We start from the raw sequence: 72,089 nt of genomic DNA on the forward strand, positions 1-72,089 counted from the left end.
ACACACAGTACACACCCCCCCCCCCACACACACACAGTACACCCCCCCCCCCCACACAGTACACCCCCCCCCCCCACACAGTACACCCCCCCACACACACACACACCACAGTACCCCCGACCCCCTTTATGTTTAAACATTGGAGTGAGGGGGAATATATATTCCGAGAGTTTGGGTGCCTGATGGAAAAAAAGCAAAGAGCGGTTGCATGGATGAACAAGCATTTTTATTCAGGTATCATAAAGTCAGGACCGTAGACCGTGACCTCCTCAGCCGGTTTCTTGTCACAAAGCGCTTTTGTGGAATCCATCCAGATGGGTTCGCGCAAGCCCAGACATTTGGCCTGGGCAGCAAAATGTTCCCTTTCGCCCTGCTCCAACTCTCGCCTCTTGCTCACCAGATAGAGGTCAGTGCTGTCCAGACCTTCCACTTTGAAGGTAAACACCAAGCAATCCGGACAGGAAGTGGTGTAGAAGGTCCCCGCCATGCCCATTCCCATGGCCTCGAGAGAAACCACATTTCCTTTCAAGGTGACATTGAGGCGGTAGTATTTGCACTCGTCTCCAAAGCGGTTAGCTTGGATGCAGGTGAAGTCGTACGCATGGAAAGTGATGCTGTCTCTCTGCCGGAGGAGGACTTCGTCGTCCGCGTTAGTCATGCTTGCGGCAAGCACGGCCCAGCTTCCCGCCGCGTGGCCGGGAGCCATGCCGACCAGCGGCCGCACCAGCTCGTCGCAGGTCGGGGGAGCGCTTTGGCCGCCGGGCAGCAAACAGAGCAAAGCGACGGAGGACAGCAACGCAATCATCCCGAGATCCTTTGTCACGCTAAGGACGCTCATTTGGAAATAGCTGGCGGTCACTTTTATAGACCACTTTCAGCATACATCGGTTGAATGATTCACAGAAATCCAATAGAGCAGCGCTGGTCCAACTTTTTTTTTTTTTCAGCAAAAACAAATACCATCTGTGCAAAAGACACCAGGTTGTCCTAAAGTGGTGCCATAGAGCTACAAGCGATTCAATTTCCGAAATGCAAGCTATCATTCGACCATTGAATTTTTAAATACATAATGAAATAAAAAAAATAGCATTGGCGCTGAAAGGACAACAGACGTCTCCGGACATGTGTCCATAATTTGTAAAATGGCTTCAAATGACTTTTACTGAGCGTATTTTACAAAGATTCCAGCGCATATAGCTATATTTTACGTTTTAAGACTTGCGCTGAATATTCAGGAAGTCTTGTTTTCGAGTTTATGACGATGCGACGTCACGTCTGGAATGCCCCTGACCGAGAGAGCGACACACAGTGCATTTTGGGTACTTTTTTCCATCTGAAAACACCGTGTTGATCGCGAAAACTACATAAACGCGATGGTGAATCGTGTGTTGCACCAAGACGACTATTTGATACTAGTTGACACAAATTCCCAGCAGACAAATCAGCCCATTTCCAACCGAGCTTGGGCGCCATCTTGTGCATTTTCTGGGACGCTACATTGGAGTCCAGACACCTCAAATTGATACGGAAGGACTTCTTTAATCGATTGCAAACATTTATGCTTTCCTCTACAGAACTATTTGAATCATATTCATAAGAAAGCCTCTTCTCCGAATCTGAAGCCATTGTTTTGATTCTAGAGCAAGGCAAGACGTCCTAGCCTGACGTCTCGAACAAGGAGACGGGACCTTCTGAAATTCACCATTTCAGGGGTCATTTTTAAGTAGTTTTGGGACACTAACTCATTGGTGTTCTGCATTTGACTACAAATATCAGCCTGCATGTTTTGGGCATTTTAGATGCTATAAAACGTTTTTCTGATGTCAGTTAGGAAACAAAAAATGGTGCTGGTTGTCCTTTAAAGTAACAAGCTACAAAGTATTCAAGAGCCATTTCTTATTGACATGCTGCAATTCAAAATTGACAGTTTGTTTCAACCAGATTTCCGGGGACGTTCAGGAATGTTAAGGGAGGCATTCAGAAAGGTTTTATTGCAGCGGTGGTGGTAAAGCACTTGTGTATATTAAGCATTTTTCCAAGGTAATACTAATTAGGAGACCAAATTAACAAATCATCGCTCATTTGATAGTTTGTAGGAAGACACAAGCAGAATGTGCATCAACAGGTTTATTGAATCAATCAGGGCAGACAAAGCTCCTTAGTGGGATCCATCCAGATGGGTTCAGGTAAGCCCAGACACTTGATCTGAGCCGCAAAGTCTCTCTTCTCGGCAGCATCCAGCTCTCGGTTTGTGCTCAACAGGTAGACGTGGGTGGTGGTGTAGCCTGGCGCCTCCACGTAGAGGTGGTACAACAGACAGGTTGCGCAGGATGTATTGTAGAAGGTAGCTGTGGCACGATAGTTGCCCGACGTCAGAGTCAAGACGTGGCCTTGCTTGGTGCCGTTGAATATTTCCGATTTGCACTTGTCCGCAAGGCGGAAATTTTGGACGTAGGTGGAGTTGATAATGAAGTACGTGACGCTGTCTGCGATCTTGAAGAAGTCTTCATCCAATGAGCGGTTAAAACTGCCAGCGACCAAGGCCCATGTTCCCTCCAGGTGGTGGGGAGGAATGTCCACCAAAGGACGGAGCAGATTATCACAAGCCAGAGGGGAGCAACTGGCGCTACGCAGCAAGCAGGCCATAATGACCATGCATATCAGGTGAAGCATTGCGAAGGAGCGAGTGTGTTGATTGAGCCTATGGGATGATGCAAACAAATGTCCCTCACTCTGGTCATGTGCACACAGTTGTACTCGGATGGTACCAATAGCAGAACTGGCATGTTTTGTATTCTAACAGCCATCACCTTAGATTTGCTTGATATTTTGCGCATTGTCTCACAGCTGTTGTTGGGTGGGACTATTGCAAGTAGATACCATATCAATACCAAAAGTCTTATTATACTTACTCATTTGTCATGTCCTCATTTATCTTGCTTGAGTTCATATTTTTCACAAGTCATTAAGTAGTCTTATTGATTTATGCAGGGTTTTGATGAATTAACATTTAGCACCAACAAAGGTGTTTCTCTAGCTTTCCTAGCATGGATACATTTATGTAGTTCATCCCAATTCCTTTCGTGCATCATATCAAGTCATTCACTGCCAGACGCTGTGCAAAAATGCGTCCACTTCAGTGGCAGGGTTTTTGGCATTGTAACTCAAATTCCAGGACCCACAGAATATTGAATTTTAGGAAATTCAATTAAGTGTAAGAAACCTTACTCTTCTATCATAAGGAAAAAAAAATGTTAATTCTAAGTTATATGGGTCTGGAGTAATAGGTGCTACTAGGGGCAGCTGTACAAAAGACATACCGCATTAACAACAGCTGAAGGTGTGAGATGGACAAAAACAAATGGGGGCCCCCGTCACGTGAAGGGAAAAACATTAACAGAGGCACCCAAGCATGAAAAAAACAAAACCCTAACAAATTCGGGAATGGCGCTGTATGTCATATTTTCAATTCCAGAAAAAAAAAATCTTCAATGGCAGTGAATGAGTTAAAATACTTGTGTCTCAGTATGTACTACTGGGGACAAATTCCTTGTATTTTTAAGATACATACGTACTTGGCCGATAAAGATTAATCTGATTACAACTCTTCCCATACAAGAAGCACACATTACAAACAAAACGCAAGCAAAGTCTCACTCACCAAATCGATCCGCCGCAGTCAAGCAAAACACGAATGACCAAACACAAAGGATCCTTCGGTACTTATGGAGCAACGCAAGCCTGAATCCCATTACACTAAATTGGACGTTAGCAAGTGTGCCACTCATTACGCTAATTGCAAGCTCGTCCATGACGCCACCGGAAGCAAGCGCGCGTGCCATGTTGGTGATTTTGGATCGCCAACTACGGGAAACGCATGCAGTCAAAATAGTTTGTTCGTGGTCATCAGTGCGTTATGATTATTCAAAATAAAATTGAAATAAACTTGTGTTGAGGTGTTAGCAGTCGCCCTCACTTTAAACCATGTAAAATTTAATTTTACATATAGGGCCATATATTTTGGGAGTTATTTCAAAATTGATTACCCCAAAATGACCGTGTAACCCAACATCCAAGATGAGTCCATTAAATATTAGCCAATCGAGAAACAGTAAATAATGTACAAATACTTTGATGACTTCTGCTAAAATGTTCTAGTCATAAATGGTAACATGTCATCCACGGTTTTATTTTTATAAACATGTTTGTGACTTTCAGGATATTTAAAGTGGTTAAAATAAAACATCCCTGAAAGGACAACCGACGTCACTTTTTTGTTTCTACATCAGAAAAACGTTTTATAGCATCTAAAATACCCAAAACATGCAGTATGATATTTTTATTCAAATGCAAAACAACACTAAAAATGACTTAAAGTGTCCAAAATCTGCAAAAAATTGAGCTGCGAATTGGGCATTTTCAGAAAGTCCCGCCCCCAGTTCGTGACGTCATTACGTCACGCCAAGACATGTTGCATTTCTGGAGAAGCAAAACAATGGCTTCAGATTCGGAGAATATGCTTTCTTGTTACACCTCCAGTTATGAATATGATTTAAATAGTTCTGAAGATGAAAGCATACATGTTTGCAATCGATTAAAGCATTTATTCCATGCCATTTTGAGGCAACATTGGAGAGAAAAGGATCACCAGAAAAGAGGCACAAAATGGCGACCTCCTGTGGCCACCTCCGTTTCCACAGGCTGATAAATTCCTTATATGGAGCTTGGACGCCCTCTTCTGGTGGCTTTTGGGTGCAACACGAGGTCCCCAGACCAAACAAGTACAGCAAAATACATTGATGCGATGGAAGGACCGCTACAATGCGTCTTTTTTTCGGTCAGCGGCGGTCCTTTGGTGACGTCACGTACGGACTCGTCACCAACTCAAAAACAAGACTTCCTGCATATTCAGCGTGAGTCTTAAAACATAAAATATAGCGCATATATTTATAGCATAAATATATGCGGTGGAATCTTTGTAAAATACGCTCAGTAGAAGTCATTTGAAGCCATTTTACAAATTATGGACACAACTTGTACGGAGACGTCGGTTGTCCTTTAATATTTAGGATAATAACGTATGCAGGAGCGTTTTCGTTTTCTGACGGTTCCTCTTTATTTGGCGGGGTTGGGGAGTGAGCGGGCTCTTATGTCGAGCCATGTTGCTCATTTGCTTGAGTTCATATTTTTCACAAGTCATTAAGAAGTCTTTTATTGATTTATGCAGAGTTTTTATGAATTAAAAACATTTAACACATAAAAAGGTGTTTCTCTAGCTTTTCTAGCATGGATAAAAGTGTAATTCTAATTCCTTTCGTAGATCATATTAAGTCATTTACTGCCAGACAATGTGCAAAATTGTGTCCACTCCAGCGCCAGGGTTTTTGTCATTGTCACTCGAATTCCAGGACCCACAGAATATTGAGTTTTAGGACGAGATAAATATTCAATGGAGTGAAAGAAACCATACTCTCTTCTTTCATCAGACAAAAAGAGTTAATTCCTAAATGCTATGGGTTTGGAGTTATATGATCTTGAAATGAGGGCGGCTGTCTAAAATACAATGCAATTTTTGCAGAATGAAACAAAAAATAAAATCTCTTTTTTAACAGTTAATATATATATACAGTAAAGTCTCATTATATCGATATTCAAGGGAGTCCGAAAAAATATCGATATAACCGGGACTATCGATATATCCGACCCTGTTTGCATGTAATTTTCTCCGTGCGTGCATAGAAATAGTATCGATATAACCGGGACTATCGATATATCCGATATCGATATAACGAGACTTTACTATATATATATATATATATATATATATATATATTTTGCTGCTGCGCCTATTCGTCCTGACTCCGCTGTAAGCGTCTTTTTCTACTGAAACAGTCTTTCTCCAAGAGAAGAACATTGTCATCTGTAGTTGTTGGCACTCTTTTTTTAGCAAGAAGATTTTCATAAACCGATATGGCCTGATTTCTAGAAGCAGAATGCTCCATGAGCTATTCAAAGCCGGTGTGTTTGATTTTATTCTGCTTTGTTTGCAGTGTTTTCTGTTATTTTGTTTGTTTGCACATTTGAATGGCATTAAAAAAAATCCCCTGCAAAAAAAAATCCGCGATGCACTGAATCTGCGATAAGTGAACCGCCAAGTAACGAGGGATCACTGTAACACAAAAGCAGAATGTGAATCAACAAGTTTATTGAATCAATCATGACTGACAAAGCTCCTTGGTGGGATCCATCCAGATGGGTTCAGGTAAGCCCAAACACTTGGTCTGAGCCACAAACTCCTCCTTCTCACCGGCATCCAGCTCTCGCTTCGTGCTCACCAGGTAGAGATCGGTGGTGGTATGAGTTGCCGCCTGCACGTCAAAGCGAAACAACAGACAGGTCGCGCAGGAAGTATGATGGAAGGTAGCGGTGAAAACATAGTCGCCCCCCCTCAGAGTCATGACGTGGCCTTCCTTGGTGGCGTTGAGCGTGAACGAATGGCACTTGTCGGCAAAGCGGTTACGCTGGATGTAGGTGGAGTCGGTCGAGACGAATGTTACACTGTCTCTTGTCTTGAGGTTGTTTTCATCGACCGTTCGGTTCAAACTGCCGGCGACCAAGCCCCATGATCCTTCCAAGTAGTTCGGAGGGATGTCCACCAGAGGACGGATCAGATTTTCACAGGCCAGCGGGGCGCAATTGGCGCCAGACAGCAAGCAGGCCGCAACGACCGCGCACGCCAAAAGAATCATGATGAAAGGTGTTAAGCCTTTGAGATGTGTCACACTCGTGATGTGCGCTTGGTCGTAGCTCATGGTAGCTTTTATACATGCGGCACCAAAGTTCCACAGTTCAAACAAAATGCAGACAGACAAAGTCCCATTCGCCGAATCATTCACAGAACTCAAACAACGGCGACAAACACAGATGTAACAGTCTCTTCGCCAGCTGATTCTACAGCTTTGTGTTTTCTTTCAACATTTAGCATGTAGTAGACGTGCATATTTCACCATGTTCCTGACGCACTGGCGAAAAGGACGCTTTGATCCTCTCCTTGCATCTAGAACTGCTTTGTACGGCAAAGAAAGTGCTTCAAATTGACTGTCTTTTGTATTGTTTCACATTAGTTTTATTCATTTGATTGTTTTGACTTCAAAATGGCGCCACTAGAGTGGCTGCCTTCACAACAGGTCCTGTATTTTGTTTTTCTACGTCATCCTTTCCTTTTTCATTACATTGCTGCTGTGAAATGTAAATTTGACTTTATTCATGGCTAATAAAGTGTAATTCAATCCAAAACTACTTTCATCATCACGAAAATAGTACGAAAAATGACTGATGTAACCATTTTGTGCAAAGTCTGTTCACAGGACGACAACGTGGTGTTTTGAAATCCTGCTTCTCGGCTAAGGTCCGGAGATAGCGGCTTTGCAATTGGTCGGCGTCGATATGGATAGTGAAAGCCCGTTCGAACAACATTTGGAAAAAGTCCAAAAGGTTGAGGGAACAACTTTTTGCCCAATTCCACCCCACAAAACGTACACAGTGACTCATGAGTTTATTTAATAACGAATGAAGACATTTCAAAAACTTGATATTGATACAAATCCCTATCAAAGTGTGATGTCACGAATGTTCAGCAATCTAGTTAAATACAAAAATTCAAACTTCAGTAAAAATGTGTGAAATGTGAGCGATCCACAGGAATTAATTTACATAATTGGGATGAAAGAATATATGCAACTTTTATTACACAACCCAAATATGTGGAACCTTGCTAATACAAAAAAAGGATAAAAACAGCCATCAAGTAATCTCTTCAACAATTCTGCTATCAAGCCTCTCCAGGAGACAAATGTTCTCTATGAACCTCTCAAATCAACAGAAAACTTTCATACTTTAAATACATACATTAACATGAATTAAATATGACAAATAATTCATTGGTGATAGTCTTATTGTCATTGCACTGCATTAAAATGATTTAGCTTGAATTTATTTTCATGATATAAATCCAGACTTTGTTACCAAATAGAAAGGGTGGTTAAAAACAACAAAACATCAATGCCACTGTGGTATGAATAAAAAAAAGAGCAAGGGCAAATACAAAGAACAACACTTTTTTGGCGCCCATTTAGCATGAAATGCAGTTGCTTCACAAATGCCACACTCTAATAATCAAGTTTGGACATACCTCAAACTGAAGGTGCATCTGAGCCTTAAATGAGAGCAAAATACATTTTAGAACGTCATCCGTCATGTTTATAATGGTCTACAATGGCTACACAAATAGTTGAGTGACCAATTTTAATTTGCTAAAAATATACATCTTGATTTGTTTAAGGTTGAATACATTTCTATGAAAAATGTTTCATGGAACTGGCAAGTAATTTAAAATACAGTGATACCTTGGCTTACGAACTTAATTGGTTCCCAGAGAGTGTGTAAGACAAAGTGTATCCAAAAATTAATTTCCCATAGGAAACACTTAAAATTAGAATAATCCGTTCCCAGGTCCCCAATGTTGTACTTTCTAATTTTCTAAACCTTGAAACTACACAAAATGTACCCTATTTTATGTATAATAAATGTGCTATGGTATTATAATTAAAGAAATAAACTGTAATGTACAATAATGTAATTTTATTTACCTTTGTGATGGTCGTTGATGGCTTGATGGTATGGAGTGGCCGGTTTCATCAGCATTAAACACGTAACCTTCTTTCACCATCTTGAGGAATGATCCCTTGTCGGTGCTTTCTCTGTGATAATTGTATCTAGTTCCTCATCAATTGTGTTGTGTTTAGCTGGGTTGATAGCTTTTTTCATCAAGTGTACAGATGGCTTGTGCGGGCTGTTTGTGGAGCCCGATTGATGGGATATTTTAACCTTGCAGTCTACACTCAGCCTTTGAACTATCAAAGTTGAAACTCTCTCACTGTCGTCTGCCTGTCTCTTTAAACCACCACCCCTCACTGCTGCGATCTTGACCAATCACGTGGCTTTAACCGAAGACTGGGGGCGGGGAATAGAGGACAAAAACAGTCGGCTGCCATTTTGTTGTTAGAAGAACGGGCTCGCGAACGACACATTACTCATTAAGGCAGCTCCGTGTACGAAAAAAGTTCGTATGCCAAGGTAAAATTTTCATAAATATAACGTTCGTAAACCGAAAAGTTCGTAAGCCAAGGGGTTCGTAAACCAAGGTATCACTGTACTGCGGAGCTATAAGATATTACAATATGGACCATTTAAAGTATTCCATATTTTATGCTACAAAAACATTGATTTGGCACTCAATTAAAATTTGTCTTGAATTCTTTTGAAAGGATCAGTGACCTATTGGAATTAGTGCGACGCAAGTTTCATCACGGCGTATGTAAAAAAATCTCGAAGTTTACCATTTCGAGTAGTTGTGATCAGTGGAATCTTATTTGAAAATAAATAAATCTAGAAAGCGTTAATACTTACTCGATGAGAGCAAACTCAAAAGCGTTGTGTTAGTATTTTTTTGTTGCGTTCACATGACCGAGCAGCACATGCACATTTTCTTCTTGGGCTCCGGCATGGCCTCCGCCTGCATCTCTGCGGAAGCAGATTGTTTCTCGGTGGCGACGTCATCTTGAACATCGGGGGCTTTGGCCTCCTCCAGGAGGGGCTCTCGCTCGGCGGGTCGCGGTTCAGTCCTGTGGTTCTCCGTGTGGTCGTTGAGGGAAACCTCTTGGAACTGAGGGGGTGAGATGAGGGCGTCGCCTTGGGCTTTGGAGGACACGTCGGGCACCTCAGATGCTTGTGTCATGGCTTTGACTTCATCCTGGGCTTGTGGGGTCTTCTCCTGAGGAGGACAGGAGGGTTCCGAGTAGACCGGCACAGACGGAGTCACCTGAACGGCCTCGAGCGGACCGGCTGGTGAGTGTGGCAGCACTGGCGCTGAAGGTTCCGCTTTGGTGTCCTCGTCGTTTGTTTCGGCCTCGAGGGGATCGGCGGGTGACTGCGGCAGCACGGGCGCAGAAGCTTCCGCCTTGGTGTTCTCGTCTTCGGTCTCGGCCTTCTGAGGCTCTACCCCGGATTGCAGCAGCAAGGATGCTGGAGTTTCCGCTTCGGTCTCAACGTCTTTTTTGTCTTCTAGAGTAATTTCCGCTGAGTTCGATTCATCCTTTGACAACTCTTTCAAGGCTTCTGGAGCGACTTGCACGTCCTCCGCACTCACTCCTCCCTCCTTCCGATGCTCTTGTTGCGCAACGTCCTCATCATCCGTGATGAGGACGCGTTCGGCCCGCATGACCATGATCCCATCCCCCATCACGACGCAGCTTAGAGGAGCATCGTGCTGACCGTGATTCTCGACGAGGACGCTTCCACTCGGTCCGTTTGTTGTGATGGGCTTCTCCGAAACATCTTCGCAATGTTGTTTGAGGCCAGTTTTCAAATCCCCTGTGCCGTTTATCAGTACAGAGGCGTCTTCGTCCCGCAATGTCTGGATCGCCTTCATGGCGTAGTGCTCGACTGACCCTGAAGACATGACTGTGATTAATTTCCATCACTTTTAAAACATTTCATATTAATTCATTCACAAATGTATCCGAAAATTGAAAATATGACGTAAAGTGCCATTGCAGGACCCACAGAATATTGAGTTTTAGGACTACATCAACATTCTCTCTAGCTCGCCGGGTACCTATCTCTTATCTATCCTTTACAAGGGCAAAGTCCTCAAAGCTAAAAAAGGGGGTACTTCCGGGTTGAGTGAACGCTGGCACGTGTGGCTGCCGCTGCTCACCCACAGAACAAATATCCTGTGACAGTAAAGTGTGCTTGAAAGTTTTGAAAGGCGCTTATAAATGAAATGTATTATTATTATGATTATGATGATGATTATTATTCCCGAATTTGTTCAGGTTTTGTTTTTTCATGCTTAGGTGTCGATAAAGCACCGCCGATGGCCTCTGGGAATGTTTTTTTTCTTTTCCACAAGGGGGCAGCATTTCTCTTTTTTTGTTAGCACTTTGTTGCAGCTTCACCTGTTGTTAAAGCGCTGTACAAAACAATATGGATGCATTAAATTGTATTTTGGACAGCCTACCTCATTTTAAGCTCATTTCACTCCAGACGCACATAATTTAGAAATTAACTCTTTTTTCCGATGAAAGAAGAGAGTCTCCGGCTTGTTACGCTGCATTGAATTTTTATGTAGTCCTAAAAACAATATTCTGTGGGTCCTGGAATTCGAGTGACAATAACAAAAACCCTGGCACTGTAGTCGACACAATTTCGTCTGGGAGTGAATGAGTTAACAGGCAAAAAAAATATCAAAACGCGGATGGCGAATAATTTCAAATTCATTGTATTAAGTAGATGCTCTCAGATGTTATATTCTAGTAGATTAGACTGTATTAGTCTCATAGTGGAGAAATTCACAGCAGCAAAGTTATGAAAGGAAGAGAAAAGGGAAAATGGATGTTGGACAAGCTCCTGGCCATTAAAAAATAACTAACAAAAATAATTACATTAATTGTAGAATGATAACATATATACAGTCCAAACACCAATATTTGACTTGTCTACAATCGACATTTTTTTTGCTAATATCTTTACTTCACAACATTTAGTTAGAAAGCTGACTGCCAAAATAATATATATTTTGCGTTTCAGAAAGGTCTTTTGATTTCAGAAAAGATTCAATTGATATTTCACCATAAAGGAACAAAACTTCATATTATAAAAATAACAGTAAACCAAAAATCAATTTAGCAAGATTAAGGGCTTCTTAAAGGGCCAGTTGCTCAACAATGACAGAGCGGACAGATCAAGATTGTGATCATTTGTGAAAATGAACAAAATAAAAAATGAAAAAAGTGTTTGTTTATAAAACTAATCATAACCATACAAAGATGTTACCAGAATAAGCAGATTCCCATTTACAGAAAGTGACATTGCCCTAAGTGTTTTACAAACCTTAAAATATTCAAGATTTTAAACAAATTCAAATTTACAAGATTAGATTTAAAAATCCACTTTGAGATGACAAATATCTGCATTGCAACTGGGAGACTCAGCTTGCCGGGGAACAAATTCAAACATCACAGAAGACATTTTCACTTTTTCCTCTAATTGTGTTGCTCCAAACATGTCTTTTGTCATATCATCTCTACATTTTACTTTGAACCATTAAAATCAGTCAACCAATGCACTTAAATCCAAATAACAGCCATTTAAAAATGGCCGGCGCTTGTCAACATTGTGTGTTTGAAATAAACATCCATTTGAACATGTCTTGAAGATAATCCTTTTTTTATGCGCATCATAAATTGATTAAAAAAATAATAAGGCTCCATCTTACCAATATCTCCAGCGTCCATGTCCACGTATTCCTGTTGAGTGAAATGCAAACTCTTAAGTTGTTGCTGCAAAGCAAACCACAAAATCAGAGGTGCGTGTCCTTTGTCGTTTCCCTTATATGATTTCATAAAGCATCATCATAAAGTTCAGGGCATATCTAAAAGGATAGTTTGTGTCCTTTTACGAAAACAAAGACTAGCCTACTTTAAAGGCGGTGAACATTTTGGAACATTTTCTGCCAATTACTTTCAGCGTGCCCAGTGACTTATTATTAAGCCGGAATTGTTGTCAAATTGATGTAAAGGTCACACGTCATAGACGCTTTCATTGCCGCCTGCCGCACGAATCAAGTTTCATTTGACTTTTTTTTCTAGAAGGATCAAAATGTGTCCTTATATATAAAGAATCTGAAAATGTATGTGTGTGTTTTTTTTTGTTTTGTCTTTTACAACCATGATCAGTAGCGACTACGGTTTATGTAACCGCTATGCTAACTTTGCTACATGCTGATGGCAAATTAATCGACTAATAACACCTGCAACATCAACACAAATGAACCTTATTTACATCTTTTCTTTTTAAAAATCAGATGATCTTAACATCCATGTTTACTGTTTATCATTGCAATTTTTAAAGAGGTTAAAAAAGGCTAGCTTAAAGCGGCTGAATAATTTAGAAATTGTCATTCAAACTACTTTTGAGCACCATTAGCATAGCATAAATCCGCTAGCTAATTGCTAACATACAACAGGAAACAAAAGGGCCAAAGGAAATGATCATTTTGTATTGCTGTACTTGTACACAACTGGTAGTTGAACACAAACACGACAGTAACACACAAAAAAAAAGACATTATCTTTAAATTGAGTTTCCTGACAACTCGTATGTCTGTCACAAGACTGACACCTTCAGGCTAATACGTGCGCGTCACAAGGGGAGTGGTTTTGTATGTGAAATATTGTTGTGCAGACGGCTTACATGTCAACCTTTTTTTTCTTTTTGAAACGAGTGGGTGCAGCAGAGCCCCAGTTCACTGTATAAACAGCAATTCCCACTCCATTGAGAGCCTTTTGCCGCCTGAACAACAACATGACATCGGTGTATCTGTGTCATTACAACACTGGAATGGAAACAGCAACGAGAGAGATAGTCTACATCTCTTTGTTTAAAATTCAGGCATTACTGGAAAAAAGGAGCACGTAGGCAGAAAATGTATTATTCAAGTGACAGCGCCATGAACACAAATGTGAGAAAAGCTTGCTAATGGAAGATGATGGCTAAGTCTTGTTTGACACACATTATAATAGCCTTTGTTCACAATGTAGGCATATTGTGTGTTTGTGTGTGTATGTGTGTGTCTCACTCTTTGGTCCTGTGTGATCTGTTCTTTCTCACCCTCCCCTGCAAATCCTACATTCTGTGATAGCAGCCTAAAAACGAGACCACACACACACACACACACCACAAAAAAATAAAATCACATCTTCAAATCACCTGTATGGCACGTAATCAGGCGAAAATCATTTCCATGGCAACCCTGTATGGCATAAATGATTACCAACCAGTTTACCGGAGCATCCAAGAGTCTACTTTTGGAAATTATCCAATTTCACTTTATTTGTCCGTAAATGATTCTTGACTAATTCTAAATAGATCACAGTTCTTGGGACAGGCAGAGCAATGACATTCGCGAGCAGCATGCACCAATGAACAGTACATGACTATGATTTTTATGGTCAGAGGGTGCATCACCGCAGGTTCTTAACACAATATTAGTTGAATAATTTCAATTTTATTTCACACCTATGCCATTTGCTCATTTATGAAATTGGTGCACTATTCAGAGCATTGTTATATATGTTATGTATGAGGTGTTATTCTAATGTTTTGTGATGCGGCTCGTACCTGTCGTGTCCTACCTCCCGAGAAGACCACAGACGGGAGTGTGAGATTTGGGAATCGAGAGTGGATGGGGACAACGGAGCTCCTTCCATCAGCCATTGATCTCTCAAAGACTTCCTCTGGAGGAACATAGAGATGAGTCACATACAATTCGAGAAAAGCGGAATACATTAGCCTCAAAAAGTCGACAATTCTTGAGAAGAACGCGCCTTAAAAGCTTTCCAACCCACTTTATCGGGAACGTCAGCATATCAGTGAGTTGTCAGGGAACATGAAACATAATTTCAAAACAGCATCGAAGGATTTGCACTGCATGACTTTTGACTTTCCTCAGCCTGGGACGACACTTTAAAATTGATGAGAGCGAGCGGGAAGCATGTTACGAGGTCTGTCGTCGGACAAAAACTCATATTTAAGAGGCTGAATCATACCAACATGGCATCCAAAAGGAATACCAAATGAAGAAATCGAAGAAGCTAGCTAGATTCATGATTCACTTGTCTGGAAATCTGATTACTTCTTTTGTTTTGTCTGATTATGTTCTATGACTGGCCCTGATTGCCCCATTCACCTTGGTATCACCTCATAAACATGATTAAGCCTATGTGGTAACGACCTAAGAAGTCTGTTTTAAGCACGATCCAAATTGAACCTCAAACCACCATGGAGATTTAGTGAAGGGTTTTGCAAAAATGGCTTCTTTTACTCCCCTTTCAAACCGTCTATTTTCTTTAGCTAAGATTTTAACCTCACTTTCCTCAGAAATAAAAAGTTATCATAAAAAAAAACAGTCACAAATTTATCGCAAAATCACAAAATTATTTATTACACATGACAATTTGACATTTCGGTTGTCGCACATAATTTGCGTATGCGGGCCATATGAAATGACCGTGGCCATCTGTTGCCCCTTGGCCTTGTGTTTGACACCCATGCTCTAAATTGTCCTTCGGTGTGACTGTACACGCAATTTTGTTTTTTTTTGTGTCTGCAGGTGCCTACGATGGCTGGCCGAAGACACCTGCGAAACCTTGTGAGGATAAGCGGATGAGAAAATGCACGGACATTAGTCTTCATTATTGTTTCCTCGTGTTCTGTTAGGTTCCTCTCCTGCTGAGTCCCTATGATCGTTTTCATAACGATCACGAACTAACTCTGCATGCCCCCTGCTGAGAAGAATAAAAAGACTTTTGTTCCAAGGCTGAATTGCTTTGGCACTTCCTGACTCCTTGGAAAATGATAGGCTGCGCTTTCATAACAGACCTCCAAATGAAGATTCCTCTCCCAAGACAAACGTGTTACGTTCATTGAAAATGATTTCTTTCAGCTCCACCCCTCCTACCACACCATTTGAGCAAATGTTACAGGAGGACTTAAAATGTAACATTTAACTCATTCACTGCCAGATGAAGTGCAATAATATAATAAAATAATAATAATAATAATACATTTAATTTCTCAGCACCTTTCAAAACTCTCAAGGACACTTTTTTATTGTATTTTTTTTTTGCGCGGGTGAGCAGCGGCAGCCATTCGCGCCAGCGTTCACTCTACCCGGAAGTGTCCACTCCAGTGCCAGTTTTTTTTTTCATTTTCACTCAAATTATAGGACCCACAGAATATTGAATTTTAGGACTACATAAACGTTCAATGCAGTGTTAGAAATGTTAGACCCTCTTCTTTCATCAGAAAAAATGGGTTAATTGCGAAATTATATTGGTCTGGAGTCATTGAACTGTACAAAAGGCAAATTCTGCCCCCTCGTGGGAGGGAAAAACATTGAGAGAGGTCTGACCAGCACTTTATCGGCACCCACCACTGAAAAAAGAAAACAAAAACAAAAACAAAACCCGAAAAAATTCGCGAATGGCGCTCCACATCATGCTTTTCAATTCCCAAATAAATTTGGGAATGGCAGTAAATGAGTTAAGAACACTAAGTACTGCAGTCATAAGAGGCAGAATTTATCGACAAGTTGTTGTATTTTACCCCAGGCTAAATGTGTCACTGTTGATGTCAGCTGATATTAAAAGAAAAAAAAACATGCATCGGTGTGAGCAATCACTCCTGGAATGCTTGGAGGTTAGTCTGCATGCGGTTAGCTGAAGGGAGCAGGAAAGGTAACAGCGAGGAGCTTGTTCTCTGAGGAAGGAGAAGACAGAGGATGTTTTGTGCCCGTTATAGTTAAAGGGAGGTTGCCAATAACAGTGAGCAGACCTTTGGGAAACATGAGGCTGTTTCGGAGATTTTTGAGACTTTGGATGCAAGTGGGACAACATGTCACTGCGGTGTGTACTGGAGTGTGCTTGCACAAATGTGGTTGAAATGATTTTATTTTGCAGTGCATGTTAAAATAGAATATCGTGAGAAAGAAAATTAGAGTTTTAAATGCGAATTTATTTGGGAATTTAAAATATCACTTAAATCGCCATTCCCAAATGTGTTTGGGTTTTGTTTTCTCAGGTTTGGGTGCCGATAAAGTGCCTGCTATGGCCTCTAGCAATGTTTTTTTCCTTTCCACAAGTAGCATTTCCCTTTTTTCCATATTATCGCTTTGTTCCAGCTTCAGCTGTGATTAAAGCGCTATATGTATGTATTGCTTTGTATTTTGGACAGGCCGTGCTCATTTCAAGCTCAGATACCTCCAGAACCATATAACTTAGGAATTAATTTTTTTTTCTGATGAATAAAAAAGTCTTTACGGGTCATTTTGAGGCGTCAGGACTGATGTGTAGCACCCAGAACATGCAGAAGATGGCGTCCAAGCTCCGTTGGAAATGGGCTGATTTGTCTGCTGGGAATTTGTGTCAGCGAATATCAAATAGTTGTGTTGGTGCAACACACAATGATTCACCATGGCATTATTTATGTGTTTTCCTTCTAATTTCTCCATCAAACTTTGTTTTATGGCAACACTAAAAAATGTCAACAAGCTTGAGGATGTCTGTGTAAGCTCTCAGTTGTACAGGAGTGGTCCATCGATGAGAAGGTTTCTTCAGCTGTCCAAATTTACAAATTTGAAGGTTTCGGACGTTTCGTCTCCTATCCAAGAGGCTTCGTCAGCGTAACCGACATGGTAACCGACGCCCAAACCTTTCATGTATGATAACACAAACAAAAGTGCACAATTTGTGAAGAAGGCATCATAACACGATGAAGTAGGAAATGGGAATGGCAATGTGGAAAAGACAATGGAGGTGCCGCCTGACTTGCTCTGAGTGGAAACCAAGCCATGAGAGCTGGTAAGTTCAGACTTTGTGAAAAGGAACGGATAGAGATATCTGCTATCTGCTCTCAAAAGATCTCGAAGACGTCTATTGTGAAAAGTATGAGTGGGTGAATGGGGGAGAGTGAGAGGGAGAGAGATGAGACATGAAATAAGACGTCTGACAAAATCCTGCTCAAGGTGTCAAACCTTGAGCTGCTGAAGTTTGAGTTTTTCATCTTCCATGTCTCTCTTGGCTCGCTCCTCCTCCTCCTTCAGACGTCGCTTCTTCTGGAAATAAAAAAAAGCACCAATTAAATTGAAGTGATATCTGAGCTACCAGATTAACTGATTAATCGAACCCATTCCTCCCATTTGATTAAATTGATTCGTCGTGTCTCGAGGCATAATGGACAGACCACTTTGCTACGACTGACAGAGGTACTGTTGATTCATTCCTGTTTAATTTCATTTGGACACTGAAATTATTAAGCTATTAGTAACTCAATTCGTGTCATTTTTTGGGGGGAGGGTGGAGGGGGGGTTGGCTTGGTTATGGTACCTCTGGTAATTCATTCATTCACTGCCAGATGATGTGCAAAAATGTGTCCACTCCAATGTCAGTGTTTTTGTCATTTTCACTCAAATTGCAGGACCCACAGAATATTGAGTTTTAGGACTACATAAACATTCAATGCAGTGTAAAAAAACCTTATACTCTCTCCTTTCATTAGAAAAAAAGTTCATTCCTAAGTTATATGGGTCTGGAGGTATCTGACCTTGAAATGGGAGCGGCTGTACAAAATATAATACAATACATATTGATTTATATCGCGCTTTAACAACAGTTGTGGTAATAAAGCGCTAACATGGATAAAAGGCAAATGCTGCTGCCTCATGGAAGGGGAAAAACATTGCCAGAGGTTTGAACAGCGCTTTATCGGCACCCTCCCGCCTGCAAAACCCAAACAAATTCAGGAATGGCGCACCACGTCATTCTTTTCAATTCCCAAATAAATTCGGGAATGGCAGTGAATGAGTTAATCACACACACAAAACGCTTAACAATGTTAAGTGTTTGGTTGCAGCTTCAGCTGTTGTTAAAGCGCTATATAAATCAATTAAGCCTTAACCTGGACAACTATTGTATACTGTTACATGTTATTTAAAGAGTTTGTCTGTACTTTTAATGAAGGGTTTAAGGGCACCACTTTGAAAAGGCACTTTGAAATAAAATATTTTTTTATTAACATATTGATTATTTGTTCAACTTTGGGACTTCAAAGCATCACATATCAAATCGCATTGGACTTTGGTCGTGCCGTTCTGTTTCCATAACGGCCGCTGTTGATCCAAAATTCAACAACACAAAATCCCGGAATGCTCAGTGCAGTCTGGTATTGTTTTCCACTACTTTTGAATGATTTATCAGCAACAAACAGCTCTTCTCTCTGTGGACTCACGGCAATGGCTTCCAGTCGCTGTTGGTACTTCTCAGCCTCATCCATCCTGGCACCTGTGATACAGATAAAAACAGGGTGAAAAGGTGAAATATGTAGACACACCCACGTTTGATCACTCTGGAGTCTTACGGAAAATGTGCTTTTTCATTCCAAGTGAGAGATCTTTGATGGTTTCACCGTTCGTTGAGAAACACATCCAAAAAAGCACCCAAAGGGGTCCGATAGGGCAACGAAGCACAAAATGCTCAAATAAGAACATGTGAGAAGTGTGCGATGGGAAATATTTCGTATACAGATAAACAATACAGCTAACAAAGGTAGGGAAAAAACACATCTTCAACGCTCTTGATGACTGGAGGTGGGAGCTTACAGTCTAAGAATCTCTCTGGACCACAATCTCACATCTGAACAGGGATACGGATGAGGAAATATCAGGCAGAGATAAACTAGCAGAGCCAATTTGCAGCTTTGATGAAGAGATATTGAAGATCTCCCAAAAGACACACACGATCGTGGATAATTAGGTGAAATACAGGAGGAGAGCGCTGACATCGTCAAAAAGTTTTGAGAGAGTGGGAACGTTGGGATGGTCTGAGAGAGAGAGAGTTGCGAGAGAGAGAGAAAGAGAAGATCAAAGTAAAGAGTGTTTTTTTTCCCTCAAGTCTGTTTCTCTTATGATCGTCAGCATTAAGAGGTACATTGCGGTCAATAAGATCGCAGCTTGACTGCGGGTTCACGAGTTCAGAAAAGCTCTCGAAAGAGTACTTCATGACTATCGATAGAAGCCTTTTGTTAGTGGGTCACACGGGTGAAAATATCAAACTGCAGGGGAACATCATAGCGCTTGTCCAGCGCAAGGTCATGGGAGGTAAAGTAAAAATATTAGTGGAAGTGGGAATAAACACTGGTTAAAAAAAGGATTTGCCTTTCCAAAAATAAAAAAAAAGGAAATCAAGGTCACCGGGGCTCTGGATATGCTCTTCCTCAACTTGTAAAAACAATACTTCAGGGTATCTTCTGGTTTCAGGAAGCCCAGAAGGGAGACTTTAAGAGATTTTATGAATACAGTAAAGTCTCGTTATATCGATATCAGATATATCGATAGTCCCGGTTATATCGATACTATTTCTATGCACGCACGGAGAAAATTACATGCAAACAGGGTCGGATATATCGATAGTCCCGGTTATATCGATATTTTTTCAGACTCCCTTGAATATCGATATAACGAGACTTTACTGTACTTTCATTTTAAGACTGTTTACCCAGTGGAGTGACTAATATTCCCTTAATATTATCTAAGAATATTTTAAGAACCGTTATGATTATGTTTTTGTGAGAAGAACAGTGCAGGAAGCAACCTTTAAGATGCAATGTAATGCTCTTTTTAACATTAACTGCTATTCGCGAAAAACATTTTAACGCATTTACTGCCAGATGATGTGCAGTAATGTGTCCACTTTACAAATAGAATACAATAAATAAAATACAATTATGAATAGAAACAAGTGATAGAGGTACACAGAAAATGCAATTTTAAATCGGTAGGTTTTGAGATGGGATTTGAAGGTTGGAAGGAAGTGAGTTCCAGAGTTTGGGGACAGAGCAGCTGAAAGCTCTGTCCCCCATCGTGTTGGGACGGGCAGGGGGGGGCACACAGGGGTGAAGGGAGGAAGAGGATCTGAGGGAACGAGAGGGAATAGTAATTTGAAGAAAATCATATTGACTTGATTGGTCGACAGATAGCTGTTTTGACATTACGAATCTTCAAACATTGTGATAGAAAGGACTTACGAGGCCTTCATTTTGGGACAAACTGACGGATGAGGTGTATTAGTACCGGTTACAACCACTACCAAAACTGTATTTTAGTGTTCAACTGTACATACTGTATATTTATTTATGCAAGAACTACACCATCCTTTGGCAACATCACATGGGCATGCAAAAACAGATTTTTTTTTTTTTTTTTGCGAATACCAGTTAGCTCATTTTCTGCTATTCCCGAATTTATTCGGGTTTTGGTTCTTGTTGGGGGGTGCTGATAAAGTGTCGGTCAGACCTCTGGCAAGGTTGTTCCCTTCCACGGGGGGGGGGGGGGGGGGCATTTGCCTCATGTCCAAGTTAGTGCTTTGTTACAGATTCAGCTGTTGTTAAAGCACTATATAAATAAATGTGTGAATTGTATTGTATTTTGTACAGCTGCGCCAATTTCAAGCTCAGATAACTCCAGACCCATACAACTTCGGAATTAATTCTTTTTTTCTGATGAAATAAAGTCTTAGGTTTCTTACGCTTCATTGAATGTTTATGTAGGCTGAAAACTCAGTATTCTGTGGGTCCTGCAATTTGAGTAAAAATGACAAAAACTCTAGCACTGGAGTGGACACATTTCTGCAAATCGTCTGGCAGTGAATGAGTTAAAATGTTTTTCGCAAAGAGCATTATGTTGCATCTTAGATGTATTCAACTCTTTTTCAGACACACATCAAATCTTAAAAAAATAATAAAATTACAGCTTCATTGCACACATTCTTCATGCCCTGAATCCAAAAACTGTATATTTGCCTTCAGCTTATTTGTGCTTGCTTATTTAAGAGAGTATATTTGCATCGTGGGTGTGTGTGTGAGGGCGTCGGAGGGGGTAAGGGGGTCAGCATGAATTTCACATTCCGGACGTGGTGACATTGGCTCAATTGGCTCAGTGGGAACAGATGGAAGAACAGCTTGGTGTCAAGAATGTAAATCTTTTCAGGTTTGAGTTACCACAAGCAGCTTTGCGGTTGTGGTTCTAAGATAAACACACTATATACATTGTAATCGCACTATTTGTTCTTTCAATCAAAATTCTGGACACAAGTTACAAAAAAAGCCCTTTGTAAATTCAAATGAAGCAGTTTCTTTTCATTCTACGACAGCTAGAAGAGAGACCGCAGCAGCATGAGCAAAGCCCACATGTCAGCATTGACATAAGTCCACTGTCTTGTGCTGCTGGAAGAATGTTGAATGTTGTTGTGAAAGTCAAAACGCATGACATCAGCTTACTGTCGAGGAAAGGGCCCGTCCAGACAGGTTTGAGGAATGGATGTCATGAATGATTGAGAGAGAGCAGTGCACTCTAAAGCATAGATGCGGCCACATAGCTTTCTGGTGAGGTTAGGGGTACAGGGGCTTTGACGTAACTGGGAGGCATGAAAACTGCTGCTCTAGCCATTTTTTTCTTGTCCAGGCTTTACTAGGCCGGGATACTGGATGACAAAGGCTGGCTGATGCCGCACCAACGTTTGCCACAGAGCATTGGTCCGATAAAAACAAATCAGAGCCAGCGCCTTAATATTGTCGATCAAATTCGAGTAATGTGGTTGGAGGTCAGACTGGATGGCCGGAACAGTAAAGTTGTTTCAGGTCTGCTGGGAAATGGCGCTGGGGGGGGAGCCATTAGAAAGGGCATTCAATGACATTTTCTTTTGTGATGATGGAATTTTCCGGTTGATCGCCTGCTCCACATCTTTTATTTGTGTGCTCATGAACTCTGTGCCATATTTGACAAGAATACAAAAGGTGGAGATAATCACGTAAGGAATGACAGATGGTTTATTTAGAGAAAGCAAGCAGAGCCGGCAGGATTTGACATCATAGCAAAGGAGTCAAAATTAACCGAGCGGCACCTAATTGATTGTGTAATTCACTACTTTAGTAATCGAGAAACAGTTTACAGCCCTCACTTCCCTCTTGTGAATGTCTTTTGTTTGTTTGTTTGTTTGTTTGTTTTTCCTCACAGACGTCTTTTATTGACAATACACATTGACTGGGGAACGTGTTTGGTTTAAAAAAGATGAACAATTTCCTTGTGTTTGAAAACAATGAAGGATACACTTGAAAACCTGACTGTCACGGTTTGCGAGGTGGTGATGGTTGTGAATCCCAAAATAAGCAGGCAGGAGTGCGCAGCGGGTTGTATTTGTCAAATTGTATTAAAATAAAGTCAGCAGGAACAAAATCTAAAACATCAGTCATGCGAACAGATAAGTACAAAGTATCAAAGAAAACCATGAGTAAACATCTGCCAAGATAAAACAAACCTGACAGGGTGAAGCACACACATACACAGTACAATGCAATGACCCGGCCCCGAATGGTCATGCTGCGAGTCCTTTTAACTGCCACGATTGGAACGACCAACACATGTGCAGGTGCCGGCGGGGCCGACAGCGCCACCCATTGGTCGCCAACCAGATCTTGACACTGGCTCAAAACTCACTTAAACTCTTTGGTAATTGACTCAGCATGATTCAGACTTGACTTTAGTTTTCCCTGGTGCTTTCTACTATCTTGGTGACTGCTTGATTTCTTGTATATGATAGTTGTCCATGTTTAGATGTTTGGCGCTTTGATACAACTTCAGTTGTTGTTAAAGCGTTATCTAAATCAATATGTATTGTAAAAAAAAAAAAACAAACAGCAAAATAATTTCTCAACAAATGACCAAAACACCAGTTGACAAGTTTCATCTGATAATTTAGAGAGACTTAACTGATCAAATCAAACAGTAACAATGATCTGTCATCATTGCATTCTTTGTAACTTCAAACAGCAATAATCAATTGCGTATGCGCAAAAAGGGCACTCGAGGCCCGAGCCACAAATGCATTGTGAACGCCAAATAGCAAAATATCACACGGCAGTCAAGGCCAAACACAACTCGGGGAATATAATGAAAACAAAAAATTGGGTCTTCCAAAGCCATTGTAAATCATACACATCCTTTCACCTTTGTACTGTACTTGGAAAGAGGAAGTGGACAAACGCCACTGTCATACAGGCGCTTAGCGACACAGTGCAATCGCAATGACCCTGATCCATGAACCTGCACATCCTCTGCCTTCGTCATTGTCCCTTGCTGAGGAAAAGCCAGACTCTGATGAGCCAAACGATAACATATATTCCTTGAGCGAGGGAAGGGAGGGGAACAATAATCTCAGAAGCTCGTATGTTATGGCAGGAGGATGAGAATTGTGGTTTAGTTCTTCTTCCATCAGCTTTTGATTATCAGCTCAACAGAAATTACGCGATGGGAAATGGATATCCTGCTAATCTTTGCCGGCTCTAAATTGGACACAATGGCTGAAAATGGATTTGAACATGTACTTTGGCATTGCACTGATTTTTTTTTTGTCAAATGGCTGCACATGATACAACCATCTGTGTTTAGATTTTTTTAAGTACACATATAGTCAACTTAAAAAAAACATACTACCTACATCCAGATACTTTTATTTCATGGAACCCTATGACGAAATCAAATTGAGGAAATACAACACATATTTTTTAAGACGTATGCGCCATGACTACTTTTCGTGATAGAATCGAATATGAAATAATGTATATGTATTATTATATATCATGTATATTTTTGACCCTATTATCCATCCATAGATAGATATATAGAGAGATAGAGAGAGAGAGAGAGAGAGAGAGAGAGAGAGAGAGAGAGACAGACAGACTATCCGTCAGAGAGATGGAGAGATAGAGAGACTGATAGACAGATTGATGGGTAGACGGATAGACAGAGAGACTGATACAGACAGACAGACAGACGACAAAAAAGCAGACATCACCAATTTAGTGATTATGGCAGAACATTTGATATTGAAATGAAAGATGATTGACACAGTACTGGATTCTTGAGATTGCTGTTAATGTCACCATGTTGCCCTCTAAATAGCACCAAGTCTGGCCACGCTTCTGATCACAAGCCGTGTCAAAATGTCCATCTGCCGCCCACGTTGAAAACATGAAGCGTGGAAGGATTTTGCTGAAGGAGAATTAATTTCACAACCTCTGAGCTGAGGATTCGATTTGAAGCGACAGTATGGTGATGCTTTTGAACAAAAGATTACCAGCCAACATATTAATCTTGGTACGTACATCGTCATAAAGGAGGTGGGAAAAACAATTGCCCATTTGAAACAAGTGTCCTTGGCTTGGAAAAATCAGTCGGTGAATAGACCACAATGTTGCATCAGTTTCAACGAATGTTAATTCCAATGAAGCGTCCATTTTGAACATTTCCAGCAGGTCATTTCGAAAGAAGATCCATTTCTTGTCATCTTTCTGGTACACAGCGCAGATCACTTAATAAGTGGGCATGTGTTTTGAAATTTGTTATATTGCAATATATTAATGGGATTAATATATGTCAAGCACACCCGCTTCACAGTGCATAGGTCGCTGGTTCGCATCCCGCTCCGGCCTCCCTGTGTGGACTTTGCATGTCCTCCCCGGGCCTGCATGGGTTTTCTCTGGGTCCTCCGGTTTCCTCCCACGTTCCAAAAACATGCATAGCAGGCAGATTGAACACTCCAAATTGTCCCTAGGTGCGAGAATGACTGTTGTTTGTCTTTGTGTGCCCTGCCATTGGCTGGCCACCAATTCAGGGTGTCCCCCGCCTCGTGCCCGAAGACAGCTGAGATAGGCTCCAACACCTCCGGTGACCCTAATGAGTAATAAGCGGCACAGAAAATGGGTGGATGGATCATCTATTTTAACAGGCACACATTTATGATTTTGTCTTCATGTTTGTAAACAATCGATCGAGATTAATTGATGGACCATACTCTTAAGGGAAATTCTGCAAGACCAAAATAAGATGTTTATGGCAAAAACGCCAGTTAATTTGATCCAACTGCTGCCCTGTTTTTATTTTATTTTATTATTTTTTTCACAGTACCTCTGTGTGAAAAGTAACATAAAACAGAGATGCTTGAGATGTCGATACAATTGAGGGCTATTTTTACATGTTATTAATGACATGTCTGTCTTGCGTGAGATGTACACTTACATAAACACCGCCTTTCCAAAACCCCAAAAAATCCATGATGGTGATATTTTGACTTTGGGACATATTTCTAGAGCTGTTATTTCTCATATTAAAAAAATAATATGACTAAATCAGGGATTGGCAGGTATCTTGGAAAGGATTATGGCTCGGGTTTACATTTGTTGGTTTGATTTGTGATTTTTTTTTTCTGAAAGCAGGTCAAATATGGGCGTTAAGTGTTTGGCTTTGTAAGAAATGTAAGTGGTGTTGCCTGCTTACTGAACAAAAAGGGCTTACTTGAAAACAGCGCTTTCAAAAGTTTCGGAATACATGAATTCTGACGTTGTCGCTTTATCTCCTAAAAGTTGTTCTGCAGACAGTCACGGCTCAAATGATAAGCGAGTGAACAGCGGCTTTTAAATGCGAGGAGGAACTCTGTGTGTCTGTTGTTTGCCAATAAATGTGGATTACAAGCGCGCAGTATTTTCACGGGCACACAGACAGCTTGACTGAGGGAAAATCTGTCTGGAAATGCTGAGTGAAGGTCATTATGATGATTGGCTTCCCATCCGTGATTGTTACAAACTATGCATGTCATTCTTCCGTTGTGAAGTATTTAATCTAACTAACTAAAAAACAAAAACAACAACAAAAGTACAACACACCAATTGTTTCTGTGTGATAAGGTCACATGAATAGAAAGAAGGGGATAAACTGTACCGTTGTACCTCTACTTACGAAATGAATTAGACGATAAAGAAGAAAATTGAAAGTAAAGGGGAATCAAGCAAACTTGTAGGCATATCACTGAGATGTAACCAACCGCAAAGCCACAGGTGAGTTAGGAATGAATGAGAAAGCTGCAAGTGGAAGTGACGTCTTCAGGGGGTCTCAGACTTGCCGTCAAATGTCAAATGTTCTGACAAGTCCTGACAAGGTAGCTAAGGAAGTGACACAAACGTGTTGTCACATATCACGGCAAAAGAAGCTTCATTGATGCGTATGCAGCTCACAAAAAGACGGCATGTCATGTGTACTGGTCCGCGCATGTACACCTTGACAGAGAATGATATGTGACAGTCAATGACAGGAACACAATATTCCGCCAAAAGAGTAAAAAAAGCAGCTTTGATTTGAAATACCACTCACAAAGAACTGTACAGTTGAACTAGAGATATAGTGATCATATCTATTCTTTTAGCGATCAATCAGCTGATTGATCATTTGGGAATTCCATCGACAGATAGAGAGTTAAGCCGTTTTCCAAAAAGAAAATGGCTGCCGACTTTTTTTGTCCTCTATCTCCCACCCCCAGTCTTCGGTTAAAGCCACATGATTGGTCAAGAACGCAGCAGTGAGGGGAGGTGGTTTAAACATTAAAGAGAGTTTCAACTTTGATAGTTCAAAGGATGAGTGTAGACTGCAAGGTTAAAATATCCCACCAATTAGGCTCTGTACTGTAGTAGTGTATTTTTTTACAGGGATACAAGATTTTCATTCCCATCAGCGTTTTCCCATTTTCACTCAAGTAGCTCAAGAATTCCAATTATAGACTTGCCATGAATGAATTTTCTGATGCTTCATCAACAAAGTATAAAAATGTGTGCCATGATTCTCCCAGATAATCGTTCTCCCTGCAGTGTTTGCTTTCTTTGTGTGGGTAGGAATTAGTGTGTTTGTGTGTCAAACAGGTTTGTAGAGGAGTGCGGTGTGAGTGTTATATAGGCCGGAACGCCAGAGGTCAGAAAACACTACATAAGGTTTAAAGGCGACATTTTCTTCCAGACGATTTAAAACATCTCTCTCGTATCGCGTCCCTCCCAAGTGTTTGTCAAAATACTTCAAGGAATCGGAATGACTGACATTTCAGATTTCTTGACAGGGTGAAAATGTTCTTGTTTTATGTTTATGGATATGTCTGGCGGTGTGTGTCAGTCCTTAGCCTGCACCATATGCTGCGAGTTGCAGGGAAAATTTTTTTTAACAAAGTTTAACAAATTTAAGCTGTACATAGATACAAGCAAGCCATTAACTCCATTTGACTCATTTTTCAACATGCATGTCATGGTCAATCAATTCCACACAATCAGGTTGGGCTCATGATTACATCTGGAGGATGTCTGGAGGGCTCCAGTAAGGTCGACCACTTGAAATCATTTCGACTTTTCTCCTGTAGTCAGGTCACTTCGCTATTTCACAAGTCAAACATTTAACTTTCTTCCTTTCCAATTATCAGAAGGACAAGCAAAAGTGACATTACAGACCGCCACTGAAGAAATAGAAGATTCAGAAGGTGGCTTTCAATTGGACCAATACCAATCAAAATAATGTGCTGTAGCATGAAATTTTCCGACATATTATGTTCTATACCAGGGGTGTCAGTCATTTTTTGCCGCGGGCCACATTGTATGTTTCCTTCGAGGGCCTGAATGGAACCCATTAGAATGTTTAAATCCCTTCAAATATTACAATGAATGAATAACTCGTTTTCAAATCTGAAGTCAAGAATAATGACTTTTATTGTGGTTGACATTTTATTGGCCTTGACTTTGACACCTGTGTTCTATACAATGAATGAATGAATGACTCCATGTCTTATTGTCGTCATATTTGTCATTATTACTATTTTTTTTTGCACTTTGTTACTTCTGGATTGAGTGAACGTTGGCACGTGTGGCTGCCGCTGCTCACCCGCAGAAAAAAATATCCTGTGACTGTAAAGTTTCCTTGACAGTTTTGAAAGGAGCTTGTTGGGTTATTTTTTATCGTTCGCCCTTGGTTCATTGCTTCGACGGGTGTTGATGGAGATCAATGGTTAAATCATCAGGGAGCCAGGACTTGACTGATTTAATTTGGGAGAGCTGGAGACATTGCAGTTCGCGGAGGAGGAAGCGCATGGAGAGAGAGACGAACGGGCTGCAGGACATTTATGCGGCGCATTGACAGGAGTGACGTAATAAAAATGCAACATCGTGTGAAGGAAGGCAGGATATGACATACGAGGAAGTTCAAAATGTAAACAAAGATTACAGAGCGATGTTTAGAGATGTTTGTATGGCGAATTACCCTAACAGAGCTTATAAATGAAATGTATTATTATTATTATTATTATTATTATTATACGAAGTCACTGTCTTTTCTAGCCGACAACCAGTGGCAAAACGCCCCTGAGATGGACAAAAACATAATATGAATCAGAAGGCCATGTTTAGACCAGTGGGGCTGCGTAGAACAAACTGTCAAGATAATTTGGGGGTCAACTTCGCTCATGAGAGAAAAAACTGATGGGAAAACATCCCAGAAATTATCCTGAACAGGGGGAAAGGAGATTAGCTGTAAAAAAAAAAATATATATCACCGGCCAACCGCCTCGTCCCATCAGAAGGTCCGGTATTTTGTTTTTCTACTTCTTCCTTTCCTTTCATCACTTTGCTGCTGTGACATATAAAAGTATCCCCTGCGATACTAACAGTCTAATAATCCAATCCAAACCTAATCCAAACCATGTCAACGATTCCACCACAAACAATAACCCACTATAAAATCAGCTCTGTGCCACATTGTTGTGTTTGGGGTATGTGACAAAAAGTAATTGTGTAATGTATATTCCACCTGTGAAGAAAAATCTCCATTTTGCACGCAAGCACATTTTTGCTCCATTTATAAATTTAATCAACACATCCAAAAACATTTTTGGTCGATGGAAATGCAGCTATGGCTCAGTTAGAACTCTCATCTGTCAACATTGAGGGCATCGGGCTTTGTAACACTGTATTCAGGTGAATCCACTTTGTCCGAGACACACCTGCGGTGCAGCAATTGAGTTGTGCTCACATGTTTACAAACCCTGAGGTATGTAAATTGATGAGCATAACCGCAGGCATGAGGCTAATTTTTTTGTGGAACCATGAAACTCAGTTATAGCAGCTCTAACGGGCAAAATTAATGCTGAATTTGTGAAAACAAAAGAGAACAGGAGTCCATTGGCCATTTATCGATGCATTCAGTCAGTCACCTTGCGGGCATTATTAGAATCTTTAACATTGCATGTACCGTATTTTCCGGTGTATAAGGCGCACACAAAAGCCTTCATTTTCTTCAAATGATGACCCTGCGCCTTATATGCAGGTGTGCGTTATATTTGAAGTAAGATTGAGCTACAACAGATCTCGCAACTACTGTCAGCAGTCACCAACTGCGTAGCCCCAGCCTCTACTTTTATATATTTATACTTTATACTATATTTGGAAAAAAAATTTTTCATTCATTGAAGGTGCGCCTTATCATCTACTTCGCCTTATATATGGAAAACGGTTTAAAATATACCATTCATTGGAGGTGCACCTTATACACCGGAAAATACAGTATTTGGACCACAAAATGAAAATTGGGATGATGACAATAGAACAGGTAAAAAATATGTCTTAGCTGCTCAATGTGAAATGGCTAAAGTGGCTTTAAATTTACATTAGAAGTGACAGAAGTAGGCTGCGCTGCATCTCAAAAGCACAAGCAACAATGTTTCTCTTTTGAGTATTTATCGCCGCCTTGTCATCTACCTCAAGGTTACAAAACTATGAGACACGCCAGGTGTGATACAGCAGTGAGGAATTTCCCTCATCCAGAAAAATGCATCCATCAATCAAGATGAAAGGTGAGGGTAAAGATGCGAATTTCATCTCTCCTGGCAACCTCTTCATGCTTCTGTTTGAGAGATGATGCTTTTCAGAATCCAAACACTATGCAGTAAGTATCTCGACAAGAGATGATCAACTGAATGAAGTTCTTTTTCTACAAATTCATCTTCGCATTACCACGGGGGCATACATTTGTGATGGGGAAAATCAATCTGCTACAGACATCCCATAGAGCAAGGCTTTTTCAAACTGTTTTTGCTCAAGAACACAAACTAGCAAAAAAATATACCAAAAAAATGCATGTAAGAAAATGCTGTATGTGCTATTTCGGTTGTACAGACTCTCCCCTACATACAAACATACGAGTTACGAACAGCGGGAAATATGAACATTTTTGTAGTAACATATGTAGTATTCTCTCCAGTTGTACATGCATATATCTTTATAGAGCATATATGTGATTAAATGTTCATTTTTCAGTACAAACCAATACAGGTTACTTAAACATACTTATATAAACCTTAAACATACTTCTATAAGACTCAAACATACATTCCATACAAATATAGCACTGAAGCAATTTACGAACGAATCCACCTTACGAACGACCGTTTGGAATGTATCTTCGATTTCAAGTTATATCAGTTGAATGTGTCACAACCACTAACCAGCAGCTCTCTCGACTGTTTGATGATGCTGTTTTAGTGACAAGGCTTCATGATACCAAGGCCAGGCTGGGAGAATCTTTTGGTTTGCCTCTCCTGTCCAAATAAGCTATGGAGACAAAGCCACACCTCATTCTCTGACTCTGCGGGGGAGCTATCCACAATGAAGGAGAACTGCAACGTTACTTTGATGAAAAGATTTCTTCAGCCGTCAACTGTACTTCTTTGAAGGTGTCGGACGTGTCGCTCCTCATCCGAAAAGATAAAAACTAAAAGTTTTAGTTTGCTGACGAAACTTTTCGGATGAGAACCGAAACATCCGACACTTTCAAAGAAGTACAGATGATGGCTGAAGAAACCTTTTCATGGATATCAATGACTAGTTTCTTTCTTTGTATTTTTTTGTACAGCTTTATTGGAAATACTCCCAGAACAAAAGAAGTAATCAGATTAGTCTCGGAAAAGTCATAACATTTCAATTAAAAAAAAAAAAAGCATTTTGGGGAATTTTGGGGGGCATTTTTAACAGTGTCGTGTCATTTTGACCCGAAGACCACAGGAGGGTTAATCAATATGACACAGTGGATGATTTGCACATCAGCACGAATATAAAACATAACATAACACCGCTCCCTTGGCATAGAGCCAAGGAGCTATCAATCAAGTGTTTTATTCTCAAATATTTTTGCAAACAAACACTCACACACAATTAGTTTCGAGTATAAATCCTGTGACCTTCTTTGTGTTTCTGTCCAAACAAAAGGAAAAAAAATGCAGTAACGTGTGGTCAACAAGCAGTGCAAAGTTCCTCCGATGCCTCGTGATGAATTTAGGCATCACAAATCATTTACTGCACCTCAGCCATGGTTGTTTCCTTTCAGCAAAACCTTGAGCAGTCTGTACCAGCAGCTGTATTTCAATGTATGTTTTTGTTAGCATGTGAATTGCCTCGGTGGGTGGTTTACTGAGCTGAAAATCAAAAGATTGTGTTCTTTGGCTATGGTGAAATTCTTTCACATACAGTGTTGATTGTAGGGATTCGTTACATTCCACGCCTTCCTGAAAAGTCAGGCCTACAGGCCTGAGTTATATTTGATTTTACATGGAAGTCTACATCTAAATTCAAACTCATACACTGATAGTTGAAAGAGGTGTAAGTTATGTCTTTTTTATGTTGTCGCCAATTACTGGTCGAGCATGGACATTCCAATGGAGGCATGGCCATAATAATAGATCAATCAACGACTTAACTGTCAAACAAGTCTTTTGATTGTATTCTGTTAGACTTATTGTGTTTCGATACAATTGATTCAACATGGAGACTTGACAATTTAGTGTGTCAAAAAAGTGTGCATCGTTAGGAAGACTTACATTACTGTGAGTCAAATAATACCAGAAGTAAGCGACACCCCCTTCAGAAAAGGTCTCAAGAGCCTGTCGCCAATGTGACAGAAGAAGCAACTTTTGAGGAGCTTCTCCTGGGATCTTCGTTTGTAACTCAGCATGCAAAGCAGTTTTTTGGTCGGGAGTTGATTACAAAATCAATCATTACAAAAAACCTCCACACCAACAGCAGCTGTGGTTACAAGGGTGTTGCCATTAAATAGGTGTGAGTGAGTCATAAGAGGCTGAAAACAATGTGTGGTTAATGTAAAATAATATCTTGAGATCTTGCATGCCAGTATGTGAATGACTTTAGTGTGTGTGTTAAGATGGAGTCAGAATGCATGGTTGGGACATCATTCTGATTATTTTATTTTTTGTTGCTCGCAACTGCAATCAGCCCTGTTCCAAATGCAATTATAAATAAGCTATACAACCCAATTGGTAAGGCATAAACACCTGCATTTGCACAAATAACACAGATCTTCTTTTCCTTTCGGCTTTTCCCTTCAAGGGGTCACCACAGAGAATCAATGTCCTCCATCTTCAGAGTTTTGATTTGCATGTTTGTTTTGGCCAAGCTTTTACTTCGGATGCCCTTCCTGACACAACCCTCTGTATTTATCCGGGCTTGGGACCGGCACAAGAAGACAAATGAAAATATTATTAATAGAAGAAAGCAATATTAACTAGAACAAAAAACAGACAATTTAATATGGTGTAAGTATGCTACATTACATGCATGATTTTAATCATAAAATGAACATACTGTTCAAAATTGATTCATATATCCTGGCTGCTGTCAGCAACAATTTAGCTCTTTTAAAAGATTACATGACTCAAAATTCATTTTCAACCATTCAATTAGGCAGTTAGTTTGAGACAAAGTATGCCACTAGACACCCAAAAATAAAAGTTGAAAAGGTTGAGGGGGAGTAGTTCAAACTGCACTCTTTTTCCACAATAGAATATTACGATGGACATAATGTTAACATCTTTTCGGCAATTACCTTCAAACACAAACAATGCGATTAGAAACACTTATCTGAATTCTGAGGTCTTTAAATAGTTTTGTAAACTGTAATAATAGCAAACAAAACAGGTCTGACACCCCATGCACGACATCACTGGTGACAACAGAGGTGCAGTACAGCAAAACGGTTAGAGGCAACTCCAAGAGCAAAAAAAAAAAAAAAAAAAAAAAACACACGAAAGCATGAAAGTCAGTCCGTTTTTTTAAACGACATCAAACATAGCCTGCAGACCTAGACTTTACTACTCGTAAAAGTGTTCAAAAGCAAACAATTCAAGAGCTCCGAGACATAACTAACATAAAACCGTGTTAAAAAAAGAAAAAACTTTAGCATGTCAGCGCCATTGAGACGATTAAGACGACGTCTAACGCTTAGAAAATAAAAATCACATTGTAATCCTCGTTTAACTGCACATGCTAGACAAGTTAACAGCTGTTGAGCTTGCCCAGCGACTTTCCAAAACTGTCAACGTAGCATGGAGAGAAACATTAGCAATTTTAATTAATGCTGAACAGTTTTCAAAACCGGGTACTCACCTGCTGCTGCTCGCTTGGTAATTTCAGTACAACCGTGCTTGGAGTTTAAATAAAACCAGGAAATACGTGGAAATAACAAAAACGAATAGTCGTTTTAGTAGGAGGAGCTTTACTGACAAAAATAAAGCACGTTTCCTGAACACCTGAGCCAGGCAGCAATTAGTCTTAAAACATTTCGAGTTTGAACCCCAATTGAAAGACGATGAAGGAAAACGAAGGGAAAGTGACCTCACTACATTGGCAAAAACTACAAAAAAAACGCTGCCAGCAGAGAGGGAAGCACTCGGCTAGTCACTTATCGAGTAGGAAGAGGTGGAGGGGGAAGAAGGAAGCCAGCCAGCCAGTCGGTGGTGGTTACCTGACTCCGGTGGTGGTGAGCTCCAGATAGGCCGACCCCTCCTCGCTCAGCCAGGCGGCTTCGAGTGTCCAAATGTAGGCGGCAGCGGCAGGGATGCTTGTCTGGCTTGAACCTGCGCCATGACACGCCTTGTGCCTTCAGTGTTACAGTCAAGTCTAAGTAACTGCCTACTTTTACTTTAGAATTATATCTGATAAGAACGGGCTAATTGACGGTCATGGTGAGAACTCACAATAGTTGAGTTTAATCAATATCAATGTTGTGTTGGGCATGGAATTTAACTTGAATAACGTATTGAAGCAACAATACAGTATATAGTACAGTATACAGTAGGACGATGGCCCCCCAACAAAACCAATGTTACCAGAAAGGGAAAACAGTGTTTCGATTTTGTAAATATTTTAAGGAAGCTGTGATGTTCCAAAACCTTTAAAAAAGCGGGCTAACTTTCTCCATTGTTCCAGTGGAATGTCCAGTGCCTGATTACCTGTGTGAAGCAGTGCGTGGCTGGCTGTCTAGGGACAATCAAGACCAAAGAGAAGCATTTTGGAGTTGAGGTAGGTGTAGGGAACGACTACATGTTCCCTAAAAGTCATCTGTATAACATGCTTAACAGCGCTGTCTTCCTATTTTAATTTCTTAAACTTTAAATGTAACCTATCAAAAATCAAACATGCAGACAGTTGATTCAATAAGTGCTTTTTTTGGAAAATAATTGCTTCACACCAGACATTCATGCCAATAGTATGACGAGGTCGATTTGGAATATCCATCCATTTGCCGGACCGCTCTATCTTTACGAGAGTTTTGGGTCGGTTAGAAATAAACGGTTAATTTCATTTTAACTGTGCTGTCCTTTTCAATGAAAAGAGGATGCTCCTTTTCATGTTTCCTTTGTTAGGTTTGACATCAGTGAATTGAATCTGGTGACTGTAAATATAAGTGAACAAAATGTTAATATGTGTACACCACTTTAGAGTGTAGAGTAAAAAGAGTGGCCAAAAATATCAAAAGTCCTCAAAAGTCATATTTTTGTCTCCATGAACATGTCTTAAAAACACAGTAACTGCATACCTTTGACTATTTTGTCTTCAATGGGGTGCATGGTGAAATTATTCCTTTCTTGATCTGCTGCTTGCCTCGACGTGCAATTAATTACTCAGCCATTCTTTAGCAATTTTAAAACTAATCCTGGTTTTTATCTATCAGTGATAGGGCGTCAAATACACTACACTTTGTGACGTCAAGCTGACGTTATTCCTCTTGTTTAGAAGTGTAGTATAAAATGGCATATGTACAGCAGGGGTCATCAACCACTGAATTGGCCAGCAAATATAGAACATGCTCAACTTTGAATCCTTTTCATGTATTTTGATTTAAGAAGCAATCAATTTCCACTTGTAAGGAATGTAGTTGACGTTTTTTGGAATCCTCCAAACTTCAACTTTGCCTTTATGAAAATGCTTAGCAAGTTAATGATGCAATGCCACTCAAAGCCAAATTTATTTTAACATTTATCGTTACTCATGGCACTTTTACGAGGCTTTTACAATTTTATTTGGGATTATCACGTGAAAAGTAAACTTATTCTGGACAAACATGAATATGACCTCGGAGATAAAGTCGGGTGGTAAATCAATGACATAGATTACATACAGTGTCCGTCAGTCTGTGCCAATGATCTTTGTTCAGTGTGTATCGTTGAAATATCTTTGAAGCTAAAAGCCTTGGCTGAGATTTACACTAACAGTGTGTGAAATGAACTCCGCCACTCGCTCGGCCTAATTGTAATTTCCCATGATGACATGAGAAGATTTTCTTTGTGAATACATCCAGACGTGCTTGCATCACTTAAGTTCATCCTAACAAAAAAAAAAGACAGAAAAAAGCAAGTGCCTCTGTCAGCTCAGGGATTTGTTTGTTTTGCATTTGTTCATTAACAATGCAGCGAGCTAGTGCCTTTGTACCTGTGTGTCCATGCGCACGAGGACCAGAAGCTTGCAAACGTCGCTTTTTTGTTTGTTTGTGCGTTTGTGTCTGCCTTTGAAGAGACCCAAATTAGAAGGGTGTACAGTACATGTGTAAGCATGCTTGAGTAAAGAAGAACCGGATCAGTGGAATTTTTACATGAAACAACAAAGCAAAGGCTGCTTGTGAGTATGTAAGGGGAAACTTCACCTTGAACCACTTAGCTACTGTACCTTGGCCTCTTCTTTTCCTCTTTTCCTCTTCTTTAGCTTTTCCCTTCAGGGGTCGCCACAGCGAATCAGTGTCCTTCATCTTCAGAGGTTTGATTCATATGTTTGTTTGGCCAAGCTTTTACGTTGGAGGCCGTTCCTGACACAACCCTCTGTATTTATCCGGGCTCGGGACTGACACAATAAGGCACTGGCTTGTCTCCCCTTGTGGCTATAGAACAAGCAACTCTATTAACTTAATAAAGATGAAGATGCTCGACAAAAGGCCCTCCCCAAACACAAAATCGGCACATCAACATTCAAATAAAGTAAAACTACTCATCATTTGATGACAATGCTCTAATCTTGCCATGAAATTGGCATCTCTTTCCCTCCATTTCATCATACCTTGACCCAACTCACGAAACCTTTTTTTTTTTGTTTTTATGTATTGTTTTACGGACAATAGGTCCCATAATACTTGAAGCTACTTTAGCTTTTCTCAAAAATCATTTTAAATGGAAAACAAAGTTCGAGTCTAGCTGTAATTTAAACACTTTACAGTAGATGCAAAATTATTTGCATTGGAACTGAGTGGGATGCCCTTTCTCCAACCTATTTTCGGGGTCAATTTTCTCATTAATATTCACAAAGTAAATGAATTTTTCTCTGGCGCTCTGTTCGCCTTAATTTCATGTGTGAAATAGCTTTTCTTTGATTGCTTGTTTCCTGATATGCTTGTTTCACACTGCAAGGGGACACAAGCCAGTGTCTTATTGTGCCGGTCCCAAGCCAGGACAAATACAGTGGGTTGTGTCAGGAAGGTCATCCGATGTAAAATCGATGTAAAACAAACATGCTAATCAAACCTCTGAAGATGGAGGACACTGATTCGCTGAAGGGTAAAGCCGAAAGCAAAATAATAAGACACTGCTAGTGTCTTTTCACTTGTGTTGACTCAATTGAGGAAAAAAGAATCCTGATCAGGGATGAGAATTTCCCGCCGAACGGTGGATTTCCGACTTTTTCAGACAAAACTAAATATGTATTCTCGCTTTTTTGCTATACATTTCCTGTTTCGGCTTGTGTTGGCGGAAAGCGCAATTTTGATTGAATGATACTGACGCCGGTTGGTGGAAAGCGCCATTTTGATTGTATGATCTTGACTTAGGTGCCGTTGATGTTGAAACAGGTGTAAGCCCCCTTTTGAATAAGCGGACGAGTAAAAAAAAAACAATCACGTTGATTCACCTTTGTGGAGAGAACAGGTTGTAATTTGATAGATTCTAATTTGCAATGCAACAATACCATCGATGAAACAGTCGAAAGTCAGTGGCACTATGACAAGCCCCATGCAACATTAATATACTACTGTGAGAGGCCGCAGAAAGCAAGCGTGCAAGCTAATGAGCAGTGTGCAGCCTTGCTAGCAGCTTGCGTATGTACACGGCAAGTTGACTTTTATTCTGATAGTTTGGCTGGATTTTGACCAATCATGAGGAACAGAAAAACATTTATATTGATGGTGAGTATTATCATAGTTATTTTAAATAATATTAGGAAAAAAATACTGTTGATTCGATAAAATGTATTGTCTATAAAAACTTGACCTAAATGAAAGTTTAAAAGCAACAAATGAAATCAAAAATTCACAAAAGTCCAATACAGACGCTCCCCATATTATGAGCGAGATACGTTCAGAGCGGTCGTTCGTGAGGTGAATTTGTTCGGAAGTTGCTTCAGTGCATATTTTGCATTGAGTGGACATAAGTCAAACATTGGACGGGGAATTGAACGGGGACGCTCTAACAGTCGTAAAATAAATTCACACCTACTGTGGTACGATGACATATATCCAAAAATGTTCGTATGTACCGTTGTTCGTAACACAAATGCTCGTAAATTGGGGAGCATCTATACTCTGAACTGTACTGAGGCAGTGATTCTGTGCCATACCACAAGAGACAGCCACTGCCTGTCTCGATAGAAGGTAATCTATAAACGTGACACAAATACCCATACTGATGAAGTAAAAAAAACGGACAATTTTTACAGGGGGGCTTCTTAATATTTGTTTGAAAAAATGTTTGAAGTCTGCCTTAATCGCTTGCGACATAGCTCTTCATTGAATACTGTATATCAATGGCTAATACAAAAAAAAAAAAAAAATTAAAGCACTGGTTGACCATTTCATTCATCAAAGCAACTTTTAGCAGGTATGTACCTATTTTTTAAACTACTCGATGAAGGGTCTTGTAGTGCCGTACTGTTCTTTGCATTCATGATACAATAAAAAAAATAATAATTAAAATAAGTGAAACACTAGATTGTTTTATTACCAAAGTGTGCTGTGATGATTGAGTTTTTTTTTTTTTCAAGCGTCTCTGTGTAGGTGATTCAAAGTCAAAGTAATTTAAGAGTCCAGGCATCTTAGCTGAATTTATCCACCCCCTCTTGGTTCTCTCATGCTCTTTGCTCATTTTTCTCTCTTGTATGCAAGGCCATTTTCAAGTGGCACTTGCTTCATCTACACCCTATGTGCTCTTTAAATGCGTATGCGGACAGGTTTCCATGGGAACTGCAGCTGGTCATCTTTGACAACACAAGATTTGATCATTCTTTGCAGGATAAAAAAAACAACAACACAAATTAGCCACGAGTGGTCTATGCTCTCCTAACAGCACTGAGTTGCATACAGCAATTCCGTAATGAGTTTCACTACATGATTACATTATGGTAATTGTGTGACATAATAGAAAAAGAACTCTGAATACTTTGCCTCTCAAAAACAGTCGTGGGGGGAAGGGGTGAACCAGTTTGTCCATTTTCAGGGCTGATTTCTACGCCAAGTTCAGTCTTTTGTGGCAAGTCCCTCAGGGTACATTTCCACTCTTGACCAGCTGTCCACTGCCGCATTTGCAGCATGCTTAAACATGTCGATCCTAAATATACTGTATATCCATTCAGTTGAACCTCAAGTTACAAACGTCTCAGAGGTAATAATATGATAACAACAATGACCATCTGAAATTTTGCCACAGTAAATGTGAACCGTTTTATCTTGACTAGCATACAGTGTATGTGCAGATCATCCACTTGTCAACATAATCCGTCTTTCCATTTTTTTTCAGGCAAGACCTGAAACAAAACTAGCACTTGCCGTAATTGATCCTGGGAGCCTCTGACCCATATATGACAATGGTTTTGTGTGTGTGTGTGTGTGTGTATGTGTGTGTGTGTGTGTGTGTGTGTGTGTGCGTGTGTATGTGTGTGTGTGTGTGTGTATGTGTGCGAGTGTGCGCGCGTGTGTGTGTGTGTGTGTGTGTGTGCGTGTGTATGTGTGTGTGTGTGTGCCACTTTTCTGGTTACCTCCTCAACCTCATTTTGCAAGTGACAGCTTGTATAATTTAACATATTGTAGTACATATGCCCACCTTTAACTCAATCACTGCCATTCACGAATTTATTTGGGAATTGAAAATACAGTAAAGTCTCGTTATATCGATATTCTCGGGCGTCGGAAAAAATATCGATATAACCGGACTATCGATATATCCGATCCTGCGGCATGTAAATTTTCTCCTTGCGTTCATAGAAATAGTATCGTAATAAGCAGTACTATCGATATAACCAATATAGATATAACGAGACTTTACTGTATGACTTAGAGCGCCATTCCCGAATTTGTTCTGGTTTTGTTTTTTCATGCTTGGGTGCCGATAAAGCGCTGGCCATGGCCTCTGGTCCACAAGGGCGCAGCATTTCCCTTTTTTCCATGCCTTGCTCCAGCTTCAGCTGTTGTTAAAGCGCTATATAAACCAATATGTATGTATTGCATTGTATTTTGGACAGCTGCCCTGATTTCAAGCTCATATAATTCCAGACCCATATAATTTCGGAATGAACTCTTTTTTTTTTCTGATGAAAGAAGAGAGTCTTAGGTTTCTAACGCTGTATTGAAAGTTTATGTAGTACTAAAACTAAATATTCTGAAAGTCCTGGAATCCAAGTGACAACGACAAAATCCCTGGCACTGGAGTGGACACAGTAGTGGACACAGTTTTGCACGTCTGGCAGTGAATGAGTTAATAGTGGCAGGTATATGCTCACTAACTCTGACCATAAGACAATCTGCACACTGGTGCAAGTAGTTTTTTTTCCTCTGTTCCCCTGTTTTGCGATTGCATTGTACAGGTTAGAATCTCCATTAATAATCTAAAATGATTTGAAATAATTTATGTCTTTCTCATTTGTTTAATATCACAAACCTTGGCATTTGAACCTCGGTGTGTAGACCTTTTAGATCTCCTATATTGTCTGATTAATGGTGGTTTTATGAAACACTCAAGTGCAGGGTGTCGTCCATTTTAGCCAACCCATCTTTTATTTTCCACCGCTTGCTCTCATTTCATCCCTCACTCCCCCGGTGCACACGCTGACCGTTTCATGTTCGTCGTCTCTTCTCTTGGAGTCACATTTTCGTCTTATATATTTCACAACCTCTGTTTTTTTCCTCCTCCTCCTCACACACGCATGCAGATGCGCACACACTTTCTCTCCGACTCCCCCACTCCTCTCCCTTCCCCCCCCCTCTCCATCCTCTTGTATTCACCAGCGACGACGGCCAGCAGCCTCTCTCTTGCTGAGCCTCTGGCTCCTCTGTACTTGACTAATTAGCCTTGAAGTGCTGTTGAAGATCATCATGTTCATCTCGACGACCTAGCAGGGGAGCACGGACATCTACATAGGCTGGGAGGGTGCAGGGTATCGGGAGCTGGCAAGAAGCTCACTCTTCACAGCTGAGCCTCTCGGACTTTTCAGTGATCAAGAGGCTGAAGTGAGAAGAGGTTGGGTTTCGAGAGAGACCAGACACGGAACCACAGAATGGACCGCTGGGGCAAATTCTGCTAGAGAGGGGGACTCAAAAGTGGCCCTTGTGACAGCTTGAAGCAGCCTGAGATTTAAGGTGAGGTTTTTTTAAAATATGTATTCATTTTTTTTTAATTATGGACCACCACTTGTTGGATTACAAGCAAACATTTTTCTATAAACATTTTATATGACAGTATTTTATATGGCTTATGTTCGTGAAAAAAAGATAATATTATCTGGAAGAGTGTGGCGTGTGAATGAATGCGCAGCAGGGAGATAGTGAACTGGTTCCATTGTGCCCAAGGGAAGCTGATGGAAGCGCATCAATGTGAAAGACACGGACGGACAGCAGCACCAGAGACAATCAGTCACGCCAGCTTTATGCATGATGGCATCTCTTGCTTGAGATGATGGGCACCTAAAAAAAAGCCAGCTTGTGCATTTCAAATGCAGCTTCATGAGTGCGTGTGTCAAACCACCAACAGTGGTGCCTTTGGTTTGACAATATTTTTTTTGTCAATTTTGCACAGTGCACTGCATAATTAAGCATACTGTTATTTCTCATGTTGTGGCTTAGTTTTTACTCTTGAGGACTACTAGGCATTTGTTTATGTTAAGGTATTTCTTAAGAAGCAGGTTTTCCATGTGCCCAACTGTATTTTTATACACTTATTGAAATGTGCGCTACAGGCAATGAAATACATATAAAATACAAATTCATTCAAAATATATTATGATTTCGAACCATGATATTTTCTAGCATTTTCTTGCATTGTTTGTGTGTATGTACCAATACAAATCCACCTTGATAGTTTTTTTCTCGTTTACTTGTGTGCATATTTGCAACACATAGCGGTATCACTTCAAAGGAAAGGTAAATCCTGTACAACCATGTTGGTCGCCCACTGTTTAATTTGGAAATTAATTGTCGGCATTAATACCCAGTGCTACTATTTGAGGAAACATAATTACCTCCGATGACAGTTGGCAATCACCCCTCCCCCTCACACACCCTCATCACCCCCCTTATTGCGTTTGGCATCAGGAGGGTATTTATTGCAGGTCGAATTGCAATATGTAATTTAGTTTATCGGTTGCTCCTGCAAAGTAGCAAGCTAGCTTTGGTTCCACATTCTGTATCATCACTGCAAGTTCTTACCTCATAGGTGCGCTGAAATTTGTTCAACTTGTTAAAGTCTTAATGAGCGGCGGCGCAGCTAAGGCTGAATAAAGTAATAATGATTAGTATCTCCTTTGAGAGTGAAATAGAGGGGTAAAAGCGGGAATGAAAGCCTAAGATCAGATAGCATGAGTAATGGCCCCGTACCTATATGTCTTTTCTTCGAGTACAGTGTTAAGTTTATTTGTGCACAAAGCACAACTATAATACCTGCGCCTTGGCAAAAGTGAAGCCTGGAGGTCTGTGTGACCCGACCGCTGTATTGTGCTTCACCCATTCAGAGTCCGACATAAATTGGTTTTCAAAACTCAAAGGAACGTTCCCCGCTGTAACCATAACATAGCTGATTTCTCCGATGCGAAATGTGACACAGTCATGCGAGTGCAAGTGGGTCACCTGCTGCCTGTGAAACAGCCTTGATCCAACTGGTTCTAAGCAAACCCTGTCACTAAGCTACATAGAATTGTGAATGGCTTGTCTTAATGAAAATTCAGGAAGCGTTTTGACATCACCCAAATGAGGCCATTGACCGATAGGAAATCCAAGAAAGGTTTTTGTTGCTCAACAAGAGCAATCAATGAGAACAAACTTCTGTCAACAAATGAAGAGGCACAACCTAGCATCTCGATAGATAAAATGATAGGCCATTATCTCGGCTCAGCATTTTCCACTGGTCCTCTTGCGTCATTTTTAGGTGGGTCATTTTCCACCTCACAAAAAAGTTGCTGGAATCTGCTCAATTCACATCGCTTTAAACAAATTAGTTGTCACAAGAAACCAAATAGTAGGAATGGAGAAAACCAAGCATATCTAGTGTGTTCTTCTTGGTAGATAAGGAGTTGGGAGCAAAGGGAAGGGTGTGGGAAACAAACAACCCAAGAACAACAAAATAAGCCCCAAAACAATGCAGCAAAATGAATCCCGCAAAGTGAAGACTGTGGCGTGCATTGCAGAATTTAGATGAAAGGCAGAACACTGGATTGGCCTTTAATAGTCACATTTGACATTTCACAGCTGAAACAGTAAAAGGAAGAGTAAAGGAAGTGAAGGAATAGAAGAACAAAATATAGGAGCTGCAGGAAAGGCAGCCACTCTCCCGGCGCCATCTTGAAGTCAAAAGAACAAAAAAAAATAATAATATAGAATAAATAAATAAATAAATAATATAATAAAAATAATATGACAAACACAAAGACACAATCTTCAACCTTAAGCACTTTCAGCACCGTCTTTGTTGTTTGAAGCAGTTCTAGATGAAAGAGGAGGCTCAAAGCGTCCTTTCCACCAGTGGATCAGGGACACCATAGTGAAATATGCATGTCTGCTACAGTACAAGTTAAATGTTGAGAGCAAGCATGAAGCTGTAGCATGCATTAACAAAAAGAGACTGTCTTAGATCTCCTGTCCCACGTAAATCCGCTTCAATTCTAAGCCACGACAGTTCCACATAGCCATCAACGCTCTGCGCTGATGCTCCTTTATCCTCAACCCATGCATCCATCCAGCCACAGACTGTCCTACTGTACCGACCTTTTTGCTGAACAAAGCGACACTGTGAAAATGCTGCCCATTACTAGCGTAAAAAAGCACAATGGTCCCAGAGCTGTCCAGCGATGACAGTCAAATGGCACCGACATTCCTCCCAAATAAAAACGGTGCTGGCATATGAAAAGGCGCGACCGCTCATCACAGTCTCCTCCTAGATAAATGTTGTGTGTTTTTAATTGCTTGGATTTCTACCCGTATACCCAAATCAGCTGAACCCTTTAATTACATGCAACACATCACCCGTACGGTATTGGCTCGGCGTACTTGGAACAACGAATATAAGTAGTCAATACAACAGAAAATTTCCATTCTAAAAACAGGAACCTGCAAAAAGAGCAATCCACAAACGACATGATATACTGTACATGAGTTGACTGAAGAGAAATGAACCTGAGACAAGCCGAGGACCTTAAATTGCAACGTTCATTCACTCCTATCTTTGGCATCCAGGTGCTCGTTGCTTTGTAATCCTCCTTTCGCAGCGGAAACTTAAAATCGATCGCGGCAAGAGCTGACAAGGCTGCACAAGATATCCACCCTGTAAAGTTGTCATTGTGGAGATAAGCTAATACACTTAATATGTTGTCCACTAATGTCTTCCTGATGGCCTTTTGATAAAAATAAAATTTTCAAGTTCTTCCAGATGTAAACATTGTGCTATCAGACTGCAGTGCAATCATTTTTCTTTTCAATGGTGACACTATCCTTTTTCATGTGAGAAACTTCCATTTTTCAAAGATGGCCTTCCTCTTGCTACCGCCTTGGTTGTCTTTTGTTCCACTTAGAGGTATCTTTTGGAAGTGGCACAATTTCCTACTACATTTAATGTTTTATCTGGCTATTATTCAACATCTCTCCCCCACAGTCTGCATCACATTTGTTGTCTCTGTTATTTTTTCTTAAATGATTCTTTTTTTGTTCTTTTTTTATCATCACTTGTGTGTGTTCCTTATTACTGATGTTTGCCCCCGGTGTGGTTTTACTGTACATGTCTCTTGGTGGGTGTACATGAAAATATACCAGACACCTGATAAGCTTCTGTTATGAAAAATTCAAACAACAGTTATTCAAAAGCTGTATATTAATGAATGAAAATGTAAACTGAATTTAGAATCAATCATCCGTTATTGACGGTTTAGTGCACAGGTGTCAAAGTCAAGGCCCGCGGGCCAAATCCGGCCCGCCACATCATTTTTTTCGCCCCGAGAAAAGCAAATCAAACTTGTTAAATTCCATGATGATTGCTAAAATCTGAGCCAAAATTTCATATTTTTGGATGTCAACCACAATAAAAGTCATTATTCTTGACTTCAGATTTGAAAACGAGTTATTCATTCATTTGCTGTGTGCTCTATACGTAATAGTTGAAGGGATTTAAACATTCTAATGGGTTCCCCAAATTCATAACGGCCCTCGAGAGGAAACCATAACTGCAATGTGGCCCGCGGCAAAAAATGACTTTGACACCCCTGGTTTAGTGGTTCATTTATTTACTCATTTAACTCTACACTGAAAGTAAACTGAAGCTTTTTCAAATGACTTTTTGTCAGAGATGTTTGTTTGGACACTGTGAACAAAGACTCGAACACAGGAAGGTTGTCTTTTACTGCCGGCAGGGGACGCAGCCCTTGATGACCAATGCCCAACCTGAATACCATGCCCCTGGACCTCCCAAGCTCCAATATCCACAAATTAACAGAACATAGACTTTTTAATAGGCTATCTTTCCATGAACTGATAAACTTGTAAACTGGTTAATGAGCTCTTCCTGTGAAGGAGTTTACCAAGTCCTAAATTCTGCCCAAGCCAGATCTCCTACCTGAGGATGACAATTTCACAAGTTGTGTCTGTTTACCTCAGATTGACCCCAGTTTTTCTGTGCTTCCATTGTGGGCCTTGTGTTCACCCAACTAAGCATATAACAGCATGAAACCTCTATATGATAACTTCTATTCTGTCTATTCTCTATCACTTTTACAGATGATCGACACACGGCTGGCAGCCCAGAGGCGAGAAATGAAACTTCTCAGTGACGGTAGCTATCAAAAGACCAGCACCTACATTGTACCCTGCTTCCTCTTTGTGGAGGTGAGACACTGAAATTGGGTTATTTCTGACCCGGTTATTCATCCACCAACATGACATCACACTTTAATCTTGGGAAAGTTTTATGGCATGCGCATAAGGAGCCTAATAAGACAGTTTGGACCCGTCTTCTTAAATCTAACTCCTGATAAATCGCAAGAGCGTGCCAGATGGTGCTAATTAGGGATGCACAACATGGGAGGGGTGAGATGCCACATTCTTCCCTGAGATGTTTAATGCTGTAAGATCACAGAGCTTGAGCATATTATGAGAAATCATAGTCATGTGGGTATAATTGTAGCTCACATGGTGAGAGGAATATGAATGGTTTTGTTCAACGATGTCAGAACTGACTTGCATATCCCGGAATGTGTAGTTCTAGTGGATTTGTTGTCATTTTGTTTTGAAAAGTTACAAAAAATGCTTATCGATGTTACATCTCAGGATGCCAGAATTATTTGCCTGATTGTATAACTCGCAGGATTTTTTTTTGGGCACCTGAAATTACACGCTTTCCTTTTACCCAGATTGCCATCCAGACTTGTATATTTGTGAATGTCATTGAAACCCTTGATTTAATTTTATTTATTTATGATTCAGTCAATGATCAAGATATGCTTTACCTTCAGTTCGCTCATACAAAGATGCCCATTCAGAAACCAGGGTGAATGAAAATGATGAAGTACGTGGAATTGATTTGCCACAGGTCAATATACAGTATAGTCAGCCATGGGAAGGCGTACACTTTCCGCCACTGGCCAGAAGCATCTGCAAGGGGGTGGGAGATCTTTGACCTCCATGAAAAAAATAAAATCTCTTCCTTAGCTACATTCCAAGATATTCCATCTAAAAATGAGACACCTTTAAAAAAGTAATGGACAAATCATTTGGATATTTTTGTTCTCTTCAAATCATCTTTCTTCCGCTTGGTTTCACATTTCTCCCCTCGTTTCACACGCTTCTAAGGCGGATTAAAGCAACAATGGGCATCAGTTGGGAAATTGACAAAATTAGCTGGATTTTATTTCAGTCCGCTAACTCCCATAAGATGTAATTGATTCGTTTAAATTAGCCAAGCTGAAAATGGTCAAAGTAAGCCATTTACAAGTTTCATCTGGTAGACTCTATTACAGCTGTCATGCAGTATTCATTATTATTATTATTATTATTATTATTATTATTATTATTATTGTTATATTGGATTTGGATTGGATTTACCTTTATTATTCTCCCAGTGGAGAAATTTACATGTCAAAGCAGCAAAGTTATGAAAGAAAGATGAAAAGAATGAAAGAAGTAGAAAAACAAAATACATGAGCTGTTGGAAAGGCAGCCACTCTCGCGGCGTCATCTTGAAGTCAAAAGATTAAAAAAATAATAATAATATGACAATATGACAACACAGACAGTCATTCATATCCGTTCCACACGACGCACAACAACACAAAGTGACCAAAGAAAACACAAAAACAACTTAATTATTATTATTATTATGTATTATTATTGTTATTGTTTATTTTTATATACCTGCAGTGTTACAATTTTAGAAATATTGAGTCTTCTAAAATGTAGCTATAAATTTCAAACAACCTTGGCATGTCAGACATTTCTCAGACAATCTTCCTGAGTGGTACAGAATACTATTTCATTGCAACATGATAGTGCTTTGCCACAATAATTCCACTTTGTGGTTTAGCATTTAACATCTCACTTTGCCATTACAAAGTGCCAAATAAGTCGTGTAGAGATAATCTGAAGTGCTCACCTCTCGTGATGACATTTTTATGCTACTTTAGAGGTCTATTTTCCTGCTATGACGTTCTGGCTCTGAATAAATAAAGAACAGAAAATATAATGCAAAGGTTCTCCTGTACTGTACTTGGTTTCAAGATTCTGTAATATCAGCAAGGAATCTTGGCTACCATGACAATGGATTGCAGTTTGCCTGGAAGCATCGTCATGGTAACTGTTGCTGAACTCCCAACTTGTTACCGAATGCCTTTTTTTAAGAACACAAAATCGAAGCTGTCCTAGTTGTTATGAATATTTGGCAAGATATTGAGGAGGGTGTCAGAATACGTTTTCAGTGATTCACTTTGATATGATCCCAGACAAACATCACAGATTCTCTGCAGAACGAACTGCTTTGGGTTTGCCGGCATTGATTTACCAAATGAAGTACTGTCATCGGTTTTCATTGTGTGTATGTGTATCGACGTTAATAATCCGGAGAAATATAATCCATGTATCACTTCCTTCAGGGAAGCACCATCTGTGACTGAGTTATCTTGATGAATGTAATGCTCAACTCTTCCTACCACTTACTTTCTTTTCTGTTCTTCTTTATATAATCCCCAAACGACCCGATAGAGAGCTTGTGTTCTTACATTCCCTAATTAATTGACTGAATTAAGAATGAAACCCAATTAGTCTGTGCCACTTCTCACACAATCCGACCCTGCAGGTCCTCTGAGCCAAAAATCATCTTGATGAGCTTTGTTCTACACCCTGCCTCTTTGAATGGTGATCCACAATTTTTCAAACCTGAAGGCCTGACAATTTAGTAGAATCGTTTTGAATTTTGAATCAATAAGTTCAGGTTGTTTGGCAATAAGAACGTCCTTAAGGACAAAATAAATACATTCACTTATTCACTGCCATTCCCGAATATATTCGGGAATTGAAAGTATGTCATGGAGCGCCATTCCCGAATTTGTTCGAGTTTTGGTTTTTCTTGTTGGGGGCTAGTGGGGGAGGTGCCGATAAAGCGCTGGGCAGACCTCTGGTAATGCTTTTTCCCCCTTCCACGAGGGGGAATCATTTGCCATTTGTACAGCCGCCCCCACTTGAAACTCATATTACTCCAGACCCATATAATTTAGGAATTAATATGTATTGTATTGTATTTTGTACAGCAGTCTTCATTTCAGGCTCATATAACTCCAGACACATATAATATAGGAAATAACTTTTTTTTCTGATAAAAGAAAAGAGTTTAAGGTTTCTTACGCTGCATTGAATGTTTATGTAGTCCTAAAACTCGTATTTTAGAAACTAGTATTTTAGACAGCCGCCCTCATTTCAAGATCATATAACTCCAAACCCATATCATTTAGGAATTAACTCTTTTTGTCTGATGAAAGAAGAGAGTATGGTTTCTTTCACTCCATTGAATATTTATCTCGTCCTAAAACTCAATATTCTGTCGGTCCTGGAATTCGAGTGACGACAAAAACCCTGGCAGTGCAGTGGACACATTTTTGCACATGTCTGGCAGTGAATGAGTTGACCTATGATTTGCATTCGTGACGCTGCTCTATTTCCAACTTGGTTACCTTTCATGACGGCATTTCAACATTTATATCAATTTCATTTTCAATCCAGACTCCAAATTCACACCATCATAAAATATAAATTCATTGTTCAGGCAGTTCGTTGCTTGTTGTCCTGTTTTAACATTATTTCAATGGGGAATGTGACAAGAATGTAGGACAGGGGAAAAAAGCTTCCACTACTTCAAAAAATGCTCACATAACACTACTCGACCTTCTGATCACAAGTGGCACGTATATCGGACCGACCCTAGTTGATGGCTAACATTACAGTGTACCATATTTTCTGGTGTATGGTGTTCGTCCTCTTTGGCAAGAGATTACGCAATGTTGCGCAATGTCGTCTGCCTCACTTTCTCGTCCCAGCCAATCTGAATTCAGTGGCAAGACAGAGTCAAGACGACTGGGGATGGATCGGGATGCAGTGGATGACCACAGCGTTCTACGTATCTCACTGTGCCCTACTTGCGCTTCACAACGCTTTGCTGGGCCCACCTTCATTGCCGTTGAACCAGTCTAATGATTTCCTCCATGCAATCTACCTACATGCATAGGTAGACAAGCCCTACAAAAACCTACTGTCTATGTGGCATGCTCACTTAGACAGAGAGACTCATGGTGGCTGGGACGCCTAACCCCGTCACAGATCAAACAGACCTGCCACTGCCTACTCTGGTGTATAAGGCACATCCAAAAGCCTTCATTTTCTTCATATGAGCCTGCGCCTTATACAAAGGTGTGTCTTATATGTGAAGTTATATTGAGCCACAACAAGTTTCGGAATCCTGTCAGCAGCCACAGAATCCATTTACCCTTGTAGAAGAAGTACTGCGTAACCCCAGCTTCTACTGTAGCGCATAATAATAATAATAATAATAATCTTTTTCTTTTCCTTTCGGCTTTTCCCTAATAATAATAATAATAATAATAATAATAATAATAATAATAATAATACAGTGAGACGTCAACTTACAAACACCTTAACTTACAAACTTTTCGTCTTACAAATGTCAAATTTATGAAAATTAAACCTTATAATGAGCACTATTTTCATAATACACACCCACCACGGCTGGCCAAATGATCTTCGGCGGAAGCACACGACCGAACAGCACCAGAGGTTAAGTTACCAACAGTCCTTATGGAAGGTGACTCTCCTTCCATAAGCCATCAACAACCATCAAAAAGGTAAATAAAACTTTATTTTACAGCACAGTTTATTTCTTTAGTTACAGTCCTCATGTAATGCGCCTTTCTTTCCAAACAGCAATTCCCTTTAGCCTTCGACCTCCAACGCCATTCCATCAAGCCATAAATGACCATCACAAATGTAAATAAAGTGACTTTATGATACAATTCAGTGTATTTACTTCACTACAATACAATAGCACATTTATTATACATAGAATAAGGTATGTTGTGTGTAGTTTTAAGGCTTATTTAGTTGAAAAGTATATTTTATGGAATCCCGGGAACGGATTATTCCCATTTTAATGGTTTCCTATGGGAAAATCTTTTTTGACACACTTTTCGCCTTACACACTCTGTCTAGGAACCAATTAAGTTCGTAAGTTGAGGTCTCACTGTAATAATAATAATAATAATAATAATAATAATAATAATAATAATAATAATAATAATAATACATTTCATTTATAAGCGCCTTTCAAAACTCTCAAGGACACTTTACAGTCACAGGCTAAATTTTTCTGGAGGTGAGCAGCGGCAGCCAGGTGTGGCAGCGTTCACTCAACCTGGAAGTAACACAGACACTAACTCAAATAAAAAATGTTGCGTGCCTTACATTTGGAAAATATTTCTATACTATATTTGAAAAACTTTTTTCATTCATTGAAAATGCACTTTATAGTCGGGCACGCCTTATATATGGAAAACATATGAACATACACCATTCATTGGGGTGCTGCTTATACACCGAAAAATACGTACATTAGCAGATTCCCTTACAGACAGTGTATTGTCGGTGTTCAAATACCCATGTTTCGGCGACACTTCCGCCTTCGTCAGAGTGTCACGGATGTTGCTGTGACGCGCCATTTTCAGCTGGTGTTCCTATGAGGGCGTGACCTACCTGTCAGAACTGACAGGCAAGCCACTACTACCTGGAGCAGCATCCTGGAGGGACGAGCGGACAGCGGGGGGCGTGGCTTGCCTGTCAGTTCTGACAGGTAGGTCACGCCCTCATAGGAACACCAGCTGAAAATGGCGCGTCACAGCAACATCCGTGACACTCTGACGAAGGCGGAAGTAGTCGCCGAAACATGTCAGGTATTTGAACACCGACAATACACTGTCTGTAAGTAAGGAATCTGCTTAACATTAGTTGACAATCTTATCAGGATGGTTTGCAGAACCCTGATGAATTTGGATGTTCAAAATGGAGAAAAATTTTGGAACCCCAAATTTTACTTCCCATGACATTGATTTTGACGACCTTCCAAACCTCCACCTGTTTCATTATATGAGCTCATTTCTGTGTGTCTTTTGTGTTCCATCCAACACATTCACAGCTCCACCACAATAACTTTTTTTTTTTTTTTGAATACTAGTTATTCATTCATTTGTTGAGCACTCTATATGTAATATGTGTAGGGGATTAAACATTCTAATGGCTTCCCTTATTTCATAACGGCCCTCTAGAGGAAACCATAACTACAATGTGCCCCGCGGCAAAAAATGACTTTGACACCCCTGCTGTACTGCATCATGGGACAACAGACCTTGTCTTTCCTTGAAGTTTGTCCTTACATATACATGCAATGTAAATTTCTCCACTGCGAGAATAATAAAGGCAAATCCAATCCAATACAAAGCGCTTAACATTGACAGCTATTATTTACATGAAATATAGCAGTCACAAAGATAGTAGAAGGCACTAGGGAGTAAAATCAAGATCAAGTCAGAATCATGCTGAGTCCAATGCCAAAGAGTACAAGTCCTTACGCCTAACTCATTGAACTGCACCATATATTGCGAAAATATCATCTCACGCCACGTGCAATAAATTGATACAGTCATATGGAATTGTGATTACATCATTTTTACAATATTAACGCATTTTCCTGTGTATAAGGCATGCCGGAGTATAAGACGCACCCCCAATGAATTGTATACTTTTAAAACCTGTTCCTTATATAGGGCGCACCAGACTATAACTGACTCACTTTTTTTTACCTTGAAGATAACTTTTCATTCCATTTTTTTATTGTTCCCCCATGTTAATGTGAAAGCAACATGCAGTAACATAGCTCACCCCGTAAGGGCGCTCACTCCTTTGTTGTTACATTACCATCTCATTACCTATTTTATGTTTCTCTCCTCCGACGATGCAATGTTGTTGCTGACTGCGTCCCTTTTCACAAGTTTCCCACTGTGGCTCTTTCTACAATCTGCTGTCTGCTGCTCTTCCTTTCCCCGATATCTGTGTGTTTATGGCTTTGTTCCTTATCGTGTCCCAAGGCTGGTCCGCCACCATCTTAGATAACTTAGATATCTTGTGCTCCAAACTATTCAAGTTTGAAGCTTTATTCTCACTGAGTTGTCATTTTCTTTCCATTTTGCTCGTTCTTATCAAGTGGAGTATGAGAGCCCATCTTTTTTTCCTTTCTCTCAGAACTTTTAATACATGTATGAATATTTTCTGACATTTTAAAAGCACAAAAATCCTTTGAAATTCTGTCCATTCCTTGAATTGAATTGAACTTGATACCATGTAATTAAAAAGAAATTAAACAGAGTGTACACTTTCTTCAAAGTTCATTTTCAACACGCAAGTGTGCTGATGTCTTGAGCATCTTTCTCTCTGACTGTTGTGAATTGAGCATCACACTGACTGCACCAATTATAAATAGCATTCTCTTTATCTATCTGCATCAGGCTCACAGTTCCTTTCCTTTTTGCATTCACGCTTTTCATCCTCATTCCTTCCCCAGATTGACTGTGTGCCTCCGTGCATCTTTTACCTCCAGGCAATAGTTTTTGTTGTTTGCGCTTTTTTTGGCCCCCTCCTACCTCCAAATCATTTGTTCCACACTGCTTTACTTGCCACACACCCACCACCTTCAAACAAATTTAAACTCACAGTTCTTCCATGTATGAACACCAGATACACTCACTAACGAAGCTCCTTCTCGCACATTTAGTATACAGAACGAGAAGAAAGTTACATTACAAAAGAATATGTTAAAAAAAATGTCAATTTTATTTTGTCAAGTGTGCCACAGAGCTCAGAGTGCCGATGTGCATGTGGAACTGTTGCGTATTGGAATTGAAGCGGATTTACGTGGGACAGGAGATGTGATACAATCTCTTTTCGTCAATGGATGCTACAGCTTTGTGTTTGCTTTCTACATTTAGCTTGTAGTAGACGTGCACGTTCCACCATTACGTCCCTGATCCACTGGTGAAAGGACACTTTGATCATCTCCTCTTTCGTCTTCAACTGCTTCATGTAACAAAGAGGGTGCAGAAAGTGCTTAAGAATGAATGACTCTGTGTCTTTGTGTTGTCATATTATTTATTTAGTGTTTTTTTTGTTCTTCGAACTTCAAGAGTGAGAGTGGCTGCCTTTCCAGCAGCTCCTGTATTGTTTTTCGACTTCTTTCTTTCCTCTTACTTTTAACCACTTTACTGCTGTGAAATGTAAAATTCTCCACGGCAAGACTCTTAAAGGTAAATCAAATCCAATCCAAAATAGCATCATTTGGATTGAGATATATGGAGATTCATGTAAAGTCTACTTAAAACATAGATTTTTTTTATCCTAATAAATTTGCTTCACACGCTTTTTGCGGGTATCCGGTGTAAATGTGGGGTTTCTCTGTTGCGCTCAACCTCCCTCGAGTACAATCTATAGCAATATGAACGAGATGGACGATGCCTCAATCGAAACGGCACACTTGTTTATCCAAAATATATCAATCGTCAATCTCTGCAACTTCTTTTTGCCTCATTTAATTCCAAATTTCACACAGTATTCAGGCAGCCTCTTCAATATGCGCCTTCACAATGCTGATTGTGTAAAAACCCTCGACACTCACAAAGATCCAGTCAGCGCTCATCCCCTCATTATTTCCATGAATAGCACCTGCCTGACATTCTTGCTGCGCTGGGATTTCTTGGTTGTCGAGCGGATGGTGGAAACACTTGTTAGCTGCCAGCTTCCCACCTGTTACCACTTTCGATAGATGGGAGTGGGAGCCTCAAAGGATATATGTACAGTAGCTCCTTATCAGCGTTGAATGAAGTCTGGATGAGCTGTGCCGCGATGACCTATTTATAGAATGTGCTGTAAACATTGATATTCATTGATGTAATCCTGTTTCTCACTTGACTTGGTATTGGGTTATGTGCACGTATAGGATTAAGAAATGATTATACATGCTGAATGCTCTGAATGAGGTCAAGTCATTTTGCGTTTGCGTTGTCAATTATTTCCAGTTTGTATGATCAGTTTGTTGTGTATTCCCTTGTGCCGTGTTATTGAATGAAGGTGTACCCAGTTTCTCAAGCAAAGCTAGGATAGCCTACGGCTCACTTTTCTTTGACCCAATTGGGGTCAACGGATTGATGGATATATTTCATTCATATCATTTCAACTCTGTCATGTTAGTTTGATTGATAAATTATTAAGAACAAGTGCATAGCGAAAAAAATCTGTGCCTCATTCAGCTGCCTGAAAAAAAGTCTCTAATGGCTGTCGCGTATGAAATAATTCACGACCTCATCATATTTTCAGATTTCACATCAGTGTGTGGCAGAAAGATACAATCCAACCATTTGTTAGCTTTGCTTTTTATTTTCACTGCATTTTGAATGTCTTGTGACCTTTGTTTACATCTGTTCTGACCGCTCAACACCACATTGCTAAATTGACGATATTGTAGTAATCTAGGCTGCATAATCACATATTTATTGTCTTAAAGACTGCACTAGATACAAGAAAGAATGAGTAGTCTCACCCCTACTTGTTAGTCATTCGAATGGTGAAACTGAATACACGGTTAATTATTTCGCTTTGTAATACATATTTGACTTCTTATTCTTGCATTTTATTTCATAATATAAAGTGAAATGCTTGAATCCTGAAAGGTGAACTCTCAAAATGTGTAAATATTACCGAACAAGTCGACCCTGGTACAATTTATTTCCATTTCTATTATTTATATGCAGTGGCATCTTTGCCAGACTCGTGGGAGGCAACCTTTTGGCTTCCACGACCAACCCATGCAAACCAAAATACACTTTTCTTTAAAATAAAATAAAATAATGGTCACTTCCGGGTTCATTTTTTTTTGCAGATTTTGGACACTAAGTCATTTTTATTGGTGTTTTGCATTTGACTAAAAATATCATACTGCATGTTTTGCGTATTTTAGATGCTATAAAACGGTTTTCTGATGTCAGTTAAGAAACAAAAAAGTGATGTCGGTTGTCCTTTAAGCGAGCATTAGCGTGACTTGAATTTTGCATGACGTTCTCAGTAGAGATGATGGATGAAAAGGACACAAAACTAGAAAAAAATGATGGAAATGTGCTGTGGAATATTGCGGATAAACAAAAGCTCTCCGTTTCACCCTCTTCTTCTTACTGCAAACCTACATTCGTTTATCTTCTTTTATTTTCCTCCGTTGACTTCCATCTTCAATCATCAATTGGTTTTGTCTGATTGTATTTCATACACTTGCTCGTCTCCATCCACACTGCCCGACCCCAGTCCCCTTTTGCTGACCATTGTCATCCATCCCTCTGCTCATCCATTTTGTTTTCACTTTGGGAATTTTGTTGTAATGCAGCTTAGATACACTAAGAGGCGCCCTAAGCACTAAGTTGTGTTCCTCTGAGGAGCTGTGTGCATGCACTTGTACGTCCACCTGCATATCACAGATGAAGACGTAAAGTAAACCGAGTCTGAAGTAGCTTTTCTTCTGTTCATTTAGAGCCTCTCTTTCTGTGAAGACCACCGAAAGCTTGCCCTTGAATATTTTTTTCAAAAGAATATATTAATGCTGTCTTGGCCTTCTTTGTATAACAATAGTGCACCTGGGAAATATGTTATTAATGTTGAATGCTACAATATCACAGGAGTGCTTTTGAATTAAAATTGGAAAGCAGCATGGAGAAATAAAACATGAAGTATTTTGCAATATGTAGCTCACTGAGATTAAACCCTCTGTCGACTTCATTTGTTTGTATTTGGAACCCAGTTTTTTTAAAGAATCAGCTCCAAGGTCCATTACATTACCATTATTGACACTATGGGCAGTTTTTAAGTGTATTTTAACATTTGAACATTTTTAACTGTCATCCAAGTGGAAAATGATTTTTCTGATGCATCTTTTCTGAGCAGCGGGCCTCTCCGCTTTACACCAGCACCCACATATGTGTCCTCACTCTCTGTGACCATGTTGACACTTTTTGCCATCTGGCCCCAGGGAGAAGACATGCAGCTTTGTATGAGCTCACACATTTTGGAGGCATCAGTCCCCTAGTGAGCTATGATTGCCATTTTTTAAAATGTTATTCCCATAACGACCCCACAAGTCAAAACCTTGTGGCATGATGGGAAAATGCTACATTTGTAGCATTTAGGCTACAAGTATATTTGAACGTATTTGCTAGCATGTTCAAACGTACTTGTATATGTAAACATATTTCAGTTTGTTTGAAAGGACTTGCAAGTAGATGTAAATGTATTATGTTAAAAATATTTTTCTCTACATTGGCAACTATGCGCTTCCAAAGCTTTGACATGTTTTTTTTTTTACAAAATACATCTGTTAATACTGTCACAACAGTGAGGGAAAAGACTTCCTTTCAGATTCAGGAGATTCCGCAAGTCATGGCTTCCCTTTAACTTCACGTTTAGCTGCTCATTTGTTAATTGTTGCTTTTACTCCCTGTTTACCGCTTCTTTCATTTATTAATTCATTCACTGCAAGACAATATGCAAAAATGTCACCACTCCAGTACCAGTGTTTTTGTTATTTTTTTTGAAATTGCAGAACCCACACAATATTGAGTTTTAGGACTACATAAACATTCCCTACAGCGTCAGAACCCTTAGACTCTCTTCTTTTGTCAGAAAAAAGGAGTTAATTCCTAAATTATATGGGTCTGTAGTTATCTAAGCGTGAAATAGGGGTCTCTGTACAAAATACAAAACAAGACATACATGTTGGTTTATATAGCACTTTAACAACAGCTGAAGCTGGAACAAAGCGCTAACATGGACAAACGGCAAATGCTGCCCCTGCGTGGAAGGGAAAAAACATTGCCAGAGGACTGACCAGTCCTTTATCGGGATTTTCTGAGGGTTATTCTTATTGGGGACTGCTCTCTTAAAAGATGCTCCCACTCTTATTCAAACAACCTCCACCACTTAATGCACAAGGCAAGGTAGGGTGGGGTGTTAAAAGGGCCCAGTATGTGGGAGCATGTGAGTGGGAGAGTCTGAACCCACTCCTGTTTAGCGAAGACCCTTAACATAGATGACCTCTCCCACTGCTTTTCCAAAGCATCTGCCTTCCTCACCCATGTGGAGTTTGTTCATCTAGCCTTTATCTCCGGCTGTTTTTGTGAATAAATCACTCATCTTGAGTGTTGCGCTTGAGCAGCGAACATTTTCAGACATGGTGAAAGGATTTGTCTGACGATATCATTACTCGAATTATATCAAACTGCGGAGTCTCCACTAATGAAAAGTTGAGAAGTCTTTTGATGTGACAAAGTGAATCATGAGTTCTTTCATCTTTCAAGATGCTCTCCTGAAACACTTTCATTATCGTCCTTACGAGTTATTGAACCTGATATCAAAAATGTCAGTCAAATGAAAAAGCCCACTTGAAAAGTGATGTATCAGCAGATTGCAGCCATGGGATTTAGAGTTTAATATTTGTATATTGTCACATATTGGACAAATAGTTTCATCGTATTACTGTACTTGCTGCATCATCTGCAGAATCGAAACAAACAATCAACATTTCACATCATTTAATACCGTGAGGACCAATGTCTTTAGACAGATGTTACATCCAATACAACGTGGATGATTTGTTAACCCTTCAAGTCCAAGAGCTCAAATCTGATTTTATCCGACTTTGAGACATTTGCCATTTCCTTTGACACTTTGAGGTTCCACCCTTTTAGAGACCAGGTGAACTCCTAAACGTGGCAGAAAATTCTGACAGCCCTTCTTGAACCTCTTTGACCGAGCATAATTCTGTGTCCTTACTGCATTAAGAATTACTTATATGCAAATGCAACGGCTCAACATAAATTAGAAATCATCGGAATGACCTTTATGAATATTCAAAATGAGTCGACGGATCGGAAGACGGTTATTTGTTCAAGTGGAGGTCAAATGACCTGAACTTTGAGACTGACAGTACAGTCAATTAGATCAGTCAGCGATTATGCCGCTGAATTGTAACACCAGATGCTCAACAACATGGCAAACCTCCCATGGGAAGGTGGTCCTGATTAAACAATATAAATCTTCCTCCCACCCATCATCCTACCGTCCTAGAACTCACTCTCTCTCGCCATTGCTCCCTCGATTCCTCCTGCAACGAATGAGTTGCTTTCCAGATGCACGAATGCACCCACGTGTTTACAGACATACGCTCACTGAAAATACACACACACACGCACACACACACACACACACACACACACACACACACACACACACACACACACACACACACACACACACACACACACACACACACACACACAAAACACTCATGTCAACGTCAGCAAACATTGGAAAATGTCATGCAAAGTGCTGCTTGATTTTGTTGGCCTAGATATAAACAAGAAGCCGGGGGTGTTTGTCGAATTTGCCAGCATGTTCAGAGAAATGTGTGTGTACTCACATCCTTCGTGATGACACGATTTAAAGCAACAATTGACCATCATGTTATCGTATTTTTATGACTTCAAAATCACGTTGATGGGGCGTTTGCTTAAATCAGGGGTGTCAAAGTCATTTTTTGCCGCGGGCCACATTGTAGTTATGGTTTCCTCTCGAGGGCCGTTATGAATTTGGGGAACCCATTAGAATGTTTAAATCCCTTCAAATATTACATATAGAGCACACAGCAAATTAATGAATAACTCGTTTTCAAATCTGAAGTCAAGAATAATGACTTTTATTGTGGTTGACATCCAAAAATATGAAATTTTTGCTCAGATTTTAGCAATCATCATGGAATTTAACAAGTTTGATTTGCTTTCGCGGGCCGAAAAAAATGATGTGGTGGGCCGGATTTGGCCCGCGGGCCTTGACTTTGACACCTGTGGCTTAAATGATGAACAGCAACCGTGACATCGCTATAACAACACCAGATCTGCTTTGGCAGGCTACAATGTCTTTCATTCTGTGTTACTGCTTGATGAAATGCTAACGTTGCTGCACCATTGATAGTGTCCTTCAATAGGTAGTTTATTTCGCCATATGACGTGGAGAATGGTGCCTTCAATTTTTCAGGATACAGTCCATCATCCACATTCACAGATTTTGCATGTTTTAGCCAGAGGCTGAGCCAGATAAGTGTCTGTTAGAGATGTTTGTTCCGACACTGTGAACAAAGGCTTGAACACAGGAAGTCTGTCTTTTACTGCCAGCAGGGGACAAGGGGCAGCCCTCTGCCAATCTATTTATTGAGAGTATATGCAAATTTAAGTGATACATTAATAAAATGTAGTCTTCTTGATTTGAATACCACACCCGTGGACATCCCAAGCACCAACATCCATAAACCAACAGAACAGACATTTTGATGGGTGGCCTTATCATGAACTGATAGATGCGTAACCTGGCTAATGAGCTCTTGTCGTACAAGAGTGTACCAAGCCCTCCCTTCCGCTCTGGGTTGGGCATCAACAAATACTCCTTTCCGACCAAGGCTCGATTTATTACCTGGGGATGACAGTTTGAATAGGCTGGTTCTTGTTCTTATCAAGGTGCACAAGAAACCATTGTGTATTGTAGTCACACATGTTCAACCAACTAAGCATATAACAACATAAAACTTAAATATGATAACTTATATTCTATCTATTCTCTATTAGTGTTTAAAGTTTATGGAAATTGCTTTACCTTTAGTTAGTTTTCTGTTTTTTACCCTGTCGCCCTCACCGTTTTGTGCTCCTTAAGCCTTCAGGATACTTCCAGTACTCTTTGTTCACCCAATATGTAGTATGGCTATTAGGTCACCGCTTCTTAAGTTTTTTTTCTTTACACTTGTAGATTATAAACTTTCTCTTTTAATCCTTTCTAACAGCCAGAAACATTTTCAGACATGGTGAAAGGATTTGTCTGACGATATCATTACTCGAATTATATCAAACTGCGGAGTCTCCACTAATGAAAAGTTGAGAAGTCTTTTGATGTGACAAAGTGAATCATGAGTTCTTTCATCTTTCAAGATGCTCTCCTGAAACACTTTCATTATCGTCCTTACGAGTTATTGAACCTGATAGTGTTCCGCATATCAAAAATGTCAGTCAAATGAAAAAGCCCACTTGAAAAGTGATGTATCAGCAGATTGCAGCCATGGGATTTAGAGTTTAATATTTGTATATTGTCACATATTGGACAAATAGTTTCATCATATTACTGTACTTGCTGCATCATCTGCAGAATCGAAACAAACAATCAACATTTCACATCATTTAATACCGTGAGGACCAATGTCTTTAGACAGATGTTACATTCAATACAACGTGGATGATTTGTTAACCCTTCAAGTCCAAGAGCTCAAATCTGATTTTATCCGACTTTGAGACATTTGCCATTTCCTTTGACACTTTGAGGTTCCACCCTTTTAGAGACCAGGTGAACTCCTAAACGTGGCAGAAAATTCTGACAGCCCTTCTTGAACCTCTTTGACCTAGCATAATTCTGTGTCCTTACTGCATTAAGAATTACTTCTATGCAAATGCAACGGCTCAACATAAATTAGAAATCATCGGAATGACCTTTATGAATATTCAAAATGAGTCGACGGATCGGAAGACGGTTATTTGTTCAAGTGGAGGTCAAATGACCTGAACTTTGAGACTGACAGTACAGTCAATTAGATCAGTCAGCGATTATGCCGCTGAATTGTAACACCAGATGCTCAACAACATGGCAAACCTCCCATGGGAAGGTGGTCCTGATTAAACAATATAAATCTTCCTCCCACCCATCATCCTACCGTCCTAGAACTCACTCTCTCTCGCCATTGCTCCCTCGATTCCTCCTGCAACGAATGAGTTGCTTTCCAGATGCACGAATGCACCCACGTGTTTACAGACATACGCTCACTGAAAATACACACACACACGCACACACACACGCACACACACACACACACACACACACACACACACACACACACACACACACACAAAACACTCATGTCAACGTCAGCAAACATTGGAAAATGTCATGCAAAGTGCTGCTTGATTTTGTTGGCCTAGATATAAACAAGAAGCCGGGGGTGTTTGTCGAATTTGCCAGCATGTTCAGAGAAATGTGTGTGTACTCACATCCTTCGTGATGACACGATTTAAAGCAACAATTGACCATCATGTTATCGTATTTTTATGACTTCAAAATCACGTTGATGGGGCGTTTGCTTAAATCAGGGGTGTCAAAGTCATTTTTTGCCGCGGGCCACATTGTAGTTATGGTTTCCTCTCGAGGGCCGTTATGAATTTGGGGAACCCATTAGAATGTTTAAATCCCTTCAAATATTACATATAGAGCACACAGCAAATTAATGAATAACTCGTTTTCAAATCTGAAGTCAAGAATAATGACTTTTATTGTGGTTGACATCCAAAAATATGAAATTTTTGCTCAGATTTTAGCAATCATCATGGAATTTAACAAGTTTGATTTGCTTTCGCGGGCCGAAAAAAATGATGTGGTGGGCCGGATTTGGCCCGCGGGCCTTGACTTTGACACCTGTGGCTTAAATGATGAACAGCAACCGTGACATCGCTATAACAACACCAGATCTGCTTTGGCAGGCTACAATGTCTTTCATTCTGTGTTACTGCTTGATGAAATGCTAACGTTGCTGCACCATTGATAGTGTCCTTCAATAGGTAGTTTATTTCGCCATATGACGTGGAGAATGGTGCCTTCAATTTTTCAGGATACAGTCCATCATCCACATTCACAGATTTTGCATGTTTTAGCCAGAGGCTGAGCCAGATAAGTGTCTGTTAGAGATGTTTGTTCCGACACTGTGAACAAAGGCTTGAACACAGGAAGTCTGTCTTTTACTGCCAGCAGGGGACAAGGGGCAGCCCTCTGCCAATCTATTTATTGAGAGTATATGCAAATTTAAGTGATACATTAATAAAATGTAGTCTTCTTGATTTGAATACCACACCCGTGGACATCCCAAGCACCAACATCCATAAACCAACAGAACAGACATTTTGATGGGTGGCCTTATCATGAACTGATAGATGCGTAACCTGGCTAATGAGCTCTTGTCGTACAAGAGTGTACCAAGCCCTCCCTTCCGCTCTGGGTTGGGCATCAACAAATACTCCTTTCCGACCAAGGCTCGATTTATTACCTGGGGATGACAGTTTGAATAGGCTGGTTCTTGTTCTTATCAAGGTGCACAAGAAACCATTGTGTATTGTAGTCACACATGTTCAACCAACTAAGCATATAACAACATAAAACTTAAATATGATAACTTATATTCTATCTATTCTCTATTAGTGTTTAAAGTTTATGGAAATTGCTTTACCTTTAGTTAGTTTTCTGTTTTTTACCCTGTCGCCCTCACCGTTTTGTGCTCCTTAAGCCTTCAGGATACTTCCAGTACTCTTTGTTCACCCAATATGTAGTATGGCTATTAGGTCACCGCTTCTTAAGTTTTTTTTCTTTACACTTGTAGATTATAAACTTTCTCTTTTAATCCTTTCTAACAGCCAGACAAATCTTCACACAGAATTAGAACAGTTGCGCAGTAGTCTGCGTAGAAGAATTAGTGTCCTGACAATAATTGGAGTGTGAATGAATATTCAAGCGTATCGCTCTTGCTTGTGTTGAATTGCAAGTTTTCCATTTTTCATCCATTTTCTTGATTTTATGCTTTCGTACAGTAGGTCGTACAGTAAAGTCTCGTTATATCGATATCGGATATATCGATAGTCCCGGTTATATCGATACTATTTCTATGCACGCACGGAGAAAATTACATGCAAACGGGGTCGGATATATCGATAGTCCCGGTTATATCGATATTTTTTCGGACTCCCTTGAATATCGATATAACGAGACTTTACTGTATTTCATGCTTGATGGCATTTGCTTTTGCATAATGTGTAGCTGGTGTTTTATAAGTGCGGCATAATAAGGTCGATAAAGCGAAAAGGTCACGCAAGCGTGTAATCTTGCCGACCCTTTGCTCTGCTCAGCGATGCTTTTTGTCCTGCTTTGACTTCTCTTAACCGCTGTGCTCTACTTCATGCCATCTGTGCCTCATCGCCCCACTTCCTCTCCTGTCCTCCTCCGCTTCCTTCCTCGTTAACGTGTTTCTCTGCCTGCTCACGCTGCTGGAGGCATCCATCTCTTGCTTTGTGACTCTTATCGCTGCTCGTCGATACTTATTTCTCCTGATTTGTCTCCCACCAACTGCCTCACTAACTCCCGCCCAACCCCTCCTCCTCTTCCCTCGCTATCTCTCCATGCACACTTGATTCATTTGACACAACACGGAGGAATTCATTTTTGCACGGTGGATCTAAAAGGTGGATGTTTTACTTTTTGAACGGATCCGAGCCCTAAAGCTGGACCCAATATGTTTTATTTCCAGCTGGTCATCATGGCAGGAACCGTGCTGCTGGCATACTACTTTGAGTATACGGACACCTTCCCCGTACACATCCAAGGTTTCTTCTGCTTCGACAAATCGTACTCCAAGCCGTATCCAGGACCAGAGGACTACAGCAAAGCGCCTCCTGTTCTCGTCTACTCCTTGGTTACGGCCATCCCGACTGTGACGGTGAGTCAGTATCCATCAGTGAAAATGCCGCGCTCCAACAGGTGTTAAAAATGGGTGACACGCACGCACCAATCCACAGTGCACATGGTTGGAAATAAAGAGCCATATGTGTAGGTGTGCATCCTCGTGGTTTCGCTTCTCTGTTTTTGTGTGCATGCGTTCCGTGTCATAACCATGGCAACCGGCACTAAATCTGTCCTCCGCATCGCAGTCTGAGACAGCTACAGTTTACACTGAATATCTGCTCAAATCTGTTCACAGCTTTATTTGGTGTTATTGTTTTTTTCATTACACTGGTCCGTCTTCAGTTCGTCCAGATTTTAAGACATTTGTTTGTGATAAATTATGCACCAATATATAATAATATGAAAAAAATATGTTTCATTTATGAGCGCCTTTCAAAACTCTCAAGGTCACTTTACAGTCACCGATAAGTTTTTCTGTGGGTGAGCAGCGGCTATCTAGCTAGATAGCTAGCTAGATAGCTAATAGATTATACTAATTTCTCTCACCGCCGAGCTGGAGCCGTTCCCAGCTGACTGGTTCTCAAAAAAAGACTATCAACATCGCAGGGATAATACTAGTGGGCCTCAATCTGCCGCACATATGCACCTAAAACCTACCAATTTGACGACAATGAGTTTACAATTTTAGCAAAAGAAAATGGATGGTTTGAAAGGGGAGTAAAAGAAGCCATCTTCATAAAACAGCAAAACCCTTCACTAAGTCGCCATGGTGGGGTGAGGTTTAATTTGGATCGTTCCTACAACAGTATTCTTTGGCAACATGGGCTTAGTTATGCTGATGAAGTGATACCAGGGTAAATGGGCAATCAGGACAGTCGTAGACCCCATAATCAGGTGGGACAATAGAAGTAATCAGGCAGGACAATAGAAGTAATCAGTGTCGCCTCAGGGAATAGTCATCTGCTCCCCCCAACCTGAGAGCAGGGACTTATCATAGCAGAGTCTGACACTGCCATGTCTGGGATATATACATATAGGGCCAAAACTACCAGCAAATTGTAGTTAGCTGACGAAGCCTCTTGGACAAGAAGCGAAACGTCCGACACCTTCAAAGATGTGCAGATGACGGCTGAAGAAACCTTCTCATGTATTAATAATCATTAATGAATGACTCCAAAATACACATGTTCAATCAATATTCTATGATAAACAAATCCAAAAATGTAGTTACACTTTCCAGGCTACGCACTGGCATATTATTAATAATGAAACATCTGCACATCCTCATCAAAGCCGTGTCTTCATGTCAGCCTTGTCCCTCTGGGCTTGTTGTCTCTTTGATGTCGTACAGTAAAGTGGCGTAACGACACAGTTGCTTCTGTATGACATGACTGAACACCACACACACACACACGTATCATAAACACGTGAACCAATTCATTTTGTCTTGGGGTATACTTATTAAATAAATTTGTCCCACGGATCAATTTTATATTTCTTGTGCTCGTTAGAGTCACTTGTTGGTGTAAGCCTGTCCTACCTGACTTTGAGTGAGAGATGGTATTGAAATGGAAGATCTTGACAAGGGCGACCCTAACCGTGTCAAACACTTTTGGGATGAACAGAGACTTTGAGACCCATCAGCATTATTCCATCCACAGTCTATCTGAGGGAATAACAATACTTTTGTCACTGGCCCCTCTTGAGTTGATTTTGACAATAATTAAGGTTTGTCAGTTTGCACAATGGGTGTTGAAATGCTTTGCCGTAGGAATTGAAAGTAAGCACAAAGACTTGTATGACACCTCCCATTTTGTTTACATTCAAGATCACAGTTTAGGCTCCACTGAAATACCCTGAATGATTTTCTAACACACAGATGGCATCTTAGACAGTGTATTTATGTTAACTGAGCTTGCAGTCGATTAGTATGGGGCTGCGGGCGTGAGGCAAATGTGAGGTTCTCAGAGTGGGAGCGGAGTGGCATGATTTTGCCCGGAGTGTGAAGTGTATTTTTTTTATTTTATTTTTTTCAAAGTAAGAGCATCTGTGTTCGCTCTTGCTTTAGGAAAAAGAGCACCATCCCACAAGCCTGTGTGTTCAAACATGGGCAGGGAAAAAAAGAGTAGATTGCACTTCTCTCTCGAATCTGACTTAGTCTTTTATGTTCCGAACAGCAAAAGGGCATATTCCTTCACTTATATGAACCACCTTTACATTTGAAATTTCTTTTTGAAACTCATTAGTTAGCGCTCCCAAACCCCTATGTGCAAAGCCACTATCGATAGCGTTTAAGGGCCAATCATTTCTGTCATCGAATCCATCCTGTGTTCTTCCATCACCGTTTGGTTCGGGGCCGCCACAAAAATGGACAAAATCCGACTTCAACGGACAGTTAGGACGGCGGAAAAAATCATTGGCACCGCCCTACCCACTCTCGAGGACTTGCACACTGCAAGAATCCAAACTAGGGCGCGGAAAATCCTACTGGACCCTCCGCACCCTGCCCACCACCTTTTCCAGCTACTCCCCTCAGGCAGGCGCTACCGATCCATGCGCACCAAATCCAGCAGACATTTAAACAGCTTCTTCCCCCAAGCCATTAACTCTTTGAACTCTTTCAACAGTAGCCAAAAGGGAACTGTATCGTGCCACTTAGCAGTTTTTTTGACAACGATACTAGTGCAGCGTGTTCTACCGGAAACAAATTCCTTGTGTGTTCTACATACTTGGCAATAAAGATGATTCTGATTCTGATTCTGATTCTGATTCTGATTTGTTTTCTGTGGTTGTTGTCGTCACTGTATGATGACATCCCACCAGACAGGAAAATCAAACCATTTGAATAAGTTTAACCGCCAGAAACACCATTACGTTCAGACGATCACATTCAAACATGGTTTAGCTGGAGTCCCTATTACTGTATATTCTGGTCTGGTTACTAGCCTGTCACTGGCCACCCGCAAAAAAAACCATTCACATTAATATTTACACCTATGAGTACAGTCAAACTTCATTACAATATGCCTGTAATGTTCACAGCAGTTAAAACGTAATCAATGACTTAAACAGCCTACCCCTTATCTGGTGATTTATTATTTCATAATACATTACAGCGTCAACAGAAAGTCTGCAGCCTGAGAGCTGTGATGGATGATGATTAAAAGAATTTGATTAAGGTTTACGATAGTTTCAAAATCATTCTTGCAGGCAGCGAGTCTAATCAAGATTAGCACAGTTTACCACTGTTGTGATCTGGCGTGGTAACCGTAGTGAAATAATAAACAATTATGTATTTGTTGGTATGATGGTGTGTGATACAGAAAGAGAATGAGGGGGTGAACGAGAGAGGCAAATAGAAGCATTTGTGTCTACTTGGAAATAATGTTGCAAGTTTCAATGGATCAGTAATGGTGAGTGTGCGAGTGTATATCAGTGCACATCCACTCTGCTACTGAGTCCTCGCTCTGTTTCTCTGTGCTTGTGCTTTAAGGAAAGGCATTAGCAACAACAAGAGGTAATCATGATTGGTGCTACATGCAGTATTTTCCGACACATACTCTATAGAGCGGTTGCCTGAGGTATGAATGATTCGACTGAGTTTTTCGCGTTAAGGTCTTTACTTTTGCTGTCGCGCGCGCAGACTTGACACACGAGCACTGTATGGCGAAATTGTACTCAACTCATTTCTCAATAAGCAGCACTTTGGCAAATACCGAGCAAGTTTTAAAATGGAGGATTTTAGCTGTTTACTGCCTCCCCCACTCTGAGTTGACTGTCAAACCAAGCATAAAACAAAGATCACTACACAATGTTTAAATCAATCATGTGTGTTAGCCTTTCAGTCCACTATCTTAATGATAAATGCTAATTGACATCTACAGTATGTTGCGGGTCTGTACCCCTTTTAGGAAGGGCTTGAACACAAACGGTGCTGTAATCTTTGTGCTGAAATACTATACGGTAGTCTTTACAATCATATATATTTTATTCTTTGTCAAGCATGTCTAATATATTAGTGCCATAACTGACCTGAACTGAACTGACCTGAGAGAAGTTGCATGTCTCATGTTAGCCACATTACAGCGAGGGACGGCTACCCATGCCATTCTGAGCATTGTTTGAGGTGTGGGGTGTCTGCTAATCACAACCCTTTGCTATTGTTGGTCTAAAACCATTACAAATTGCAAGTGTATTGGTGTTTTTTTTCATTGAAACCCCTTTAAATCCTTGCAAGATTGGTCCTATATGTTTTATTTAAAAGAGACTTCAGCACTTAGCCACTACATAAATCCTTGCTAACACATTTCATTGTCTTGCCTTGTGGTAGGGAATGCAATCTGAACTGCAAAAGAGACGTGAACTACACCTTGAACTATTTCCAACTTTTTTTCTTGTTTCTACGCTTGCAGCATGCTTGAGTTCCCCTGGCAAATTGCATTATTAACCTTTGGCCAATCATGGATCAAATGGTTATTGCACGCTTCAGATGCATGTGGCAAAGCACTCAAACTGTGCTCACGCTTATAAGTATGAGCAGTGGAGATGTGATGCTGTGAAGGAATGATATTGCAGAAGTGTATGTGTGTGGTATGTTATTTCTATGCAATTAGTGCCTAATGTGGCCCATACACCAAATGCAAAGTACTTGTACTCTAGGTAACTCTGTGCTAATGCAAAGTATAAACCTCTGTAACTCAAAGTTAAAGAAAGTGCACGTTCCCACTTTGTCGGTGAGAGATTACAGTACATAATTGCATTCACAGCACTGTTGAAGAAGGGTGGAAGAAACACAAAGGATCAAATCGGGAAAACATGCATCCATTCTCTTCGTACATCACTTATCCTGTTCAATAACTGTGACCATGTTGCCTGCACCAAAATCATCCCAATGAACCACTACATCATTAACAAAAACAATATGCAAAGAAACAGAGACATAATAGAACAAAGTTATCCTGTTTATTTTTTGCCGTCAGTTAAGGGATGGGCTGAACCTTCATGCATAATAATACATCTCTATGAGGGGAGACATTGTGAAAAATCATGGCGGCAAACCATATCATCCAGATATGTCAGGTTTTATTTAGCGAAAGCTGCAGAAGCATGAAAATTGCGCTGTCATATCTTCCAGACCAAGCTGGACGTAAACAATGCTTCATTGTGCTTGAATGCCTTGGATCTTCAGCCTGAATCAAGCATGAGGCCACTTGAGGGCTTTGCTCAGTGGCACAAATTTGCTAATACAGTGGAACCTCTAGGTTCAAATAAAGACTGTTCTTTGGGTTTTGAGAAAAGAAGTACAGGAACGTCTTGCAATTTCCGGTAAATAGGCAATGAGCCCTGTCCCAAATGGCAAGACTAGCGAGAATAATAGACACTCTTACTTTTTTTTAAAAAAAATCCCTAAATTATCTGTGAGATGAAAGCACTACATGTGTCAAAATGAAATTTAACTCACTTGAACATGCTTCCTTGACACCCAATGACCACAAAATACAGTTTTTGTAACAAAACATTAAATAACGAAGCATAGATTCCACCATCCAAAAAGTGAATGGGTCAATCAATATGTGAATCATGTTTACCTTATTCATTCTGCAGCACAGTTTTTGCCTACCTTCCAGTTCTAAGGTTGTTGGATCAAATCTGATTCCATCTGCACCCTATTGAGTTGAACTCTATTTGGAATTTTGGTCAATAACTATTTTCTCAGAGTAAATTAAATTCTTCATATGAAAACAATTAGGGTTTTTCATGCTCTGACACAGTTCATGCATGCTCTGACGCAGTTGGTAAATGATTGGTATTTGAAAACACAAATAAAATCCAGAAGCAAATGTTTATTTAAGGAAGAATAAGGACATGACAGAAATTTCTGGTTATAAAAAGCAATGACAACAAAACATGAACACAAAGCACCTGCAAAACGGACAAGTCAAAGAAAAATCCTAAAAGAGACAAAACGAAATGGCAATAGTCCAAACACATGTAACCAAAATAATCAAAAATGTCTATCACAAAACCGGAAAATTATACGGAGAAGAGCAAGTAAGAACACGAGTAAGAAGGTCTTGAAAATCACACTAGTGTCAATAGGACAAGAAAGTTCAATAATCTGACAAGCCACTAGGCAGCTCCGCAGTCCTCAAATATACGGCAGGCTTGATTGTCAAACACAGAATATGTTGTGTTTTTCTTCCTGACAAAGTATTCAGAATGTTCCTAAAAAGTGACAGTCGGGGTTTGTATATCTGTTTAGAAACATAAAATGTTGCCATACGGACAACTTTTGTTCGCGCCATCATTAGCTTCTGACAAACCCATTTGTATTTAAGTAAGCAGTAAAACCTAAAAATAAATGAAATTTCACATAGCCTCATAGCGACAAGTAAAAATGGACAAGACGTTCAACATCTTCCTGCTCAGATAGGCTGTGCTCCCGCCGATACGCATAACGATTACAATTATGGGGTGCACTGATGCTTCGATGCATCTGCCTCCCATGATTATATCTGCTGTCAATTTCCCATTCTGTTGTCTTCTTATGCCCAACTCAAAAATCATGTGCTTTTCTGTCAACTTTGATGAGTAAATGCACTACGCCTTCGCTAAGTTTATGTCGTCAATAGGAATTGTGGAAGTGGTAATCATCCTCGTCTGTGTCATTCTTCAGTTGATTGCACTTGTTTGCAAGCCAGTCTGTGTCAAAAAGAAGCGCAGAGGCAGGCAGGCACATCCATCCGTACAATACCCGGATACAAATTTTCCAGAACTTTGCATGTTACGAAGCCTCGGGGCAATCTTTCATGAATAATGGAGCCCCGTGTTGACTGACAGACAGAAGAAGCTTGGAAGTACTACAGAGCGAAAGACGAGATTTGTGTCTTGTACTGAAACTCCTTCTTATTCTTGCCAGTGGATTGTTTAGAAGATCATTTCCCATGCTGTCCTCCACAAGGGGTGGGGTGTGTTGGGGGTGATTGAAGCTTGTGTGTGTGTGAGGGTATGTGTGCATGTAATTTTTTTGCGCTTTGTCTGTAGTAAATCTATATAACACAGTGTATGAGTGTCACTAAACTACTGAAATAATGTAGCTACATTCTGCATTTCTGAATGTAAGACAATTGTCAGAGGTGTAAATTTAACAGTATGTATGTTATCGGGCATTTGTGAGTCGTATTCTAGATCCTTGAGAGTCGTTTTCCAACTAACCATGAAGAAGAAAAATAAATGGACGAACAGATTGTGATGTTTGTAAATGTATCTTTACAATTGAGTAGCGAATAAGAAAAAAAAACAGGAGGATTTCTATGGATAACCACGACTTTATCCTGTCGATGCCAATCACACAAAAGAAAGTCCTCCATTGTTATTATTTGCAAGATGGTGGTGGTGGGGGACCCCAAAAAAGTAGGCAGGATGGAGGAGCAGGGTGTATTTAGAAAAATAAATAAATAAATAAAGTCATCAGGAACAAAAAAGTCAAAAGTAGCAAAAACAATGACTAAAAACAAAGAAAACCAAAGAAGACGAAACAAAC

The 72,089-nt window shown here is 40.2% G+C and overlaps 4 protein-coding genes across 10 annotated transcripts in view; 1 reads left to right on the top strand and 3 right to left on the bottom strand.

The window, feature by feature from the left end:
* Nucleotides 1-204: 204 nt before the first annotated feature.
* LOC148892719 (uncharacterized) lies at nucleotides 205-853 on the bottom strand. The gene has a single exon (XM_089006255.1). It carries the CDS (start codon nucleotides 836-838, stop codon nucleotides 227-229), a length of 612 nt encoding a protein of 203 aa, XP_088862381.1. The 5' UTR covers nucleotides 839-853; the 3' UTR covers nucleotides 205-226.
* Nucleotides 854-2,122: 1,269 nt separating this feature from the next.
* On the bottom strand, nucleotides 2,123-3,826 carry LOC148892720 (uncharacterized). The gene is made up of 2 exons (XM_089006949.1): nucleotides 3,662-3,826; nucleotides 2,123-2,701 (listed from the first exon to the last, which is right to left on the bottom strand). The coding sequence occupies exon 2, from the start codon at nucleotides 2,671-2,673 to the stop codon at nucleotides 2,140-2,142; it is 534 nt and encodes a 177-aa protein (XP_088863075.1). The 5' UTR covers nucleotides 2,674-2,701; nucleotides 3,662-3,826; the 3' UTR covers nucleotides 2,123-2,139.
* A 2,357-nt stretch (nucleotides 3,827-6,183) lies between these two features.
* Nucleotides 6,184-34,419, bottom strand: palm3 (paralemmin 3). Of its 5 annotated transcripts, XM_089006776.1 has the most exons (8): nucleotides 33,982-34,309; nucleotides 18,907-18,959; nucleotides 17,654-17,734; nucleotides 14,242-14,357; nucleotides 13,700-13,766; nucleotides 12,338-12,401; nucleotides 9,469-10,509; nucleotides 6,184-8,215 (listed from the first exon to the last, which is right to left on the bottom strand). In XM_089006776.1, the coding sequence occupies exons 2-7, from the start codon at nucleotides 18,949-18,951 to the stop codon at nucleotides 9,518-9,520; spliced, it is 1,365 nt and encodes a 454-aa protein (XP_088862902.1). In that variant the 5' UTR covers nucleotides 18,952-18,959; nucleotides 33,982-34,309; the 3' UTR covers nucleotides 6,184-8,215; nucleotides 9,469-9,517. The 5 variants fall into 5 exon arrangements, with proteins under 5 accessions (XP_088862902.1, XP_088862901.1, XP_088862900.1 ...); XM_089006775.1 differs by lacking the exon at nucleotides 33,982-34,309 and adding an exon at nucleotides 34,340-34,419 and having other exon boundaries at nucleotides 6,184-10,509; XM_089006774.1 differs by having other exon boundaries at nucleotides 6,184-10,509.
* Nucleotides 34,420-36,358: 1,939 nt separating this feature from the next.
* Nucleotides 36,359-72,089, top strand: part of plppr2b (phospholipid phosphatase related 2b) — a 47,679-nt gene continuing 11,948 nt past the window's right edge. For 2 of the 3 annotated variants that reach the window (XM_089006799.1, XM_089006797.1), the window contains exons 1-3: nucleotides 41,001-41,482; nucleotides 46,097-46,204; nucleotides 64,392-64,580. In XM_089006799.1, the coding sequence (XP_088862925.1) occupies nucleotides 46,097-46,204; nucleotides 64,392-64,580 (297 nt within the window). In that variant the 5' untranslated portion in view covers nucleotides 41,001-41,482. Of the gene's footprint in view, nucleotides 36,493-41,000; nucleotides 41,483-46,096; nucleotides 46,205-64,391; nucleotides 64,581-72,089 lie in introns of those variants that run through there. The other variant, XM_089006798.1, reaches the window with a different exon arrangement.

This window comes from Hippocampus bargibanti, linkage group LG10, assembly GCF_051943395.1.
Source record: "Hippocampus bargibanti isolate YZ-2025 linkage group LG10, ASM5194339v1, whole genome shotgun sequence".
Taxonomy (NCBI): Eukaryota; Metazoa; Chordata; class Actinopteri; order Syngnathiformes; family Syngnathidae; genus Hippocampus; species Hippocampus bargibanti.

What these genes read in the sequence shown, in the direction of transcription:
- LOC148892719 (XM_089006255.1), bottom strand. Translation starts at nt 838, where the DNA reads ATGAGCGTCCTTAGCGTGACAAAGGATCTCGGGATGATTGCGTTGCTG.
- palm3 (XM_089006775.1), bottom strand. Translation starts at nt 18,951, where the DNA reads ATGGATGAGGCTGAGAAGTACCAACAGCGACTGGAAGCCATTGCC. An exon ending in AGCGACTGGAAGCCATTGCC is followed by an intron (nt 17,735 to 18,906) that starts GTGAGTCCACAG and finishes TTTTATTTCCAG; the next exon opens with AAGAAGCGACGTCTGAAGGA. An exon ending in TCAAACTTCAGCAGCTCAAG is followed by an intron (nt 14,358 to 17,653) that starts GTTTGACACCTT and finishes ATGTTCCTCCAG; the next exon opens with AGGAAGTCTTTGAGAGATCA.
- LOC148892720 (XM_089006949.1), bottom strand. Translation starts at nt 2,673, where the DNA reads ATGCTTCACCTGATATGCATGGTCATTATGGCCTGCTTGCTGCGTAGC.